Below are 72,089 nucleotides of genomic sequence, written 5' to 3'. Positions count from 1 at the left end.
ATGGAGCTGTACAAAACGCTAGTTAGGCCACAGCTGGAATACTGTGTGCAGTTCTGGTCGCCACACTATAGGAAGGATGTGATTGCATTGGAGAGGGTGCAGAGGAGGTTCACCAGCGCTTCAGCTGTGAAGAGAGACTGGACAGGCTGGGGTTGTTTTCCTTAGATCAGAGAAGGCTGAGGGAGGACCTGATTGAGGTGTACAAAATTATGAGGGGCATAGATAGGGTAGTTAGAAAGGAACTTTTCCCCTTAGTAGAGGGTTCAATAACCAGGGGGCATAGATTCAAGGTAAGGGGCAGGAGGTTTAGAGGGGATTTGAGGAAAAACGTCTTCACCCAAAGGGTGGTTGGAATCTGGGACTCACTGCCTGAAAGGGTGGTAGAGGCAGGAACCCTCACAACATTCAAGAAGCATTTAGATGAGCACTTGAAACGCCATAGCATACAAGGCTATGGACCAAGTGCTGGAAAATGGGCTTAGAATAGATAGGGCTTGATGGCCGACGTGGACACGATGGGCCAAAGGGCCTCTTTCTGTGCTGTATAACTCTATGGGCCCGATTTTGTGGCTTGTGTGGGAAATGGTTGGATTCCCGCGAATGTGGGGTTCTGACACACAAAAAAATGTGTCAGCCAGCTCCACGCAATTTTCGAACAAGTGGCCAATTAATTTCCAGCATGTGGGTGGCCTTGCTAATTGTCCATTTCTAGTCAGAAAGCCCCACAGTATGATGTCATCATTCGTGGTGCTTTCAAGGTTCATAGCAAGCACGGCATCCTCTGAAGGCTTCGAAACGAATCATACAGGATGGCAGAGGAGCCTGCAGCAGCTATGGCCAGTGCCAGACCCCGAGCTGCCTCCAAATTCGACGAAGCTTCACTGCAGGCATTATTGGATGGGGTTAGGGCCCACAGGGAGGTCCTCTTCCCTAGGTCAGGCAGGAAGAGGCCTCCCGCTGAGACCAAGGCTACATGGATGCAGGTGTCAGCAGATGTCAACTCGAATGTGCATGTAACCTTGGCATCACATCTCTAACTCCTTCCTCTACTCCCCCACAGGACCATCCAGAGCCCCCGTCCCCACTGTGGAGGAGGAAGAGGCTGTGCAGCCAGACTCCTCAGAGGAAGCTCCAACCTCTGAGGGTGCAGCATCAGCAGAAGTAAGCGCGCCCAGCACCAGCGCAGACACTCACACCTCGGGGGGACCTTCGGGACATAGAGTAGTGTTGCCACCTGGTGTATCACAGCTCACAAGTGAGCTTCAACAGATTCTGGAGACAGGGACAGCAGTGGCGAGTCCTTGTCAGAGGGCGCAGGACTCTGCCAGCTCAGCTCAGCTGCGCTGCATGTCAACCCTCTGCCTCTGAGTCCATCCGCAAGAGAAGAGGTGATGGATCTCCATGCACAGATGCAGGAGTCTCTGGCAGGTTTTGTCTCCAGAGTCGCTGCGAGTGTGGAGCGAATGGAGGAGTCCATAGCGACCATGAGCAGAACCTTTGTGGAGTCATTGGCACATGAACGCATCACCATGGAAAGGTTGGCAACCTCCATGGAGGAGATAACTCGCCAGGGTACAGAAAACATGGTGAGTGCTCATAAGAGAATGACATCTCTTGAGCAGAATTGGCCATCTATTGAACAGAGAAACCATACCTTCATGGAAGTCCTTCTGAGTAGGACTGCCAGTGCAGAAACGGGTCCCCATGGACCCCTAAAGCGCAGCAAGGTGATCTCAAGCCACTTCCAAGCGCTGGCCCCTTCTGGCCTGTACAGCTTCAGGTGAGTGAGCAGCAGCCCCGTGCTCCTGGTGCTCATCCTGTTGTTCCTGGTTCTGCTGCTGCCGCCTCTGCTGCTGGAGATCCTCTAATGGCAAGAAGGGAAGGAAAAAAAGGCGTCTCGTAGATGCCTCCGCTAAGGAAGCGCTGAGTGAGGGTGGCGAGCGGGGCTTCCCAGGAGATTACATTGGAGAAGTGTGTGAGGCTCCAACCTTCCACAGCTGTGCAAGCCTTGAAGAAGTAGCCCCAAGCCTGCAGCAACAAGGTCCTTCACCAAACAAATGCTGTCCCTTTAAATCGCAGCTTTCCCGAACGACCTGCAGCTGAGAGCAAGCAAGCCGGCAAGCTTCACGCCAGGTTTCATCAGCGGGGTTCCCTGCAGGCGTGTTTAGCGTGGGGAACCCCACAAAATCGCAACGGCCCCTGAAAATCGGCTTAAACATGGAAATAATTGGTGATTAGTGTTCCGACGGCCAGTCCCGCCAGCGGCGGGCGGGACTGAATCAGGTCGCGGAGAAACGGCGGTGCAAAAGTCGGACGGGGCGGGGAATCAGGTGGGGGGGTCGCGACCTGCTTTTTCGGCGATTTTCGGCCCCCGGCCACATGAAAAGCCGCCCGATGGCTGCCAGAATATCGGGGCCTATGACTCTATGGGGGAGAAATTCGGTTGCTAGCGCCAGCGATTAGCGCCTAAAGAACCCGAGAATTGGGACGTTACCCAATTTTCGGGCAGGCACAGTGAACCCAGCGCCTCCTGCCATATTGAGTAGCCTTTTAGCGCCGGCGCTAAACGCAGGCAGATCATGACATCATTTCAGTGTGCAACGCCTTTTTGGCGCCCCGGACCGGAAATTCAGTGGCGCCCGCCTCCGCTCCGCCTGGCGCTAATAGTGACAGTTGGATGGAATGTTCCCAGGTCCTTGTCGGACTCGGGGGGCGCTCTTTAAAGGGGACAGCAGTAGTATAAAAGCGGCAGCCATTTGGGGTGGGCATCCTGCTCGTTGCTGGAGAGAGTTGCTGACCTTCAGTGGGAGAGTGTTCTTTTCATTGAGCCAGCGGTGCCTTTGGACCTTCAGCCCTATCCAGAACACTTTGATCGTGAGAGATTACTGTGTCTTACTCGTCTCACTTTATAATGGGAGCTGCTTTGGAGGGGAACGTCCTCCTGACTGAACCTCTGGCAAGGGCACAGAGGCGGAGGGAGAGAGGGCCGGGATTGGCCAGAAGGAGGAGGGGCAATGGACGTCGCCAAATCCGACCGTACGCTGCCAGGGTTTTCAGGCAGCAGGTGTCATACCTTACCATGTCGGAGGAGCAGTGTCTGCGAAGGCTCAGATTCGGTAAGGATGTTGTGACTGAGCTGTGCCACCTGCTTGCTGAAGATCTGCAGCCGCAGCTACGGTGCAGGACCTCTCTGTCGGTGGCCGTCAAAGTCACTGTTGCCCTAAACTTTTTCGCCAGCGGATCGTTTCAGGCAGCTACAGGGGACATTGCAAATATTTCACAATTTGCGGTGCATTGCTGCATCCGGCAAGTGACAGCTGCCCTCTATAGAAGGAGACGGGAATTAATCACCTTCCCTTTGACCCTGGAGAAGCAGGGGGAGCGCACGCAGGGCTTCGCGGCTATTGCGGACTTCCCCATGGTGCAGGGGGCCATTGATTGCACACACGTAGCTTTGCGGGCGCCATTACAGAATCCCGAGGAGTACCGCAACCACAAGGGGTTCCACTCCCTCAATGTGCAGCTGGTCTGTGACCACCGGCAGATGATCATGGCGGTCAACGCACAATTCCCTGGCAGCATCCACGACGCGTTCATCCTGCGGCAGACCTCAGTGGCTGACCTTTTTGAGGCCCCGGCTCACCCACGAGGCTGGTCTCTTGGCGACAAGGGCTATCCTCTCTGCCCATGGCTCATGACCCCGCTCCGTTTGCCCAGCACCCCGGCAGAAGAGCATTACAACAACAGCCATCAGGCGACCAGGAACATTGTGGAGCACACAATTGGTGTCCTCAAGCAGCGTTTCCGATGTCTCGACCATTCGGGGGGCGCCCTACAGTACTCGCCGGAGCAAGTGGCGCGCATCGTCGTGGTCTGCTGCATGCTCCTCAACCTGGCCATTCGACGCACTCAGCCAATGCCAGCCGACCCTCAAGGTCCAGCAGAGCAGGCGGATGAGGAGGTAGAGAAGGAGGAGGGGGAGGAAGATGGGAGGGCTCCAGAAGCTGGAAGGGCCGTCCGTCAGAGGCTCATAAGGACTCGGTTCGAGGCCCCTCTGACGGAATGCGGGGTGTGATTGGAACAGCTCCCTTTGGTTTACTCAAAGCCTATGAAGGCCACCATGCTTGTAAATAGTCTAGAGCTGCATTGTAAATAAAACATTTTCTTTATTTTCAAAGAAGTGCTTCCTTCCAGCATGACAACGTAATGGCAACAGAAAGCATAACTAACGAATTAACACAAATCTGTCTGGCAAACCCGCGAGACGAACCAAAACATGACAATCACAGCAGGTGGGGACGGCCTTGAATTCTACAAAAGAGACGTCTCAGCACCTCCCTCTACTGTTGACCCCTTGATGGAGACCGATTTCTCTTACGAGATCGGCCCCTTCCCTCCCTGCAGCTCCTCCGTAATTGGACCCCAGTGGCTGCGTCAAGGCTGAGGAGTGTCTGGAAGCACAGAAGCCCCTGAGGGATGGACTGGACGACCTCTGGGCTTGGAGGGCCCGGAAGCTGGCTGCTCCAACTGCGCATGGTTGGAGGCAGTCTGTCCTGCAGGTGGTGGCAGCTGCAGTGCAGACGTTCCAGCGGTGGCATCAGGAATGCTTACATGCCGAGAGAGGACACCTGATCCGTGGTCGGCCGACACACTGGCACTCTGACGGGGCAGCACCGCAGCATCCGCCACAATCGGCTGGTCCACAGATTCATGGCCTGCTGTGGTGCTGCAAGGGCCCCAGGTAATCCTGCCTGATGCAGCTAGGGTGGCAGCAGTGAGTGTTCGTGTGGCCTCAATATGCGACTGCACGAGGCCAGCAAGTGACTGCGTGGCAGCACTGAGGACCTGCGTGGCAGGTGCCAGTGCTTCGGAGAAGCCCTGGACAGTCCTTTCCACTGCTTCGGACAAGGCCGGGACAGTCCTTTCCACTGCTTCGGACAAGGCCGGGACAGTCCTTTCCACTGCCTCGGACAAGCCCTGGACAGACCTTTCCAGGGATGGCCCGAAGCCCTGGACAGTCCTTTCCATTGTTGCCCCGAAGCCCTGGACAGTCCTTTCCATTGCTGCCCCAAAGTCCAGCACACTCTTTGCCAGTGTGTCGATCGAGTCAGGCATCCTCCCCACTGCAGCCATCAGCTCAGTGTGCCTGAGGCGGGCCTGGGCGCTCATTTTGGAAAGGCTACGCACCTCCTCTGCACTCTGTGCAGCAGTCATCGTGGCCTGCCTCGCCCTCCGGGGAGACGGCCCCGAACTTCCCTACCCCCCTCGCATGGCTGCAGCCCGCTGGTTCCTGCAACTGGCTCCTCATCAGAGGCCCCCTCCCTCCCCTCCAGGGAACTACTATCCCCAGTCTCCAGATGGGTTGGCTCCCCTGAGGCTGGCACGGATGTTCCGGCTTCCTCCTGATCATCGCCTCCAGAGGCAGTGGCACTGGCAGCTTGAGGGCCCGGCTCCCGAGCTGATGATGCTGCATCTGAAAGCAGGGAGGTTGAAGAGTGGCTTTAGCGAAAGGACAGCTTGGCAGCAAGGGATGCAAGATTGCGGCAATGCTATGACATGGGTCCACAGTGAGAAAGCATGCTGGTGGGGGGAACAAGTGGAAGGAGACAGCTGTAAAAGGTGAGGACCTTACCATCGCTGTGGACAATGGGGTCGGCAGCTGCAGTGGTGACAGGACCACTCAGACGACCTCCAACAATCTGGTGGACTCTCTCTTCGAGATCCGTTAGAGTCTGCAGTTGAGGACGTCCTCCTCCGGTGCGAAGCTGGCCCTTGTGGCTCCTCGCTAGCTTGGCCTGCAGGAGAAAGGACGGGAAGTTATGTTACATGATGCCCTGAGTTATCATCTCATGCCCTCCATGGTGGAAGAGCCCTTACATGATGCCCTGAGTTATCATCTCATGCCCCCCATGGTGGAAGAGCCCTTACATGATGCCCTGAGTTAAATGTGCATGTGTGTGCCCAGAAAGGGCCATGGGTGCTTGCTGACACATGGCCATTGGGGCATCGCGCACCCTGTAGCCATAAAGTCAGGTGCAGATGGAGGGATGCAGAAGTTTGCATAAACACCACTCACCCTCACGACCCGAGTGAGATCGTTGAATTTCTTCCTGCACTGCACAGGGCTCCTGGTCACCATGCTGCTGGAGTTGACCCTCTGAGAAACATCCCTCCAAGCTCGGCGGTATTCCTTTTGATTAGGCCTCCTGCCATTGTTGGGGTAGAGTACATCTCTCCGGCGCTCCACTGCGGCCACCAATTCCTCCAATGCCCCATTGGTGAAGCGCTCTGCTCTCTGCCTCACCCTCTCCATCTTCTCCAAGTTTTTTGTGCCAGAGAATGGCCTGCTCCGATTTTCAGGCCTACAAGGCGCAGAGTGTGGCTGCTGATGCTTACTCACCCACCCCTTTAAGAGCTGCCCGGCGCCTGGAAGTCTTGTGGTCATCGGTAATTGAGAGCACCTGTGCTGCTCCCGCCCGCCCCGATATTGGGTTGCGCCGCCAGGTTAGCACCTTAGGAGTCCAGTGCAACGCATGATTTAGCGCCTCAATCACCTTTAGGGGCGCTGTAACACAATATCGCGCGAGGTGGCGATAAGTTGCGGCTGGCTATAAAATTTGCGCAGCGCAGAATCTAACGCCCCAAGCAGGGCTATACCCAATTTCTAGGCCTATGACTCTATTGAGGTGCTGAAAACACTGACAACCACTGCACAAAGGTGAACTCTTGCACCCAGGCTCTCCAATGACTCCCTCCATATTCTGAAATAGATGGCAGTTGCAGGTGAGATGACAAAAGCAACCTGTCACTGGTGAGAGAGGTTCTCCTAATGAGGTGGCATTGGACTATAGTTGGATTTAAAAACTTGTAAGCGAAAGAAATCTGTATATGTTTTAAAAATTCAGTAACCAACATTTTCTTTGCTCTGAAACTCACCATGTGCAACGTTGCATCCTTCACACCACTTCTGCAGCTGTCATCTTTTCACAAACATTACACCAGACTCACAACATGCCACACTTAACTGGCGTGGTGTCCGGATGTCAGGAAACCCGACCCAGAAGTGGGAAAATCGAAAATCAAGCTGAACACTGCTGACAAGTACCTGTTAATAGGCAGGTATATTGCCTTTAAACCGTTTCCCGCCGCTAGGTGTCGGGTCCATTCGCAAATCGGGGACCCGACACTTGGGAAGGCTGCTTGGAGGCAGGTTGATGACAGGATCGGGACCCGCCGTCAATCAATAGGACTTTAACCTCTGACCCGCCTCTCTAAGCGCCGGCAAAATCGCGGCTAAAGAGACGGTGAAATTCAAGATAAAATGGTATTTGGAATGGAAACTGATGTGAGAGGGACTGCTGAGGGAGCTGGAATTTGAAGCTACATTGCAGGTACGGTATGAGCAGCTGAAGCTCCAGTGTCTGGTGAAGCACGCAATCATAATAAAATTGTTCACTGAGTTAGTTACACTGAAAGTGCTGTGAATAAACTATTGGTTGACAAGACAGCTATCGGTCTATAAGAAAATTATGACCGTGTAGGATTTTGTTGCAGGCTTGAAGTGTGGAGCAGTGATATAGGCCAGAATATTGATCTGGAGGCAGGTAGGTAGAAGGGGGGGATGAAAGCGGTCGGGAAACCTGGAAGAACAGGTTTCCTGCTGGCCCAAGCCGAATTTACTGGCAGGGGCGGATTAGCATTTCAAAGCACCGATTCCTGCCCGCAGCCAATCAGATTGAGAGGCTGGCTGGCTGCGGGTGGGTAAGCCTACGGCACTAGGACGCAGAGAAGAGGGAGAGAGAGATCCGGGACGGTGATCTGAGGCCGGAGGATGCTCGGGGGAAGGGGGAGTGGGGCAGAGGAGCATCGAGGGGGGGGAGGGAGTTGGAGGGCGATCAGGGCCGGAGGAGAATTGGGGCGCGGTGGGGGAGGGAGCCAGAGGACGATTGGGGGCTTGAGGAGAATCAACGGGTGGGTTGGGGTTGGGGTTGTGTGGGAAGTCAAGGTGTTAAAAATCTGAATCCCTACCAGGACTCACCTCCAACCCACCCACTTCTGGTTTTAACGGAGGCGGGACAGGGGGCGGGCAGCCAACCCGCTCCCAGGAGGCGGGTCGTCTATTTAAATATTATAATGAGTCTGTAAGCCTCTGATTTAATCTCCATTTGAATTTAACTTCAGCTGGTTGGGTTTTGCAGGTCATGAAACCCACCAGCTAATGCAAAGCGACGATTGCTGGATCCAGGAGGTACGTTCCTTTACACTTACCTCCTGGATCCAGTGTCCCTACCTAATCTACAACCTGCAATCGGAGACCCCCCAGAGGCCTCCGATCCTTACCACAAGGTCTCCCCACCCCCCGACCCCACATGCTCCTCCGGCCCTCAGAGGACGTCTGCCCTCTTCACCACCCCTACCCCACCCGTCCCCCGCCACTCCTCTGGCCCTCCCTTTGCTCATCTGGCCACCAATTTTTGCTGACACCTCCCGGCCCCCGATCATAGACACAGACATAGACATAGAAGATAGGAGCAGGAGTAGGCCATTCAGCCCCTCGAGCCTGCTCCACCATTCAACGCGATCATGGCTGATCATCCAAATTCAGTACCCGGTCCCTGCTTTCTCCCCATACCCCTTGATCACTTTAGCCTTGAGAAATATATCCAACTCCTTCTTGAATATATTTAATGAATTGGCCTCTACTGCCTTCTGTGGTAGAGAATTCCACAGGTTCACCACTCTCTGGGTGAAGAAATTCCTCCTCATTTCTGTCCTAAATGGCCTACCCCTTATCCTTAGACTGTGACCCCTGGTTCTGGACTCCCCGACCATCAGGAACATCCTTCCAGCATCTAGTCTGTCTAGTCCTGTTAGAATTTTATAAGTTTCGATGAGATCCCCTCTCATTCTTCTAAACTCCAGCGAGCACAAGCCCAATCGATCCAATCTCTCCTCTTACGTCATTCCTGCTATCCCAGGTATCAGCCTGGTGAATCTTCGCTGAACTCCTTCCATGGCAAGAACATCCTTCCTCAGATAAGGCGACCAAAACTGCACACAATACTCAAGATGTGGTCTCACCAAGGCCCTGTACAACTGCAGCAAGACATCCTTGTTCCTGTACTCAAACCCTCTCGCTACGAAGGCCAACATACCATTTGCCTTCTTAACCACCTGCTGCACCTGCATGCTTACCTTCAGCGACTGGTGCACAAGGACACCCAGGTCTCGTTGCACTTCCCCTTCTCCCAATCTATTGCCATTCAGATAATAATCTGCCTTCCTGTTTTTGCAACCAAAGTGGATAACCTCACATTTATCCACGTTATATTGCATCTGCCATGCTTCTGCCCAATCACCCAACATGTCCAAATCATCCTGGAGTTTCTCAGCACCCTCCTCACAGCACACACGCCCACCCAGCTTTGTGTCGTCTGCAAATTTGGAGATATTACATCTAGTTCCCTTGTCTAGATCATTAATATATATTGTGAATAGCTGGGGTCCATGGACTGATCCCTGCGGTACCCCACTAGTCACTGCCTGCCTCTCGGAAAAAGACCCGTTTATTCCAACTCTTTGCTTTCTGTCTGCCAACCAGTTCTCTATCCAAGTCAGTACCTTGCCCCCAATCCCATGTGCCTTAACGTTACACGCTAATCTCTTATGCGGGACCTTATCGAAAGCCTTCTGAAAGCCTTCAGTCACAGACCTCACCCCCCTTGTGCTGGTCCTGGCCACTGATCTTCAGCGACACACCCGTGCTCCTCCAGCCGCCCAAGCAATCTCTCTCTCCCTCCTCTCTGCGGCCTAGTGATGCAGGCTTACCCTCCCAGAGCCAGCCAGCCTCTCAATCTGGCTGGTTGCAGGTGGGAAACATAGGCTTCCCACGGGAAACCTGATGTCCAGCTTCGGAGCTGCCCTCCCCCAAACTGCCTTCCCCATTAAAATTCAGCCCATGAGTCTGGCCCACCCATTACTTTTGTCTGTGAATATTGAATATTGAATATGTTGGGTTCCAATGTATCTTGGGGTTCCATCCATTTTCATGAAAAGCTGAGCATCTTAATTAAATCTATGACATGTTAGACATCAGGCTGAAATATTTCAGGCAGTTATTTGTCAGATAGTTGGGTAATTTTCAGCAAAACCTTAGCAGCTAGAATGGCTCACTACCTAAACAGGCCAGCAAATTTAGAATTCTACAAAGTTGTTCCAAATGCTGTGCCCTCTGCTGCAGCATGCACTGGCTAATGCATTTCTTGGGGGCCAGGGGCATGCTCCCCTCAAATGCTGAATTTTACATTAAAATTGGTGCATTCTGGTCAATATTAGGACACTTTTTAATTCACAACTGATAGATGTTTAGTCTTTAAAAAAGAACATTCAACGGACTAATACGACCACCACTTTCCCAAAAGATACTTAAATAGTACCCGCTGCCTCTTACACAGAGATACTCTACCAACCCCTTAACAGGGACACTCCTCGCAATCTCTCTCTTATAAGTAATTTCCAATCCTTCATGAAGACAATCTAATCCTTTTCCCTTCATGGAGCCTGTATCATTCCCAGCAAATTTTAAAACCACAAATGAAAATTGATTAAAATCATCCATTTGCTCCAAAATTTTAACACAAGTAGTAATGCCCCCGTACGATAGCAAAATACTGCAGATGCTGGAAATCCGAAATAACAACAGAAAGTGCTGGAAAAACTCAGCAGGCCAGGCAACATCCGTGGCGAGAAATTAGAGTCAACGTTTCAGGTCGAAACCCTTCTTCAAAACTGGAAAGGAAATGAAATAGATCGAAAGGAGGGCTGGGGAGGGAACAAAAGAAGTGAATAGACATTAAGAGGTATTCAAAACGAGACAAGATGGTGATAGGACTAGTAAAGAGACAAAAGACGGCTCAGATTAGGTGTGAAATGTACTGGCAGAATGAGAGACAGCTGCCATGTAAAAAAAGAGAGAAAGGTGGGGGGGAAACCCAAAACAAAGGGGTGGGGAAAAAGAAAAAAAAATATATAAGTAAAAATGTAATGGGGCCGAGGTTATGATCTGAAATTGTTGAACTCGATATTGAGTCTGGACAGCTGCAAAGTGCCTAATCGGAAGATGAGGTGCTGTTCCTCGAGTTTACGTTGAGCTTCCGTGGAACAATGCAAGAGCCCGAGGACGGTGAGGTCCGAGTGATGCCCCCAATTGGGACACTGCACTTGAAGGTTGGGAACTGAACAGCAATTTGAAGTTGGGTGACTTTGGAGCTGTGGATAACAGTTTAGCAGAGAAGGTGATAAGTACTGTACAATGGTGACTTGTCAGATCTGGCTTTGATTTTCCTGATGTTGTGAGTTGACCTGCAAATGTAATTATTGTGTTGTTGATCTTTCAGATGTTAAGTGTTCACCTGGTTGTGAAGAACGTGTTGTGATGAAAGTGTCTGGAGGATGAAATTTCAAGAAGACTCTTGCATATGGATAGGGGACAAAAACAGGCAACAGTGCTCCAAAACTATCTTCCGTCGCTATAGCTCTTCCATCTTTGTACGTAGCATTAGAGATCAGGTCTAATTAAATATATTTTCATGATATAGCTCAGATGGTCTCAGTAACATAACTGATTTTGAGATATGGTCTGATCCAGGAATGTCAATTGCTTGGTTTTATGAGTGATGGAAACTATTTTTAGAGCACCTTTGCCTGTTTTTGTCTTATTGACATATGCAAGAGCCAGCTTGAAATTTCATACTTCAGGCACTTTTATCACTGCACATATCTACACAATTAATGGATGGAAAGTCCTTGCTGCTCCAAGCAGGAAAAGTATAAACATTTGCACACAGTGTGAATGCCTGCTGGCACCAGAATCCCAGAAAACCTTACTAATGATTATTCAGATATAAAGAATGTGTACTCCCAGTGAGAAACATTATAATTACACACCAAAACTTGTATATCCAAATTTTCCTCTTCTCATATCCTCAGTCCTGATTATCTCTAGGAGTTTTGCATCTGGGATTTTGGAAGTGAAGGTACACTCTTATCACAGAGAAGCCACATGATGTTGTGTATCATGACTTCCAAAAGGCCTATCATGAAGTACCACATGAGAGGCTCCTTAACATACTAGCAAAGGGTAAGATATGGATATGGATTATTAACTGGAAGCAAAGGGTAGTCATATGGGGAGCTCGGGTTCAATTGGAGGAGGGGAAGTATTGGGTTAAGTGTCCTCAGAGTCTGTGCTGTAAACTATCCTGTTCTTTTGACCTAGCACCTCTTCTTCCCAGCTAACAGCCTCAGTCACTTTCACCTCCAATTCCAAGTGTGAAGGACTCATGGCTTCCTTTTTATTTCTAATATTGAGGCTATTGCCCAGTTGCCTCTGCTACTTTTTCCTGTTTTTCTCCCCCCTCATCCTTCAACCTTACCCCAGACTTCCAACCATTACAGCCCTGCAATACTGTGGCATGATGTGCCGCAGCGCCATTGCCTCGCAGCACCCCAAGAGGGATGCGGGGTGCTTCCAGTAGCGCCCCTCCTCCCTCTCAGGGCACTACCTGGGAAAATTGGCCATGGGGGCACTAACATTTTTAGGGCGCTAACATTAGCACCCCGGCGAAGGTAGCGCCCCAAAGAGGGCGCTACCCAATTTTTACCCCCTGAATTTTTAATTGCTTATTTAGAGTTTTATTGATTATGTTCAAGGCGAATTTAGTCCCCCAGGTCTTTTTACACTGAAAATTACAGAAAAAGATTGCAAAATAATCCCACCAGAAGTTCTCTGTAATCCTGCCTATGATTGTGTCATTAAACTCATAGCATATAGATAAGGAAGAGAAGTGGCTCAAGAATTGATTCTTGGAGGACTCCAGAGGTGATGATACAAGGGAGGGAGGAGAAATTTTTGCTGGAGATGCATTGGCTTTGTCCAGATAGGTTGGAGTTGAACCATAGAAGGGCAGTCCCAACAAAGGAGAGGTAATGGAGGAAAATGGCACAGTCACCTGCGCCAAATGATGTGGAGAGGCTGAAGAGGGCAGGGCAGGCTAACATACCAAAGTCACAGTCAGAGAGAATGTCATTCATGACTTTGGCTAGGGATGTGAGATTGCTGGGCACCGGACTAAAGTAATTTGAAAAGGGAGTTATGGAAGAGATGCACATGGAGCCAAGAGGCAACAAAATCTTTTAGGACCTTAGAAAAGCAAGGCACCTTAGAGATCAGGTGATAGGATGGAAGAATCAACGGGATGCTGAGGGTAGTTTAGCAGGGGACAGGGATACCACTAGAGGGAAATGGGACCATTAACAATGTAAGGCTACAATAGGTGTCAGCAGGGGTAATTGAGAGACCAGAAGTGGAGTGGAGAAGAAATCAAGGGATCAGGTTATGGTACACATAAAAGAGATGAGATTGGAATGGACAAGGTGGGTGGGCGCGAGGTATGGGGGAGAAATGCCAAAATGGCAGGAGTTCAGGGCTGCAGGAGGTTACGCCTCCTGTTAGTGCTAACGGGGTGCAAATCAACTAACGCCTGGGCGCGGTGCCGCTAACGCCTCCCACAAAATTCAGCGGGAGGTTAGCAGCGGCGTTGCACCACCGGCGATGATGTCATCGCTGTACGCAGTGCCCCACTCGCACCCCAGCTGTAACATTGGGTGGCGCCCCCGAGTAACCGCCGGATGCTATGTCCCCCGAGGTCAGGGGGGCCTACCTGCGGCCGGGGAGGTGGTGGGTGGCCATTTTTGTTGCTGGCCGCCTGCCAGCACCTTCCCCCGTTGCTGTCCCCGGCCCCCGTGAAGCCCCCCTGCGGGGTGCCGGCTGCTCGCCCTGAGCCCGGCACCCCTCTTGAGTGCCGGGCTCATTTGCCGGCACTCCCGATCCCTGGTGGCCCAGCTGGGCACCGTGATGCGCTGCACCAGGCCCCTCCCCTTTAATAAGGGGAGGAAGGCCTGCAATACTGCGGCATGATGTGCCGCAGCGCCATTGCCTCGCAGCACCCCAAGAGGGATGCGGGGTGCTTCCATTAGCACCCCTCCTCCCTCTCGGGGCACTACCTGGGAAAATTGGCCACGGGGGCACTAACATTTTTGGGGCGCTAACATTAGCACCCCGGCAAAGGTAGCGCCCCAAAGAGGGCGCTACCCAATTTTTACCCCTGAATTTTTAATTGCTTATTTAGAGTTTTATTGATTGTGTTCAAAAGCCAGGAAGGCTAGCTATCCATTTCATGGCTATCCAGCCTCCGTCTTTTCCTGGGTAAATATTCACTTTCTCCATCTCTAGATACCTATTTTCTGTCTGTCTCCCCTCCCTGGACAGCTACTTGATCTATAACTTCCTCCCCCGACATCTATTTATTCTTTTCCTCTGAAATAGCTATTGCACTATTCGTTCTCAGACTGGCAATCAGTAACTAGTGGTGTTCCGCAGGGGTCAGTGCTGGGTCCCCAACTCTTTACAATCTATATTAACGATTTGGAGGAGGGGGCCGATTGTAACATATCAAAGTTTGCAGATGATACAAAGATTGAAAGGAAAGTAGTGAGTGAGGAGGACATAAAAAACCTGCAAAGGGACATAGACAGGCTAAGTAAGTGGGCAGAGATTTGGCAGATGGAATACAATACTGGAAAGTGTGAGGTTATGCACTTTGGCAGGAAAAATCATAGAGCAAGTTATTATCTTAATGGCAAGAAACTGGAAAGTACTGTAGTACAAAGGGATCTGGGGGTCCTGGTGCACGAAACTCAAAAAGTTAGTATGCAGGTGCAGCAAGTGATCAAGAAGGCCAATGGAATGTTGGCTTTTATTGCTAGGGGGATAGAATATAAAAACAGGGAGGTATTGTTGCAGTTATACATGGTATTGGTGAGACCACACCCGAAATAGTGCATACAGTTTTGGTGTCCATACTTAAGAAAAGACATACTTGCTCTCGAGTCAGTACAAAGAAGGTTCACTCGGTTAATCCCAGGGATGAGGGGGTGGACATATGAGGAGAGGTTGAGTAGATTGGGACTCTACTCATTGGAGTTCAGAAGAATGAGAGGCGATCTTATTGAAACATATAAGATTGTGAAGGGGCTTGATTGGGTGGATGCGGTGAGGATGTTCGCAATGATGGGTGAAACTAGAACTAGGGGGCATAATCTTAGAATAAGGGGCTGCTCTTTCAAAACTGAGATGAGGAGAAACTTCTTCACTCAGAGGGTAGTAGGTCTGTGGAATTTGCTGCCCCAGAAAGCTGTGGAAGCTACATCATTAAATAAATTTAAAACAGAAATAGACAGTTTCTTAGAAGTAAAGGGAATTAGGGGTTACGGGGAGCGGGCAGGAAATTGGACATGAGTCTAGGTTCGGAACGGTCATGGCCCTGTGGGTAGTGGAGCGGGCCCAGGGGCCGTGTAGCCTGGTTTTGCTCCTACTTCTTGTGTTCTAATTATGTGTTAGATTTCAGGAGATGGTCCTATTCCTGTTCCTGGCTGGGGTGGAGATCACCTTTTACAGAAGGTAAGTACTGTAGAAAATATAGGGACAGAGTGATCTCCTGGATGAGTTTCGATCGCCTAGATGGGTCGGAGAGGAATTTCCCAGATTTTTTCTCCCAAATTGGCCATTGGGTTTTTTATTTGGTTTTTCGCCTCTCCCAAGCGATCACATGGGTTTGGGTGGGATGTAGAGTGATAGTAGATTTGAAGTTAGGATCAGATCGGCCATGATCTTATTGGGTGGTGGAGTAGGCTCGGGGGGCCGATTGGCCTACTCCTGCTCCTAGTTCTTATGTTCTTATGTTCTTATCCCTTTCCTGGTTATTCATTAATTCTCTGCCTCCTTTCCCTTCTGATCTTTTTGTTCTCTCCATCCCATTGTAGGATATATATTTACTCTTCACCGCCATCAACCCGCGCCCCCCCCCGCCCCCCTCCCCCCCTCTCCACCCCCACCCCAGATCCACTCTATCCTTTCCCTCCACTTTTCTGTTGATTTTTTATCTTCTCTTAATTCCAATCTTGGCTATCAATTCCATGTATGTTTTCCCCTCCCACCCTCTACACTTTTGTGTTTTATTTTACATTACAATTTACTTTGCTCCTGCCTTAAACCTTCATCTACCAAAACAAACAGTTGTCTTTTTTTTAGTGCTTGGTTTTGTTTAGACCTTTTTACTTTCAAATATTGCATAGAATTGAGACAAATACATATATCCTGCCCGGTGCACTTTGCCTTTCTGTTTTGCATCCATTCCATACAGCAGTCAAAAACAGAAACGTTCAAAGACCATAAACACATGACACTTACATTATTTGCACTAAAGCTATGTGCATTGTGTAACATTTTAAAGTCACATTTTACTACAAAATAATAAAGCAATGTGTAACATTTTAGATTGTATTACTAATTGTTTTTATTGCCATCTCACATAATAGAAATGTATTAATATAGAAGTAATAAAGTACATCATGCGTATAATTTACATAATTATACATTGTATATACTCCCAGAATTATGTTGCTCAGATATATACAAGATTACTATCTTAGCTTTGTACAGGTCTTTAGGATTGTTTTGCAAGTGTCAACAGATTAGCAAATAATTATAGATAAATACAATGCTGACCCATAATTTTATGTCTTGATATAGATTAATTACCATTAGAAACAATTCCTATACTCGGATATAAAAATTAAACACTGGCTTCTGTGTTAGAGGGAAAAAAAACAAATGTCTTCCAATTTGTTAGGTCAAGATTTCAGCCTTCACAGCTGAGCTGTATCTACACCTGCTGATCAACTAACTGATCAATGTTGTGAGGCTGATTTTCCTGACATTTTCCCCAAGAGAAAGCCTATTTTCCAGGTGCAAAGGTCAGGAAAAAAATCAGCAGAGACTTGTTTTGTCGAGACTGCTCCTTTTATACTCCCAAGGGGCGGAGCAGGAACTGTGCCTGTGATGGGCGCTGGCCCAACAGACATATGTAAATGAAGCAAGAGTATGCATTCCTGGCCTCCTGCCTCATTTTCCTGGCAATGTGACCCAAGGGTGCACTAAGAAACCTGCACTTGGCTTACGCGAGGAGTCTAGAGTTACCAACACTCCCGGATTGCCCGTGAGTCCCCCGGAATGGGAGGAGAAGGGATGCAAATTGGAATTGCTAAAGATTACAAAAATAAATGGCTACAAGCTTTCCATCTTTTAGTTTTTAATAAAACATTTCTGTGGCATTTTGCCATTAACTGCACAGCTATTGGGATGGATTTTCTTGAAAATTTGCACCATTACAAATCTATGGCATATGCTATTATTATGGTTCAGAAGTTCCATTTCCATGGTTCCCTGGCGGCACCCCCCATTAATTTTAACTTCCACTCAACAGCAGTAACATAATTCCTGATGGCTTTGGCCGGCATGTAAATAAGGCTCGTGAGTTAAAATCTCCTGGGCCTCGCGCTCAGGGTGTGGATGGTTCACCATTCACTTTGGCCCCTGATTTATGACCCGAGTTAAAATTGGCCCTTACATTTCTGGGCTTAAGTGAAAAACTAAGATGGTGGTTGAACAGATTTTCATATTATACTTTGACAGATTTTTTGGTTTCCTCTCTTTTACTGGTAGCTTTTGCTGAATTGGTTATTTCCATTAGATGTCATTTTTCAAGGAACAATGAAGTTGCAGCTTGTTAGGTTCAAGTGTGACATGAAAATTTCCAAATTTGTCAAGTGCATCACCCAAAATGTAGCACTGAAATGTGACAAAGCACATCCTGCTAAACAAGGCATTTATGTAAAACATCACTTATGTGGGATAAATATAGGAAAATAAAGGGAGCAAATTTCCAGGGAGATTCTCCTGCTTGTCCGCCATGGCAGAAGAGCTGTGAAAACTCGGTATAAATTACACCTAGGCCATTTTCTTGGGTTTCTTTAGGTCTTGTGCCGAAGTTACGATGGATGGACGGGAGAACCCTTACAGAAATTCACCCCCTAAGTCTCTAATGCAAAATATAAGAATATTTCAGCTGTCTACAGACAATTCAAATTTAACTGTGGTCTGAGGTCCTAGTGCATTGTACCATTGAGCAAAAGTAAAACTAGCTCTACCATCTTAGCTAAAATCATAGAGAATCAAGGAAAACCTGCAAAAAATATTAATTCTTTTAGTTTAAGGAAGATGTGCAGCCCACATAAGGAAACAAAAGAACATTTGGGAAGATATTAAAGGTCATTTTCTAAGTTTGCACTGCTGGTGGGACCCTTTTATTTGTGTAAATTTGTATGTTATACACAATTTTGCATCTATTGAAAGAAATAACTTGCGTTTATGTAGCGCCTTTCATGACCTCAAGACACCCCAAAGTGCTTCACAGCCAATGAAGTACTTTTGAAATGTAGTCACTATTGTAATGTAGGAAACGCAGCTGCCAATTTGCACACAGCAAGCTCCCACAAACAGACAGATATTTTTTTTTACGTGATGATGAGACCAGAACCCAGGTATATAACTTTTTAAAAGGGCTAAATTCAAAGAAATGAGTGAATAACTTCAGCAAATTGGGGGAGGTTGTTCAATAAACACTTCAGTACAAGACAATTGGATCATTTTGCAAAGGATGACGTTGAGCTTGCAGGATAATTACATATCCAGAACTAACAAGTTCAGACTAAACAAGTGTTACTCTAAATAGATTAATTAAATAAATCAAAAGTGAAATAAAGAAAAATGACATACAAATCCTACAAGGAGATAGCATTCAGTGAGATTAATAGAGAAATACGCAGAAACACTTCAAAAAGGTGATCAGAGGAGTGAAGAGACATTTAGAAAAAAGCTGAAGAGACAAAATTATACCAAATTGGGAGCAATGGCAAATGAGAGGACGATCAATGAGCACAAATTCAAAAGGATCTTGACAAGCTTGATCAGTAGGCAGAGAAATTGCAGAGGGAATTTAATACAGGGAGATGTAAGGTTATGAGATTTGGCAGAGGGAAGGTTGATGTAGATTATGTGCTAACTGGGAATATACTTGAGGTACTGGAGCAGGAGTGAAATCTTGTGGACAGGTCACTGAAAACAGCAGGACAATTGTTCAGGCTGTTAAAAAAGTAAACAGGGTGTTGACATGTATAACAAATGTATAAATTATAAAGCCAGACAGATCATTTAAAACCTGTATTTGGTCCTGGTGAGACCACAGCTGAAGTACTGGGCTCGATTTTTATAGAGGAGGCAGCTTTCGGACCCGCTCCCAGATGCCACCGCCCACAGTTCCGATTTTTGCTTGATTGGCCTCGTTATGGCCGATGTGCGGGCCCCTTCAGGCAATTGATTGGAGCATGTCAGTTTCTCGCGCCTGATGAGGCGTTTTTGGGGAAAAAATTTAAAGGGGCCATGTCCCCTTTGCAAAAAATGTAACTGGAATGGCTTGGTGCTGTATTATCTAGAAAGGGGAGTTGACAGCGGCTGGTGTGAACACAAATAATGGATTGAAATTGCTGGTCATATTATTCCAGAAAGACATTTATGATTTTTTTTATCTATCAATGTAGTATGTGACTAAAAAATGAAAAATATGCCAGATGTGTTCCAATCATTGGCTTAGTAAAATTAATGCTTTTTTCTCTTAAAGGTGCTGGCTGCTGCAGGAATGGCAGCCCCAAAAACTGAGGCTGCAGCCAGGTTCAATGAGGGCTCCCTCCATGCTCCTGTGGAGGGAGTTAGAGGATGTCAGGCATCCTCTTCCCTGGAAATGGAAGGAGGAGGCCTCCTCAGCAAACCAAGGCAGCTTGACTGCAAGGTGCTGAGGAGGAGAGTTCGAGGTCTGTGTGCAGACGCACATGGATTCAGTGTCGAAAAAGGTTTAATGATCTGCTGAGTTCACCTAAAGTGTGGCCTCTGTGTTCTGGGAAATGGAAGTTTAAGAGTGAGGGCTCAGGGCGAATGCCATGTAGAAGGTTGGTGGTGACACTGAGCGCTTTAGTAGACAGACGATGCCTGGGGTTTTGAGAATGTCAGGTTATATTCACCTCCATGTGCTAGCCACCTGTGGTTGAAGCGTTAGCCTACGCGAATCTGGCATGGATGAGTGCATCCCTTGCCTGACGGCCAGCAATGTGTTCGCCTGATGCTGGATTGTCCACATCCGGCCCCACAAAGCGTTGCTCCCCGTCCTCTTCCTCATCCTCTTTCTCTTCCTCCGAGGAGGCTGTGTGTTGAGTCTTTTGTTCATGTGGCAGTTCTAAGCCACGCTGCTGCGTGATGTTGTGCAGAGCACAGCAGACCACGATGATTCTGGACCCCCTGGCTGGTGCATACTGCAAGGCTCCTCCAGATCTGGCTAGGCATCAGAAGCGCATTTTGAGCAATCTGATGGTTTGCTCGATGATGCTTCTGGTGGATATGTGGCTCAAATTGTACCGCTCCTCAGCATCATTTGATGGCCTCCTCATCAGTGTCATAAGCCACTTTTTCAGGGGATAGCCCTTATCGCTAAGAAGCCATCTGGAAAGTTGGTTTGGTGGATGGAAGAGCTGAGGCACAGTAGACTGGCGCAGGATGAAGGTGTCATGGCAACTGCCAGGGAACTTGGCACAAACGTGCACGATGATCATGCTGTGGTTACAAACCAGCTGGACGTTAAGGGAGTGGGATCCCTTACGGTTGACAAATACTACTGTGTTGTGCTAGGGGACCCTAATGGCTACATGTGTGCAGTCTATGACGCCCTGCACCACTGGCAAGCCTGCCATATTGGCAAAGCCAACCGTACGTGCCGTCACACTTGGGCCATCCGTGGAGAAGTAGATATAGTTGTGGGCCTTTGCAAAGATGGCATTGGTGACCTGCATGATGCAGGTGTGTGCAGCTGACTGGGATTGCCACTGATCTCTGCAGCTGATCCCTGGAAGGCGCCCAAAGCAAAGAAGTTGACTGCGCTGGTGATTTTGACAGCCACTGGTAAGGAGTGTCCACACGCTCATAGAAACATAGAAGATAGGAGCAGGAGTAGGCCATTCGGCCCCTCGAGCCTGCTCCGCCATTCAATGTGATCATGGCTGATCATCCAAATTCAGTACCCGGTCCCTGCTTTCTCCCCATACCCCTTGATCCCTTTAGCCTTAAGAAATATATCCAACTCTTTCTTGAATATATTTAATGAACTGGCCTCCACCACCTTCTGTGATAGAATTCCACAGGTTCACCACTCTCTGGGTGAAGAAATTCCTCCTAATTTCTGTCCTAAATGGCCTACCCCTTATCCTTAGACTGTGTCCCCTGGTTCTGGACTCCCCGACCATCGGGAACATCCTTCCTGTATCTAGTCTGTCCAGTCCTGTCAGAATTTTATAAGTTTCAATGAGATCCCCTCTCATTCTTCTAAACTCCAGCAACTACAAGCCCAATCGACCCAATCTCTCCTCATACGTCATTCCTGCCATCCCATGTATCAGCCTGGTGAATCTTCGCTGAACTCCTTCCATGGCAAGAACACCCTTCCTCAGATAAGGTGACCAAAACTGCACACAATACTCAAGATGTGGTCTCACCAAGGCCCTGTACAACTGCAGCAAGACATCCTTGTTCCTGTACTCAAACCCTCTCGCTACGAAGACCAACATACCATTTGCATTCTTAACCATCTGCTGCACCTGCATGCTTACCTTCAGCGACTGGTGCACAAGGACACCCAGGTCTCGTTGCACTTCCCCTTCTCCCAATCTATTGTATAGAAACATAGAAACATAGAAGATTGGAGCAGGAGTAGGCCATTCGGCCCTTCGAGCCTGCTCCGCCATTCAATGTGATCATGGCTGATCATCCAAATTCAGTACCCTGTCCCTGCCTTTTCCCCATATCCCTTGATCCCTTTAGCCTCAAGAAATATATCCAACTCTTTCTTGAATATATTTAATGAACTGGCCTCCACTGCCCTCTGTGGCAGAGAATTCCACAGGTTCACCACTCTCTCGGTGAAGAAATCCCTCCTCATTTCAGTCCTAAATGGCTTACCCCTTATCCTTAGACTATGACCCCTGGTTCTGGACTCCGCGGCCATCAGAAACATCCCTCCTGCATCTAGTCTGTCCAGACCTGACAGAATTTTATAGGTTTCGATGAGATCCCCTCTCAATCTTCTAAACTCCAGTGAGTATAAGCCCAATCGACACAATCTCTCCTCATACGTCATTCCTGCCATCCCAGGTATCAGCCTGGTGAATCTTCGCTGCACTCTCTCCATGGCGAGAACGTCCTTCCTCAGGTAAGGTGACCAAAACTGCACACAATACTCAAGGTGCGGTCTCACCAAGGCACTGTACAACTGTAGCAAGACATCCTTGTTCCTGTACTCGAACCCTCTTGCTACGAAGGCCAACATGCCATTTGCCTTCTTAACCGCCTGCTGCACCTGCGTGCTTACCTTCAGCGACTGGTGCACAAGGACACCCAGGTCTCTTTGCACTTCCCCTTCTCCCAATCTATTGCCATTCAAATAATAATCTGCCTTCCTGTTTTTGCCACCAAAGTGGATAACCTCACATTTATCCACATTATAGTGCATTTGCCATGTTTCTGCCCAATCACCCAACCTGTCCAAATCATACTGGAGTTTCCCGACATCCTCCTCGCAGCTTACCCTCCCACCCAGCTTTGTGTCGTCTGCAAACTTGGAGGTATTACATCCAATTCCCTCATCCAGATCATTAATATATATTGTGAACAGCTGGGGTCCTAGGACCGATCCTTGCGGTACCCCACTAGTCACTGCCTGCCACTCGGAAAATGACCCGTTTATTCCAACTCTTTGTTTTCTGTCCGCCAACCAGTTCTCTCTTCAAGTCAATACCTTGCCCCCAATCCCATGTGCCTTAATTTTGCACACTAATCTCTTGTGTGGGACCTTATCGAAAGCCTTCTGAAAGTCCAAATACACCACATCCACTGGTTCTCCCTTATCTATTTTACCAGTTACATCCTCAAAAAATTCCAGTAGATTAGTCAAGCATGATTTGCCATTTAGATAATAATCTGCCTTCCTGTTTTTGCCACCAAAGTGGACAACCTCACATTTATCCACGTTATATTGCATCTGCCATGTTTCTGCGAAATCACCCAACATGTCCAAATCATCCTGGAGTTTCTCGACATCCTCCTCACAGCACACACGCCCACCCAGCTTTGTGTCATCTGCAAATTTAGAGATATTACATCTAGTTCCCTTGTCTAGATCATTAATATATATTATGAATAGCTGGGGTCCAAGGACCGATCCCTGCGGTACCCCACTAGTTACTGCCTGTCACTCGGAAAAGGACCTGTTTATTCCAACTCTGTACCTTCTGTCTGCCAGCCAGTTCTCTATCCAATTCAATACCTTGCCCCCAATCCCATGTGCCTTAACTTTACACGCTAATCTCTTATGCGGGACCTTATCGAAGGCCTTCTGAAAGTCCAGATACACTGGTTCTCCCTTATTTATTTTACCAGTTACATCCTCAAAAAAGTCCAGTAGATTAGTCAAGCACGATTTACCTTTTGTGAATCCATGTTGACTTTGTTTGATCCTGTCACTGTTTTCAAGTGCTCTGCTATTACATCTTTTACAATGGACTCTAGCATTTTCCCCACTAACAATGTTAGGCTTACCGGTCTGTAATTCCCCGTTTTCTCTCTACCACCTTTTTTGAATAGTGGGGTAACATTAGCTAACCTCCAAATCATTGGTACTGTTCCAGATTCCATCAAATGTTGGAAGATGATCAGCAATGCATCTACTATTTCTAGGGCCACTTCCTTAAGTACCCTAGGATGTAGATTATCAGGCCCTGGGGATTTATCGGCCTTCAATCCCATCAATTTCCCTAACACCATTTCCCTACAAATACTGATTTCTTTTAGTTCCTCCCTTTCATCAGACCCTATGTTCCCCGACATCTCTGGGAGGTTATTTGTGTCCTCCTTTGTGAAGACAGAGCCAAAATATGTATTTAGTTGGCCTGCCATTTCTTTGTTCCCCATTATAAATTCCCCAAATTCTGACTGCAAGGGACCTACGTTTGACTTCACCAATCTTTTTCTCTTTACATATCTATAAAAGCTTTTACAGTCAGTTTTTATGTTTCCTGCAAGCTTACTCTCATATTCTATTTTCCCCTTCTTAATTAATCCATTTGTCCTCCTTTGTTGAATCCTAAATTGCTCCCAATCCTCAGGATTATTGCTTTTTCTGGCCAATTTATATGTCCTTTCCTTGGATCTTATGCTATCCCTAATTTCCCTTGTTAGCCACGGTTGAGTCACCTTTTTTATTTTATTTTTGTGCCAAACTGGGATGAACATTTTCTGCAGTTCATCGACGCGGTCTTTGAATGTTTGCCATTGCCTATCCACCGTCAACCCTTTGAGTGACATTCCCCAATCAATCCTACCCAACTCGCGCCTCAGACCATCATAGTTTCCTTTATTTAAATTTGGGACCCTCGTCTCTGAGTGAACTACTTCATTCTCCATCTTAATGAAGAATTCGATCATATTATGATCACTCCGACCCAAGGGGCCTCGTACAACAAGATTGCTAATTAATCCTTCCTCGTTACATAATACCCAGTCTAAGATGGCCTGATCTCTGGTTGGTTCCTCGACATATTGGTCCAGGAAACCATCCTGCAAACACTCCCGGAATTCCTCCTCCACAGTATTGTTACTAATTTGGTTAGCCCAATCTATATGTAGATTAAAGTCACCCATGATGACTACTGTGCGCTTATTGCACGCTTCTTTAATTTCCCTTTTAATGCCATCCCCAACCTCCGCCTTACTGTTTGGAGGTCTATATACCACTCCCACTAATGTTTTCTGCCCCATGGTTTTTCTCAATTCTACCCATACAGATTCCACATCATCAGAGCTAATATCCTTCCTTACAATTGTGTTAATCCCTTCTTTAACCAGTAATGCAAACCCCACCTCCCTTTCCTTTTTGCCAATCTTTCCTGAATATCGAATACCCCTGGATGTTGAGTTCCCAGCCTTGGCCATCCTTGAGCCATGTTTTCGTAATCCCAACCAAATCATATTCGTTTACTTCTATTTGCGCAGCCAATTCATCCACCTTATTACGAATGCTCCTCGCATTAAGATACAATGCCTTCAGGCTTATTTTTTTAACACTCTTAGACCTATTAGAATTATTATTTACTGTGGCCATGTTTGATTTAAACCGTTGATTTCTCTGACTGCCATTTTTGTTTTTCTCCTTCCTTTCTTTTGCTTTTATCCTTGTTTCCCTTTCCTCTGTCCCCCTGCTCAGGTTCCCAACCCTCTCCCCCAGAGCACTAGCAAACACACCCCCTAGGACATCCCTGCCCAGGTGCAAACCATCCGGTTTGAACTGGTCCCACCTCCCCCAGAACCGGTTCCAATATCCCAGGAACTTGAATCCCTCCCCCTGGCACCATTCCTCTAGCCACGTATTCATCTGAAATATCCTTCTATTTCTACTCTGACTAGCACGTGGCACTGGTAGCAATCCTGAGATTACTACCTTTGAGGTCCTATTTTTTAATTTACCTCCTAACTCCCTGTATTCAGCTTTTAGGACCTCATCCCGGTTTTTACCTATATCGTTGGTACCTATATGCACCACGACAACTGGCTGTTCACACTCCCCTTCCAAAATGTTCTGCAGCCGCTCTGAGACATCCTTGACCCTTGCACCAGGGAGGCAACACACCATCCTGGAGTCTCGTTTGCGGCCGCAGAAACGCCTATCTATTCCCCTTACAATAGAATCCCCTATTACTATAGCTCTACCCCTCTTTTTCCTCCCGTCCTGTGCAGCAGAGCCACCCTTGGTGCCAGGAAGTTGGCTGCTGCTGCCTTCCTCTGATAAGCCATCCCCCCCAACAGTACTCAAAGTGGTGTATCTGTTTGAGAGGAGGATGTCCACAGGGGACCCCTGCACTACCTGCCTGCACCTAGTACTCTGCCTGTTGGTCACCTGTTCCCTTCCAGCCTGTCCAAACTCTACCTGCGGTGTGTCCAGCTCACTAAACGTGCTATTCACGACGTCCTCAGCATCGTGAACGCTCCAGTATGCATCCAATCGCAGCTCCAGCACCGCAATGCAGTCTGTCAGTAGCTGCAGCTGGATACACTTCCTGCACACGTAGTTGTCAGGAACACAGGAAGTGTCCCTGAGTTCCCACATAGCGCAGGAGGAGCATACCACGTGGCCGGGCTCTTCTGCCATGACATTGTTGAGATACCGCGGCAAACGTGGGAGTCGAGACCTGAGCTAGTAAAACACAACTGCTGCTATTCTACCTCATGGCAAAGAGAAACTGGAAAAGCCCGCGCATCCACTTAAATACTTCCCAGACAGGAAATGCTCCCGGCAGCCTGTCCCTGCGGGAAACAAGTTGCTGGAGGAAAGGGCCCCCGGCTGGGGGCGTCTGCTTAAACTGTCCGTGCCGCCGTGAGCGGATTATGTCCAGTGGTAGAGTGTCGCCACAGAGCTCCCCCCAGAATCCGCTTAGGAGGAGTGGACGAGTCGTGACGGTGGTCTGATTGTTCTGCCGCAGCGGCTCTGAGTGGTCGCCGGTCTAGTTGGTGGGGCCAGGCGGTTCGCCGCCGGCTGTGCTGGCTTGCTGGCGGGACGGCCTCTAGTTGGAGGCCGGGCCACGGGGACCTGTTCCCCTGGTTCTGTGTGTGCTGGTTTGAGCCGGTCGATGGAGACTGTGTCGACCCTGTCGCCGAGTCGCAGCTTGAAGACCTTGTCCCCGGTTTGTAGCACCTCGTACGGTCCGTCGTACGGGGGTCACAGGGTCCCGCGGTGCGCGTCGTGTCGCACAAAGACGAAGCGCGCCTGCTGTAAATTTGGCGGGACGTGAGGTGCGAGTTCGCCGTGTCGGTTGACCGGAAGTGGGGCGAACTGCTGAGCGGAAGAGAAAGAGTTGAGCCGCTGCTGTTCGGCCGACCAAGGTGTGGTAGCCTCCGGAAGGAATTCGCCTGGGACGCGCAGCGGTTGTCCGTAGACTAACTCCGCTGCCGAGGACTGGAGGTCTTCCTTGACCGCGGTGCGTAGGCCTAGTAGCACCCACGGTAGGCGGTCAGTCCAGGTACTGTCCTGCAGGCCGGCGCGGAGTGAGGCCTTGAGTGACCTGTGGAAGCGTTCACAAAGCCCGTTGGCCTGCGGGTGGTACGCCGTGGTTCGGTGGAGCGTCACCCCGAGGTTGCGTGCTGTGGCCGTCCAGAGTTCGGAGGTGAACTGGGCGCCTCTGTCGGAGGTTATGTCGGCTGGTACGCCGAACCTCGCAACCCAGGTGTTAATGAACGCCCTGGCGATGTCGGCTGTGGTGGTGGAGGTCAGCGGCACTGCCTCAGGCCAGCGTGTGTAGCGGTCGACCATCGTGAGGAGATAAGTTTGGCCTTGCGATGGCGGCAGGGGACCGACGATGTCGACGTGTACGTGGTCGAAGCGGCGGCTGGGTACCTCAAAGTCTCCCAGGGGTGCTTTTGTTTGCAGCTGTACCTTAGCCCGTTGGCAGGCGAGGCAGGAGGTGGCCCAAGTCTGAACATCTCTGCTGAGGCCGCGCCAGACGAAACGCTGGGAGAGGAGTTTGATGGAGGCGCGGGAACCCGGGTGGGAGAGCCATTGGAGCGCGTCGAAGATGCGGCGGCGCCAGGTTGCAGGGACGACCGGCCTGGGTTGGCCGAGTGAGACGTCGCAAGTGACTGCTGTGGCTTCGGGCCCGTGCGCGACCTTGACTAGGCGTAGCCTTGGCAGGCTGGTAGCCGCCGAGAGGAGCTCTGGGTCCGTGAGCTGGGCCGCTGCTAGTTGCGCGTAGTCGACCGCGAGGTGATTCGCGCAGATGGCGGGACGGGAAAGGCAGTCGGCGACAACGTTGTCTCTACCGGAGATGTGCTGGATGTCCGTAGTAAACTCGGACACAGCCACGAGCTGGCGTTGCTGCCTAGCGGACCAGGGTTCGGTGTGCTTGGTCATCGCGTATGTGAGCGGCTTGTGGTCCACGTACGCGGTGAAGGGGCGGCCTTCCAGGAGGAACCTGAAATGGCGGACTGACAGGTGGAGCGCGAGAAGCTCGCGGTCGAAAGTGGAGTATTTGACCTCCGGGGGGCGCAGTTGGCGGCTGTAGAAGGCAAGTGGCTGCCACGCGCCATTGACCCACTGCTCGAACACGGCGCCGACCGCGTGGTCGGAGGCGTCGGTGGTGAGCGCGACCCGGGCATCGGCTCTCGGGTGCGCGAGCAGGGTGGCGTCGGCGAGCGCGTTTTTGGTGGCGTCGAAGGCGGCTGACGTGTCAGTGGTCCAGGCTACGTCCATCTTGCCGGATTTACCTCGGAGGGAGTCGTATAGGGGCTTCATGAGGGCTGCCACTCTGGGGATGAACCTGTTGTAGAAGTTCACCATCCCGAGGAACTCCTGGAGGCCCTTGATGGTTGTGGGGCGGGGGAATTGCTGGACGGCCTGCACCTTGTTGGGCAGGGGGACGGCCCCAGCAGGGGTGATGTGGTGACCGAGAAAATCGATCTCGGTTAGGCCGAATTGGCACTTCGCCGGGCTGAGGATGAGCCCGTGTTGGGCTAGGCGCCCGAACAAGATGCGAAGGTGTTCGAGGTGTTCCTGTTTGGAGGAGCTGGCCACGAGAATGTCGTCTAGATAGACGAATAGGAAGTTTAGGTCCCGGAGGACTGAGTCCATCAGGCGCTGGAAAGCCTGGGCTGCATTCTTGAGGCCGAAGGGCATCCTCAGGAACTCGAACACGCCGAATGGGGTGATGACGGCCGTTTTGGGGATGTCCGCGGGGTGTACGGGGACTTGGTGGTAACCGCGCACCAGGTCGACTTTGGAAAAGACGGTTCGTCCGACCAGTCGGGCCGAGAAGTCCTGGATGTGTGGCATCGGGTATCGGTCGGGGGTGGTGGCGTCGTTAAGGCGGCGGTAGTCCCCGCAAGGGCGCCAGCCTCCGCCGGGCTTGGGGGCGATGTGGAGGGGCGAGGCCCAAGGGCTGCTGGAGCGGCGGATGATGCCGAGTTGTTCCATGGTGGTAAACTCGGCCCACGCGATTTCCAGCTTGGCCGGGTTGAGCCTGCGGGCGTGGGCAGAAACTGGGGGGCCGGTGGTGGGGATATAGTGCTCCACACCGTGTTTGGCGGCTTTGGCCGAAAAGGTCGGGTTAGTGAGGGCGGGAAACTCGGCTAGGAGTGCCGAGTAGTCGTCCGTGGCTCTGGCGAGGCAGTAGGTTGTCAGGCCGGCCGAACGGGCCGGGGTAAATGCGCCGGGGATGGGGGCCATAGTGTTGATGTCAACGAGGCGGTGCCTCGGAATGTCGACAAGGAGGCCGTGGGCGCGTAGGAAGTCTGCGCCGATGAGTGGGCAGAGGACCTTGGCTGTGAGGAACTCCCAGCGGTAGCGGCGGCCCGCGAGGTCGAGCGTGACCATGCGGGTGCCATATGTGCGGATGTCAGAGCCATTGGCTGCGGCCAGCATGATACCCCGTGTGCCGCGTTGGATTTCGAGGGCGGAGGCGGGGGTGATGCTGTGCTGGGCCCCTGTGTCGCACAGAAATCGGCGGTTGGTTCTGTCGTCAGTGACATACAGTAGAGGCCCCTTTTGCCCCGCGGCCATCGCGGGGGCCGGTGCGGGGGGGGGTTTGAAAGTACACGGTGGCGTGCAGCCTTGGGCCCTAGCGCCAAAACGGGTGTGGTAGTAGCAGTGACCTGGAGTGGTAGGGCGGTCGGGCCTAGCGGGCCGGGAAGACCGCGTGGTCGTTGCCGTGAGGTCGGGCGCGACGTCGCGAGCGGACTGTGCAGAGAGCAGCCGGTCAGCCTTTTCGGCTATGTCATTCAGGTCCATGGAGCCAGACTCCACAATGAGCGGGCGGATGCTGGCAGGGAGCTGCCGAATGAAAAGCGTGCGAAAGAGGGCGCCGGGGTTTTTGTCGTCCGAGAGGGACAGCATGTGGGAAAGCAGGTCTGATGGTGAAGCATCACCAAGGCCGGGGAGGTCAAGGAGTTGGCAGTGGCGCTGGTAAGAGGATGTTTGAAATTTTTTAAGGAGCGCAGCCTTCAGATGTTCGTACTTGCCGTCCGGTGGTGGATTCTGCAGCGCTGCCCAAACCTGCTTTTATTCTACCTCATGGCAAAGAGAAACTGGAAAAGCCCGCGCATCTACTTAAATACTTCCCAGACAGGAAGTGCTCCCGGCAGCCTGTCCCTGCGGGAAACAAGTTGCTGGAGGAAAGGGCCCCCGGCTGGGGGCGTCTGCTTAAACTGTCCATGCCGCTGTGAGCGGATTATGTCCAGTGGTGGCGTGTCGCCACAACATACCCTTTAATTAATTGAAATTAAATTAAATCAATCAATCCCACCAATTACACTACAGTTAAATGGTTTACCAACAGTCCCCGTTACACCAGAGAGACCTTAGTAACTATAAACCACAGAGTTAAAGTTTAAAAAGAGAGAAATGCTCACCAACCAATCACCTACCTGCTTTCTGGTGACGTCACACTTCAATTACTTTTTACTCCTCTCCCTCCCTCTGAGCTCGGAGACTGCAGATTAGTAAACCTACCTGGTCTCGGAGCTGCTTTTAAATACTGCCGCCGTTCAGCCGCCTCGTCCCTTGCAGGTCCGCCCGCCTGCTGCCGCTGCTCTGAGGCCTACCTGGTCTCGGAGCTACTTTTAAATACTGCCGCCGCTCAGCCGCCTCGTCCCTCGCAGGTCCGCCCGCCTGCTGCCGATGCTCTGGGCTCCAGGTGTCGGTGCAGCATTGCGCAGATGTCAGCGACGACGTCTCTCTCAAGTCTCAGCCTCCTTTGGCACTGCTGCTCAGTCATGCTAAGGAAGCTCATCCTCTGCCTGTAAATCCTGTGTTGCGGGTATCTCCTGCGGCGAGGTGCAGCCCTACGCTGAGGCCCTCTGCCCTATGCAGGATCAGGTGGGTGAGGAGGAGATTGGCGCTCCTGGTGCTGCTGTTGTGCCTGGTTGTGGTGCTGCCGCGGCTGCTTTTCCTCCGAATCTGACAACCAGGATGAGAGGATATAAATGTATCCCATCCCATAGCTATAGATTTTACTTGAGGCAAGCAGCTTGCAAACGCACACTAGAAGTGGCCTGAAATTATTCCAATCAGGTCACACTGCAGATGGCTGTCAGCTTGAACACTCAAGGTCAGTAGATTTGCAAAATCTTATCCCTAACCTCCAACAATAAGGTTGTTGCATTTGAATTAAAAACAGAAAATGCTGGAGATACTCAGCAGGTTAGGCAGCATCTGCGAAGAGAGAAACAGAGTTACATTTCAGGTCAATGGCCTTTCGTCAGAACTGGAAAAAAGCAGGAAATGGAACAGATTTTTAAGCAAGTGTAGGGGCTTACCTATACTTCTAGCAATTTAGTATACTGTATTCGCTGCTCACGATGTGGTCTCCTCTACATTGGGGAGACCAAACGCAGATTGGGTAACCACTTTGCGGAACACCTCCGTTCAGTCCGTAAGGGGGACCCTGAACTTCCGATCGCCTGTCAATTTAATTCTCTGCTCCACTCCCACTCAGACCTCACCATCCTCGGCCTCTTGCATTGTTCCACTGAAGCTCAGCGTAAGCTCGAGGAACAGCACCTCATCTTTCGATTAGGCACTTTACAGCCTTCTGGACTCAACATAGTGTTCAACAATTTCAGATCATAACCTCGGCCCCTATCATATATTTTTTTTTATCCACACTTTTTGTCTGTGTCTTTTTTTCTTCTCTCCCACATGGCAGCTGTCTTTCACTCTGCCAGCGCAATTCACACTTTATCTAGAGCCATCCTTTGTTTCTTAACCTGTCCCATTACCATCTCCTTTTGCCTTGAATATCCTCCAGCAACTTGTCTCCTTGCAGCTGGCCTGTTTCTGAGAAGACGGGGAACAGGGGCCAGAGGCACAAAAATGGGAAACCACTATCAAAATAGGATTAGCAAGGCAATTAACAGGCTCTTAGCTGCCTTAACTACCTGTCCCACCGGTTCCAGTCGGGTCAGTTTGGGAGCGACTGAACAGACACTCATGAAAGTCGGGTGGGGGTGGGATGGAGGCGGGTTGGGTGTCTGAAGCCATTTTTTCAGATTTTCGCTGCAGACCTGCCTCCAAACCCGCCTCCTCAAGGCTATTAAAATCGAGCCCACTGTGTGCTGTTTTCATCTCACTATTTCAGAAAGGATAGTCAGTTATTGAAGGAGGGTATAGAGAAGGGCTACACAGTTAACTTCAGGGAATAATCTATGAGGAAAGCTTGACTACTCTGGGTCTCTTCTCTCTTGAAAATAGAAGATTGAGAGGGGCTATGATAGAAGTGTTTAAAATTATGAAAGGTAAGAACAAATTGGATCCAAGTAAGCTTTACTGCCATATACAGAATTTAAACATAAGTGGTCATATTTACAAATTAAGGTTAGCAAAAGGGAATAGGAAATACTGAAGAACTGTTATTACTAAAAGGCTGGTATGTGGAATAGATTACTGCAATGCATGATGGACCAAGAAACCATGATGGATTTCAAGAAGGTACGAGGCAGGTGCTACTACCAAGGACCAATTCCACCCCAAAGAACCAATAAACAAACAAGCAAATAGAGATAACAGGAAAAATTGAATGAATTTGATACAAATGAAGTGAAAGTCCTCGACAGTTTGAAAACTCTCAAAAAAGAAATCCCACAAAATAGATTCTATTTATCCCAGAGTGCTGAGAGAGGCAGCAGAGAAGATTTGTGAGGCATTGACAATCACTGAGGTCTGAGCCCGTGGTGTGGATGTGTTCCTTTCCTCTTCTCACAATTGATGCTTCCAATATGTGTCGCTTGAATTTTCTGTTTTATTTTCATATCTGCTGCATTTGCAGCATCTGTCTTATTTTCTCATTTATTTGTATTAAACTCTTCTGTGTCTTTTCACCTCACACCATTTGCATATTATTTATTCCTTTTCAGATATCTGCATTATTTCAATGATGATCTTTTGTATCATCTGTTATCTCTTAAGCAGTTTGCAGGTCATTTAACTGACTCCTCTCTCTGATTGGTATATTCGTTGGTTCTTTTCCCTTTCCCTCCCCCTTTTTACTCTTTTTTTTCTAACCGTACTGAAATGAGTCTATTAAGTTTTCAGTTCTGATGAAGGGTGCATACCTGAAAGGTCATAGCTTGTCTTTTCTCTCTAAGATGCTGACTGTACATTTCCAGCATTTTGTGATTTTATTTCAGATTTCCATTTTCACCCTGTTTTGTTTTAAAGGACCCGTTGTGTTCCATGCAGTATTTGATCATCTTTGTTTATGTTTACATTCATAATTTTAATTCCTGGTTGTATATTTATCCAACTCTTTTCTGAATATTAGCTTTTGCTGGGAGCCTGTTCTATTACTCAGTCGGAAAAATAAATTCTTCTAATCTCTAGACTGACCTCAGGCTTATTAGGTTTGTACTTGTGCTTCTAAGTCGCACTGCCTGCTGCTTACTTATTACCAATGTCTCAGTGCAAAACTATAAACACCTGGACATTTTCATTGGATTGCCATCCCAAATCTTTTCCCTTTTGCATTTTTTCATTCCATGGATTTCAATGGAATGAAGACCAGGCGTGTTCCATAATGAGGTCAATCTGCTCCACCAGATTAATGTCCAGGTGGTGAAGATGCACATCTACGCCCATGAAATGTTGTATTTGGGACACTTTAAAAGCAAGTCTCATGATTAATTTTAACTACACTGGATGCGACCCTTGTGTTCTGATGCCTTGCCACTCCCTGTGGTGCAATGAAAGTTAGTATTGTCTCCTTTTCTTTGACCTTTTTCCTATTCTGCTGGGATTCTGATTACCCTATAAATGTTTCATGCTTCAATTATAGTTGATTTTCTAGTGATTTTTGCAGGAAATATTCATCTGTTTTTGATTCTACATATACATTTCCAAAATGTTCTGATGCCAAAAAAACATTAAAATGTCATTGAGAAACTGAAAATCAATAAATCAGGGATAAAAAGGCCATGCCCCTTTTAAGAGCTCCTTCGCGCAAGAGACTTCCCTTTTCACTCAGTCCAGATTGACAAGCAGAGCACACAATGTGATTAAGCCCTAAATAGATGGGAGATAGGAACATAAGGAATAGGAGCAGGAGTAGGCCATTCAGCCCTTTGAGCTGGCTCCGCCATTCAGTAAGATCATGGCTGATCTTCGAGCTCAACTCCACCTTCCTGCACTATCCTCTGTAAACGGTTTTTGATCCTATCCCAATTGCTAGACGGACGGTTCGAATCGCCCCCGCCTTACGAAAGTTCTATACCCGGGAATTATTATTCAGAGTGTAAATGGAATAAGTCACGGACAGGAATGCTTCGGTGAAAAATCATACTTATATTTATTTGGTCTAACATACACTGGCTAAAACATGCATTACTAAACAAAATCACTGTCTCTGTGGAGAATAAGACCAAGGTTACAAACAATATACATACAGTACACAACTGGGGACTATAACAAGCAGTAATTCCCTTGTTGCTATGGTAGACTCTAATTCCACCTCTACCAACGAATTACCCAGTCGCATAAACCCCTTCGCCTGGCTAAACCAAACGAAAAACCCATACTCGGAATAGCCCAAAAACTTCACTTCTGAGAAAACTCTGAGCCCTTACAGCTCACGGGTTACTGGCTTGGGACACTCGAGACCCCCACACGCGATCGGTTTTGATCGCTCCGCTCGGCGGCTTCTCTGGTACTTCTTGTTAGGTCGATCTTGTTGGAGCAGGGAGCGAGAGAGAGAGAGAGAATGGTGGAATAGAATCTAACTTTTATAGGAGTCTGGCTACCCCTATCTTTCCCACCAATCTTTAAAATCCTTTTGTTTCTAAGCACTCCGGTGCTTAATCAGTGATGAGTCATCCTCGGACCTATGGGTATTCCGTGATTGGATTAATGGCCCCAAGTCTGGGACATATCTTTCGGTCTTTGTGTTGGGAAAAAAACTGGCTCCTTTTCGGCTGGCTGAGGCTAGTGGGTTCATTGTTCTGCTTCTCTTCTGAGATGGAGGTGAGAAGTGCTTTTGCATATTAGGGTGGCTTTCTAATAAGTTCAAGTTCAATGGCCCCCTTCCTTTTTCCAGGACTGTCGGGCGAACCCATACATTCTGGTAGATGGATAGTTCTTTTGTCACAGCCAACTGACATGCGTTCTCTGGAGTTTTAACAAACCTGTTCCGCACGCATCTGCACAGGGCGATCCCACCACAGGGAAAACACCCTCAGCCCATAAAGTCCACAAAAATATTCTCGACTGAGTCCATTCTTCAAACAGAGACTTTGTGATCTCTTCACCCCATATCCTTTAGTACCCAAAAATCTATTGATCTCTGTCTTGAATATACTCAACAAGTAAGCATCCACAGGTCCCTGGGGTAGAGAATTCCAAAGATTCACAACCCTTTGAGTGAAAAAAATTCTCCTCATCTCAGTCCTAAATGGCTGACACCTCATTCTGAGACTGTGAACCCGAGTACTAGATTCCCCAGCCAGGGGAAACATCCTTCCAGCATCTACCCTACCAAGCCCCTTAAGAATTTTATGTTTCAATGACATCACCCCTCATTCTTCTTAACTCTAGGGAATATAGGCCTAGTCTACTCAATCGCTCTTCATAGGACAATCCCCTCATAGAAACATAGAAACATAGAAGATAGGAGCAGGAGTAGGCCATTCGGCCCTTCGAGCCTGCTCCTCCATTCAATGAGATCATGGCTGATCATCCAAATTCAGTACCCTGTCCCTGCCTTCTCCCCATATCCCTTGATCCCTTTAACCTTAAGAAATATATCCAACTCTTTCTTGAATATATTTAATGAACTGGCCTCCACCGCCCTCTGTGGCAGAGAATTCCACAGGTTCACCACTCTCTGGGTGAAGAAATTCCTCCTCATTTCAGTCCTAAATGGCTTACCCCTTATCCTTAGAATATGACCCCTGGTTCTGGACTCCCCGGCCATCATAAACATCCTTCCTGCATCTAGTCTGTCCAGTCCTGACAGAATTTTATAAGTTTCGATGAGATCCCCTCTCAATCTTCTAAACTCCAGTGAGTATAAGCCCAATCGACACAATCTATGACTCTATGACTCTAATCTCTCCTCATACGTCATTCCTGCCATCCCAGGTATCAGCCTGGTGAATCTTCGCTGCACTCCTTCCATGGCAAGAACGTCCTTCCTCAGGTAAGGCGACCAAAACTGCACACAATACTCAAGGTGCAGTCTCACCAAGGCCCTGTACAACTGTAGCAAGACATCCTTGTTCCTGTACTCGAACCCTCTTGCTACGAAGGCCAACATACCATTTGCCTTCTTAACCGCCTGCTGCACCTGCATGTTTACCTTCAGCGGCTGGTGCACAAGAACACCCAGGTCTCTTTGCACTTCCCCTTCTCCCAATCTATTGCCATTCAAATAATAATCTGCCTTCCTGTTTTTGCCACCAAAGTGGATAACCTCACATTTATCCACATTATAGTGCATTTGCCATGTTTCTGCCCAATCACCCAATCTGTCCAAATCGTACTGGAGTTTCACGACATTCTCCTCACAGCTTACCCTCCCACCCAGCTTTGTGTCGTCTGCAAATTTGGAGATATTACATCCAATTCCCTCGTCCAGATCATTAATATATATTGTGAACAGCTGGGGTCCTAGGACCGATCCTTGCGGTACACCACTAGTCACTGCCTGCCACTCGGAAAACGACCCGTTTATTCCAACTCTTTGCTTTCTGCTCGCCAACCAGTTCTCTATCCAAGTCAATACCTTGCCCCCAATCCCATGTGCCTTAAATTTGCACGCTACTCTCTTATGTGGCACCTTATCGAAAGCCTTCTGAAAGTCCAAATACACCACATCCACTGGTTCTCCCTTATCTATTTTACCAGTTACATCCTCAAAAAATTCCAGTAGATTAGTCAAGCATGATTTACCTTTTGTAAATCCATGTTGACTTTGTCCGATCCTGTCACTGCTTTCCAAGTGCTCTGCTATTCCATCTTTTATAATAGATTCTAGCATTCTCCCTACTACCGATGTCAGGCTTACCGGTCTATAATTCCCCGCTTTTTCTCGACCACCTTTTTTGAATAGTGGAGTAACATTAGCTACCCTCCAATCCATGGGTACTGTTCCAGAGTCTATCGAGTTCTGGAAGATGACCAGCAATGCATCTACTATTTCTAGGACCACTTCCTTAAGTACCCTGGGATGTAGATTATCAGGCCCTGGGGATTTATCAGCCTTTAGTCCCATCAATTTTCCTAACACCATTTCCCTACAAATACTGATTTCTTTCAGTTCCACCCTTTCATCAGGCCCTATGTTCCCCGGCATCTCTGGGAGGTTATTTGTGTCCTCCTTTGTGAAGACAGAACCAAAGTATGAATTTAGTTGGTCTGCCATTTCTTTGTTTCCCATTATAAATTCCCCTGATTCTGACTGTAAGGGACCTACGCTTGAGTTCACCAATCTTTTTCACTTCACATATCTATAAAAGCTTTTACAGTCAGTTTTTATGTTCCCTGCAAGCTTACTCTCATATTCTATTTTCCCTTTCTTAATTAATCCCTTTGTCCTCCTTTGTTGAATCCTAAACTGCTCCCAATCCTCAGGATTATTGCTTTTTCTGGCCAATTTATATGTCGTCTCCTTGGATCTTATGCTATCCCTAATTTCCCTTGTTAGCCACGGTTGAGTCACCTTTTTTTTATTTTTATGCCAAACTGGGATGAACCAATTCTGTAGCTCATCCATTCGGTCTTTGAATGTTTGCCATTGCCTATCCACCATCAACCCTTTGAGTGCCATTCCCCAATCAATCCTACCCAACTCGCTCCTCAGACCATCGTAGTTTCCTTTATTTAAATTGAGGACCCTAGTCTCTGAGTCAACTACTTCATTCTCCATCTTAATGAAGAATTCGATCATATTATGATCGCTCAGACCCAAGGGGCCTCGTACAACAAGATTGCTAATTAATCCTTTGTCATTACACAATACCCAGTCTAAGATGGCCTGATGTCTGGTTGGTTCCTCGACGTATTGGTCCAGGAAACCATCCCGTAAACACTCCAGGAATTCCTCCTCCACAGTATTGTTACTAATTTGGTTGGCCCAATCTATATGTAGATTAAAGTCACCCATGATGACTCCTATGCCCTTATTGCACGCTTCTTTAATTTCCCTTTTAATGCCATCCCCAACCTCCGCCTTACTGTTGGGAGGTCTATATACCACTCCCATGAATGTTTTTTTCCCCTTAGTATTTCTCAATTCTACCCATACAGATTCCACATCATCAGAGCTAATATCCTTCATTACAATTGTATTAATCCCTTCTTTAACCAGTAATGCTACCCCACCTCCCTTTCCTTTTTGCCTATCTTTCCTGAATATCGAATACCCCTGGATGTTGAGTTCCCAGTCTTGGCCATCCTTGAGCCACGTTTCCGTAATCCCAACCAAATCATATTCGTTTACCTCTATTTGCGCAGCCAATTCGTCCACCTTATTACAAATGCTCCTCGCATTAAGACACAAAGCCTTCAGGCTTTTTTTTTAACGCTCTTAGACCTATTAGAATTATTATTTACTGTGGCCACGTTTGATTTAAACTGTTGATTTCTCTGACTGCCACTTTTGTTTTTCTCCTTCCTATCTTTTGCTTTTATCCCTGTTTCCCTTTCCTCTGTCTCCCTGCTCAGGTTCCCAACACCCTGCCATTTTAGTTTAAACCCCCCCGAACAGTGCTAGCAAACCTCCCCGCAAGGATATTTGTCCCGCTCTGGTTCAGGTGCAAGCCGTCCGACTTGTACAAGTCCCACCTTCCCCAGAAGCAGGCCCAGTGATCCAGGAAACTAAAGCCCTCTCTCCTGCACCAACTCTTTAGCCACGCATTCATCTGCTCTATCCTCCTATTCCTATACTCACTAGCACGTGGCACCGGGAGTAAACCAGAGATTACAACCTTTGAGGTCCTGCTCTTTAATCTGCTACCTAGCTCCCTAAATTCTTGCTGCAGGACCTCATCCCTCTTCCTACCCATGTCATTGGTCCCAATATGAACCACGACCTCTGACTGTTCACCCTCCCCCTTCAGAATGCCCTGCAGCCGTTCAGTGACATCCTTGACCCTGGCACCAGGGAGGCAACAAACCATCCTGGAGTCACGTCTATGGCCACAGAAATGCCTATCTGTACCCGTTACGATAGAATCCCCTACCACTATTGCTCTCCCACACGTTTTCCTCCCTTCCTGAGCAGCAGAAGCACCCCTGGTGCTGGGAAGTTGGCTGCTGCTGCCTTCCTCTGGTAAGTCATCCCCCTCAACAGAATCCAAATCGGTATACCTGTTTGAGAGGGGGATGGCCACAGGGGTCCCCTGCACTACCTGCCTGCCTCTACTGCTCTGCCTGATGGTCACCCATTTCCCTTCTGCCTGTGCAGCCCTTACCTGCGGTGTGACCAACTCACTAAACGTGTTATCCACGACCCTCTCAGCATCGTGAATGCTCCAAAGCCCATCCATCCGCAGCTCCAGCGCCGCAATGCGGTCGGCTAGTAGCCGCAGCTGGATGCATTTCTGGCACATGTGGTCATCAGGGACACCGGCAGTGTCCCTGAATTCCCACATAGAGCAAGAGGAGCATAACACGGGGCTGGGCTCTCCTGGCATGACTTACCCTTTAATTAATTTAAATTAATTCACTATCACCAATTAAAGATAAACTCTAAGGCGCTTGTATGGTTTACCAACAGTCCCTGCTACACCAGAAAAGACCTTAGCAACTATAAACTACAGAGTTAAATTTTAAAAAGAGAAATACTCACCAACCAATCACTTACCTGCTCCCTGGTGACGTCACACTCTGATTACTTTTAACCTCTCTCCCCGCTGCTGAGTTGGTAAGCCTCGCCTCGCTCCTCCTTTTATACTGCCGCCTCGGTGCTCTCCTGGTCCGATCTGGTCGGGCCTCGCCTCGCTCCTCCTTTTATACTGCCGCCTCGGTGCTCTCCTGGTCCGATCTGGTCGGGCCTCGCCTCGCTCCTCCTTTTATACTGCCGCCTCGGTGCTCTCCTGCTCCGATCTGGTCGGGCCTCGCCTCGCTCCTCCTTTTATACTGCCGCCTCGGTGCTCTCCTGCTCCGATCTGGTCGGGCCTCGCCTCGCTCCTCCTTTTATACTGCCGCCTCGGTGCTCTCCTGGTCCAATCTGGTCGGGCCTCGCCTCGCTCCTCCTTTTATACTGCCGCCTCGGTGTTCTCCTGCTCCGATCTGGTCGGGCCTCGCCTCGCTCCTCCTTTTATACTGCCGCCTCGGTGTTCTCCTGCTCCGATCTGGTCGGGCCTCGCCTCGCTCCTCCTTTTATACTGCCGCCTCGGTGCTCTCCTGGTCCGATCCCAGGAATCAATCTTGTGCACCTTTGTTACACTCCCTCTAGGGCAAGTATATCCTTCCTTAGGTCAGGAAACCAAAACTGCACACAGTACTCCAAGTGTGGTCTCACCAAAGGCCTTATATAAATGTAGTAAGACTTCTTTACTCTTATACTCCAATCCCTTTGTAATACAGGCTGACATACCATTTGCTTTCCAAATTGCTTGCTATACCTGCATGTTAACTTTGTGATTTTTGTACAAGGACACCCAGGTCCCTCTGAATACCATAATTTCCCAATTTCTCATCATTTAAAAAATATTCTGCTTTTACACTTCCCCATGTTATACCCCATCTGCCAGCTTATTGCCCACTCATTTAACCTGTCTGTATCCCTTTGCAGCCTCTTTGTGTCCTCCTCACAACTCACTTTTCCACCTAATTTTTTGTCATCAGCAAACCTGGATACATTACACTCAGTCCCATCATCTAAGTCATTAATATAGATTGTAAGTAGCTGAGGCCCAAGCACTGATCCTTGCGGTACCCCACTAGTTACAGCCTGCCAACCTGAAAAAGACCTGTTCATTCCTACTCAGTTTTCTGTCCGTTAACCAATCCTCAATCCATGCTAATATCCCAATCCCATGAGCCCTACTTTTGTGTAATAACCTCTTGTGTGGCACTTTATGGAATGCTTTTTTAAAAGCCAAATCCACAGGTTCCCTCTTAGGTACCCTGCTAGTAGATACCCTGCTAGTTACAACCTCAAAAAAACTCATAACAGATTTGTTTTTCTAATTCATTCATGGGATGTGGACGTCGCTGGCAAGACCAGCATATATTGCCTATCCATATTTGCCCTTGAGAAGGTGGTGGTGAGCTACCTTCTTGCACCGCTGCAGTCCGTGTGGTGAAGGTACACCTGCAGTGCTGTTAGGTAGGGAGTTCCAGGATTTTGACCCAGCAACGATGAAGGAACAGCAATTATATTTCCAAGTCAGGATGGTGTGTGACTTTAAGGGAAACTTGGAGGTGGTGGTGTTCCCATGCTTCTAGGTGGTAGAGGTCATGGGTTTGGGAGGTGCTGCCGAAGAAGCCTTGGCGAGTTACTGCAGTGCATCTTGTAGATGGTACACACTGCAGCCATGGTACGCTGGGATTGAATGTTTAAGGTGGTGGATGGGGTGCCAAGCAAGTGAGCTGCTTTGTTCTGGATGGTGTAAAGCTTCTTGAGTGTTGTTGGAGCTGCACTCATCCAGGCAAGTGGAGAATATTCCATCACTCTCCTGACTTGTGCCTTGTAGATGGTGGAAAGACTTGGGGATTCAGGAGGTGGTCACTTGCCTCAGAATACCCAGCCTTTGACCTGCTCTCGTAGCCGCAGTATTTATGTGGCTGGTCCAGTTAAGTTTCTGGTTAATGGTGATCCCCAAGATGTTGATGATGGGCAATTGAACGTAATGTCGTTGAATGTCAAGGGGAGGAGGTTAGACTCTCTCTTGTTGGAGATGGTCATTGCCTGGCACTTCTGTGGCGTGAATGTTACTTGCCACTTATCAGCCCAAGCCTGAATGTAGCCCAGGTCTTGCTGCATGCAGGCACAGACTCCTTCATTATCTGAGGAATTGCAAATGGAATTGAACACTGTGCAATCATCAACGAACGTCCCCACTTCTGAGCTTATGATTGACGGAAGGTCATTGATGAAGCAACTGAAGATGGTTGGGCTGAGGACACTGCCTTGAGGAACTCCTGCAGCAATGTCCTGGAGCTGAGGTGATTGGCCTTCAAAACCACAACCATCTTCCTTTGTGCTAGGTATGATTCCAGCCAATGGAGAGTTTTTCCCTGATTCCCATTGACATCAATTTTACTAGGGCTCCTTGATGCCACACTCAGCACACCTTGATGTCAAAAGAAATCACACTCACCTCACCCCTGGAATTCAGCTGTATTGTCCATATTTGGACCAAGGCTGTAATGAGGTCTGGAGCCAAGTGGCAGAACCCAAACTGAGCATCGGTGAGCAGATTATTTGTGAGTAAGTGCCACTTGATAGCACTGTTGACAACCCCTTCCATAATTTTGCTGATGATTGAGAGTAGACTGATGGGGCAATAATTGGCTGGTTTGAATTTTTCCTGTTTTTTATGGACAGGACTTACCTGGGCAATTTTCCACTTTGTTGGGTAGATGTCAGTGTTGTAGCTGTACTGTAACAGCATGGCCAGAGGTGCGGCTAGTTCTGGAGCACATGTCTTCAGCACTACAGCCAGGATGTTGTTGGGGTCCATAACCGTAGCTGTATCCAGTGTGCTCAGCTGTTTCTTGATATCATGTGGAGTGAATTGAATTGGCTGAAGCCTGGCTTCTGTGATGGTGGGGACCTCAGAAGGAGGTTGACATGGATCATCCACTTGGCACTTCTGGTTGAAGATGGTTACAAAGACTTCAGCCTTGCCTTTTGTATTCACATGTTGGGCTCTGCCATCACTGAGGATGGGGATATTCATGGAGCCTCCTCCTCCCGTTAGTTGTTTAATTGCCCACCACCATTCATGACTGGATGTGGCAGGACTGCAGAGCTTTGATCTGATTTGTTGATTGTGGGATTGCTTAGCCCTGTCTATAGCATGCTGCTTCCGCTGTTTAGCATGCATGTAGTCATTTGTTGCAGCTTCGCCGTTTGGCACCTCATTTTTCAGATACACTTGGTACTGCTGCTGGCATGCTCTTGTACGCTTCTCACTGAACCAAGGTTTGTCCCCTGGCTTGATGGTAATTGTAAAGTGAGGGACATGCCGGGACATGAGGCTACAGACTGTGGTGGAATACAATTCTGCTGCTGCTGATGGCCCAACGTGCTGCATAGATGCCATGTTTTGAGCTGCTAGATCTGTTCTGAATCTATCCCATTTAGCATGGTGGTAGTGCCACACAAAATGTTGGAGGCTGTCCTCAGTGTGAAGATGGGACTTCTTCTCCACAAGGACTGTGCGATGGTCACTGCTTCCAATACTGTCATGGAAAGATGCATCTGCGACAGGTAGATTGGTGAGGACGAAGTCAAGTAGGCTTTTCCCTCATGTTGGTTCTCTCACCACCTGCTGCAGGCCCAGTCTGGCAGCTATGTCCTTCAGGACTCAGCCAGCATGATCAGCAGTGGTACATCCGAGCCACCCTTGGTGATGGACATTGAAGTCCCCCATCCAGAGTACGTTCTGTGCCCTTGCTACCCTCCGTGCCTCTTTCAAGTCTTGTAGAATATGGCGGTGCATTGATTCATCAGCTGAGGGAGGATGGTAGGTGGTAATTAGCAGTTTCCTTGCCCATATTTGACCTGATGCCATGAGACTTCATGGGATCCCGAGTCTATGTTGAGGACTCCCAGGGTCACACCCTCCCAAATATATATCACTGTGCCGCCATCTCTGGTGGGACAGGACCTACCCAGCGATGGTGATGGAGGAGTCTGGGACATTGGCTGAAAGGTATGATTCTGAGTATGACTATGTCAGGCTGTTGCTTGACTAGTCTGTGGGACAGCTCTCCCAATTTTGGCACAAGTCCCCAGAAGTTAGTGAGGAGGACTTTGCCGGGTCACCTGGGCTGGGTGTGCCTCTGCCATGTACGAAAAGTTGCGAAACATTATTTCTCTTTCATAAATCAGTGTTGACTCTGCCCACTCATATTATGATTTTCTAAGTGCCCTGTTACCACATTCCTAATAATAGATTCTAGCATTTTCCCTACTACTGATGTCAGGCTAACTGGTCTGTGGTTCTCTGTTTTTTCTCTTCCTCCTTTCTTGAATAGTGGGGTTACATTTGCTACCTTCTAATCTACGGGGACCGTTCTAGAATCTAGGGAATTCTGGAAGATCAAAACCAATGCAACCACTATCTCTGTAGCTACCTCTTTTAAATCCCTAGGATGTATTTCATCAGGTCCAGGGGATTTGTCGAATTTTAGTCTCATTAATTACTGATGTACAAATTCTTTACTAATACTAATTTCTTTAAGTTCCTCATTCTCGCTAGACTCTTGGTTCCCCACTATTTCAGGAATGTTATTTGTACCTTCTAACGTGAAGGCAGATACAAATTTTGTTTAATGTCTCTATCATTTTCTTATTCCCCAGTATAATTTCTCCTGTCTCTGCCTCTAAGGGACCAAAATTTTACTTTTGCTAATCTATTAATTGTTGCATATCTATAGAAGCTTTTACAATCTGTTTTTATGTCTCTTGCTAGTTTACTCTCATACTCTCTTCTTTTTCTTTATCAATTTCTTGATTATGCTTTGCTTAATTATAAAATCCTCCCAATCCTCAGGCTTCCTACTCTTTTTGGCAACATTAGTCTCTTCCTTTAATATAATGCTATCTTTAACTTCTCTTGTTAGCCACCATTGAACTATTAATCCCATTGGGGATTTTATGTCTTGGGGGAATGTATATTTGTTGCGAAATATGAATGATTTCTTTAAGTGTTTGCCACTGTTTATCTTTTAATCTAGTTTCCCAATCTACCTTAGCCAACTCGCCCCTCATACCTATGTAGTTTGCTTTGTTCAGATTTAAGACCCTAGTTTTGGGCTTAACTAAATCATTCTCCAACTCAATGTAAAATCACTCTCAAACTCAATATAAATTTCTATCATATTAGGATCACTGCACCCCAGAGGCTCCTTTACTACTTGGTTATTAATTAACCCTTTCTCATTGCACAATACTCAATCTAATATAGCCTGTTCCCTAGTTGGTTCCTCGACATACTGATCTAGAAAACTACCTTGAATGCATTCCATGAACTCGTCCTCCACACTATTACTGCAAATTTGGTTTGCCTAGTTTGTATGAAGATTAAAGTCCCCCATGATTACTGTATTATGCTTGTTATATACACCTCTAATTTCCTGATTTATACTCTGCCCGACACTACAATTACTATTAGGGGGCCTATAAACTATTCCCACCCATTATTGTTTCTTAGCTCCACCCAAACTGATTCTGTATCTTGATCCTCTGTCTTTATCCTATCTCTTTATTATCAGGGCTACCCTCCCCCTCCTTTTCCATTTTGCCTATTGCAAGTCAAGTATCCTGGAATATTTAGTTCCCAACCTTGGCCACTCTGCAATCATGTCTCCGTAATGGCTATTAGATCACTCATTTATTTCTACCTGTGCTATTAATTCATCTATTTTTGTGGCGAATGCTTTGCTCATTCAGATATAGTGCCTTTAGCTAACATTTTTCTATTTTTCCCTGATATCACCTTCGTCACTAATGCCCTATTACCTTTGTTACTCTCTCTATCCCTTCCTGACCCACTCTGCTTATTTTGACCCAAATCGCTACTCTGCTCTACAGCCTTGACATTTCTCTTACTGCTTCTGAATTTACCCTTTCCTGAATCCTCCCACCTTCCCCTTCATTAGTTTAAAGCCATATCTATCACCCTAGTTATTTGATTCGCCAAAATGGTGGTCCCAACCTGCTTTAAGTCGAGCCCAACCCAACGGAACAGCTCCCTCTTTCCCCAGTACTGGTGCCAGTGCCCCATGAAGTGAAACCCCTGCCTCCCACACCACTCTTTCAGCCACACATTTAACATTCTAATCTGTATGTCTCTGTGCCAATTTGCGCATGGCTCATGTAACAATCCTGAGATTATTACCTGTGAGATTCTACATTTTAATTTGGACCCGAGCTCCTCAAACCCTCTCAGCAGAACCTCATTCCTAGTTTTACCTATGTCCTTGGTTCCTACGTGGACCACAACAAGTGGATCCTCCTCCTCCCACTCCAAGTTCTTCTCCAACCATGAGGAGATGTCCTTAACCCTGGCACCTGGCAGGCAACCCAACTTTCTGAACTCCTGGTCACATCTGCAGAAAACAGTATCTATCCCCCTGAATATATTGTCCCCTATCACTATCATATTCCTTTTAAGTCCCCCCACTTGAATGGCCTCCTGTACCATGGTGCCGTGCTCAGTTTGCTCATCCGTCCTGCAGATTTTGCCATCATCCATATAGGCAGCAAGAACCTCGTACCTGTTGGACAAGGGCAAAGGCCTCCTCCTCCAGCACTGCACCTGGGGTCCCTTACCTGCCTGAGTTGCAGTCACACACCCTGTCCCTCACCATTAACCAAACCTGTACCACTACCTAATCTGAGGATCGCGACAGCCTCCAGGTAACTCTCCCCCTCCCTGATGCCCTGCAATGCCTGCACCTCAGACTCCAGCTCAACAACTCTGAGCTGAAGTTCCTCAAGTTGCAGACACTTACTGCAGATGTGGTTGTCTGGGATCGCAATGCTCTCCACAAACTCCCACATGCTGTGCTAGGGGTTATTAACATGTATGACCATATTAAAATGAAGCTCCCATACATTTAGGCTGACTAACAAGCCACCAGTTGAATCACATGCTATCCAAATTGAGTGGAGATCTGCAAAAAGGGATACCTCTATGATGTAAAAACAGAAAATGCTGGAAATACTCAGCAGGTCAGGCAGCATCTGTGGAGAGAGACACAGGGCTGGATTTTCCAAGCCCTGAGGAGGCGGACATGGAGCCGGTACAGCCGGTAAACTCGGAGAAAGTGGGGGCGGATGGCAAAGCCGCCCCCATCCCACCTCTGTGCCCTTTTGCCAGGAGGCGGGAAGATGTGCAGCTTCGGGTCCCGTCTCCTGGAGACGGGAAAGGCATTTAATCCTTTTAACTGCCTGGAGGAGGTCTGTGGTGGTTGGAGGCACCTGGAAGTAAGGTGTAGATGTGAGTGATGGGTGCAAGTGGGTGTAAGTATGCAAGGTGAGTGACAAGTTTAAAAAAGTGTTCACTTACCTTGTTTTCTTTCTACAGCCTTTAGCCGTGGTGGATTGGGAGAGCCGACATTCTGCTTGTCAATTTCACAGACTGGCTGTTGGAACCTCTGTTCCAACAGCCATGTGAAATTTACAAATTTGAAAGGTTTGATGAGTCCTGAACACAAGGTCTCATCAAACTCAAAAGAATGTCAGTATTTCACAGCTTCACAGAGCTGTCAAACGCTGATATTTCTTCTTTGAAGAAATCTTGATAAATAGCACGTCTGACGTTGATGCGATCTGTCAGTGACTTCCTCCCTAATTGGCCTGCTGAGCCTGCAGGGCGGGCTTAACAAGCTCAATCAGGGGAAAATCCCTCTGGTTGGTCAGGCGAGGATGGAGGCGGGGCATTGACATGACAAGCAGCTGTCCCGCCCCCAGCTCACCTCCATTCACAAAATCCAGCCCAAAGAGTTAAAGGGGGGAATTTTTCAGGGGGTCAGCAGGTGCATTTGTACAGGCTCCACTTAAAGCGGGTTGGGACCACTATCTTGGTGAAACAGAGTTAACAGCGCATTAAAAGTATTTTGAGCTCACCTTACGAGGTCGCCCATGGGGTCCATGCTACTTGGGGATTACGTCAGGTAAGCAGGTCGGGAGTTGTATGACCATGGAATCATCTCATTATTTCACAACTGCAAATGTGCTATAAAAGTTCCCATCTTACAGCTGTTCACTTTCCTAGCTCAGAAGCTGTTGCTTGCTGCATTTGGAAGACAGATTGAGCTTTATGCAGGTTGCAAGTGTTTGGAGCAAACTCTCTAACCAGTGTCACCTCATTGAAACAACCTCTCTCACCATTGACAGATCACTTCTGTCATCTCAAGCTCATCTGTCATCTATTTCATCAACATTGGTGCCCTTGAAACTATCTCACCTTGGTCCTCAGAATCCCACCACAATCAGCCCCAACACCCGCAGCACCAGGCACACCAACAGCACCAACAACACCACCAACCTTCTCCACAATCAACTGATGCTGCACAGGATACAGGGCATCAGCACTTGACCACATTGCTGCCCGGGAGGCCAGGGATGGCCTCACCATGGCCACATTTACTTCACTTGATGCTGTACACCCTGGCTGCCACATAATGCGCCAGGTTGGCACCACCTCACACCAGCACCATAAAGCATCCCTACAATGCCCAAGCCATTCCTTTCACACTCATCACCATTGTGGGGGTACCATTGTATCTCAGCATTCACTGCAACTCACTAAGCCACTTCCAAAGGTGCACACAAATCTGTCCAAGAACGCAAAGTGTTGGGAAAATAAAGGTTTCAATGTTTAACACCACATTAGCAGAAACTTTACATGAACATTGGCTAAAACACCCAAGTGCCTACCCTTGTGTGTTGTTAGTTGGTATGATTGGACTAGGATGAGGGTGAGTGTGAGGGGTGGCTAGTGAGATGGGGAAGTGATAATGTAGATAGAGAGAGATGGGTGGAGGTACAAGATAAGTTGGTGTGAGTAAGAATGTGCAGGAGTAGGGTAGGGAAGGCAGAGTGATGGGGATGTGATGAGTGGCACAGCAGGATGAGGTTGAGTGTGGCTTTGCAGTAACGTTTCATGATCTACTGAGATCATTGAAACATTTGCGCCACTGCAGCCAGGTCCTCCTGATGACATCCCCGCTTGTGCCCTCCTGTGCAATGTGCAACCAGGCTGCGTTGGAAGGGAAGAGAACCTCCCTGCGTGCTGTGACTCTCTCCATAAGCATATGGAGGGAGTCATGGGACAGCCTGGGTGTAGCCGTGCACCTTTGTGCAGTGCTTGTCAGTGTTTGCAGCACCTCAATGCTGTAGAACACTGACGGCACAACTGTCAAAATCAATTTGCACATGGTCCCTTTAAGGAAACCGGCTGATGGTGCGTCATCAAATGACGTCATCAGATGCTTCCTTCAATTGGCTGGCAAACACACAAGCTCAAGCAACATAAAACCATTCTGCAGAGCGGGCTGGAGCCAGCAGCGGGGTTGGGAGCAGCCACCGACATCACCCGCACTGGACCCACCAAGGTAGGGGAAATCGCTGCCAAAGTTTCAGGCGGATGACATTTCATCAGAACCTTTCATCTGTCCTTTCATCAATCCTATGATGTCCTGGCCCTCACACACATTCCATACTGGTGGGACCAAGCCCTCTGGCCAGTCTTGGAAAATTACTTGGTTAACATGGAGCTACTCCTGTGTGAAGGAGTTCTAAACAAGTACAAGATTTAAGAGGAATGCACAGAACTTACACCGGATCATGTTATTCTGCACCTGGCCCACCTGTACTGCAGCTGGAAATGTTTAATACTGATGGTGGGTGCCCAAAGTGGGCACTTTGGAATGCTCCAGTACTGATGTTGTTTACCTTCATGACACAAATCTGTGTTGAAGAGCTTTGGTTGTTAGTTTTTGTTCTTTCACACACTAGTGAGTGAGCACTCAGAGAACACTCTTCTTTCAAACCAACAAATACTGGTGCATAGTATCACAAAGGTTTTAGAAATATTTGGGTCTTACATAAAAACATAGAAGATTGGAGCAGGAATAGGCCATTCGGCCCCTCGAGCCTGCTCCGCCATTTATTGAGATCCTGGCTGATCATTGTTAAGTCTGTGTGTTATATTGAGAATTACTACACAGACCACAAGAGTAAACTTTAACAGGTCTTTACTAGTTGAAGGTCAGGGTGGAACTGCCCAATAAATCCTTACACAGCACTTATATACCGGTGTGGTCATCACCGGTATTACAGTATACAGCAGCCAAGATAAAGTAGTGCAACTCTTAAAATAGTTCTCTTAAAGGTGGAACGGTTCTCTTAAAGGGGTAACGGTTACATACACTACAATCCTCCCTTTTTAGCTTAACCGTATATATATTCCCCATTAAACATAACATCATAACATATATACACAACTTCATGTACAAACAGTTCACAGATTCAGTCTCTGAGGCGGCGCCTCCTGCGCCTCCTGACTTGGTCCGGATAACGCCTCGGTGGTGTAGTAGTTTTCGGTGGTGTAGTAGGTTCCTGTTGCTGGGGTGACTCATCTAATAGTCCTTCACTGGACTTAACAGCTTGAACTTTCGTAACTGCAGAACCAGCATTGCTGACTTCTAAAGGCTCGAGTACCTTGGGAAGTTTTTCTGCTTCCATACTGATTTGGCTCAGTTCGGAGGGACCACGTGCGTGACCTGGTAGGGGTAATAATGGTTCAGATGAGTCATCATCTTCATCATCATGGGACAACTCACATGAATATACTAGATTGCTGTCCTCCTCAGTATCTACGTCCTCCAAATGTTTTATTATTTCTATTTTTGGAGCTTCAACTGTGAGTGTGGCTGTGGTCTGTGCATTACTTGATTTGCAGCTACATTCACCAGAGTCTTTGGGTGTGAGATTTGTAATGGTAAGTTCTATCACATTCTTATTTTGTTTAAATTTATATCGGTCAGAAGATTCGATTAAGCTCTGGTCTTTGTACCATCTGACCATCTTGGAAGTAGGTGTAAACTCACAGCTCAAAGTAGCAGAATGCTTCTCTTCCACTGTAATGTTCTGTAGTTCTTTGACTACCTTTGACGGAGGCTCTTTAATAGTCAGCCTCGCCTCAGATTTTGATTTCCCTGAGATAAACTGCAGCAAGCCGGTCATCTTACAAGTTGTTTGTTTCAGAGTGAGACGATGAATAGTGCCACGATGCTCAATGTCCACATCTTCAGAAGCATGAAGAATTTCACCATTTAGTATCCATTTTGGAGGCTTCACGTCCGCAACTGAAAGCTCACACTCAAGAATGGCATCACTTGGCTCTGTCACTTCCACATCACATATGGGTTTAATGATGGCAATTGATTGCTCTTCTACATATAACTTTGCTGTGCTTTGGTCATCTATGGCATCGCATATGTAGTTGTCTTCATCTTCAAAAGCGACATTATTAATAACGAGCTTCCTGTACACATCTTCACTCACAATCTCATATTTATTACTGGGATGAATCTCCTTGTCTTTGTAATACCACTTGACAGCAGCATTTGGCCTGGAAACCTTGCATTCGAAAATGACACGATGTTTCTCCATGCCAATCTTCTCTCTTAAGGGTTTCACAATTTTAACTGGCAATTCTTTAATTCGAAGCAAAGCTCTGGAAGTAGCGCTTTCAGCAACAAACTTGATCTCTGCAGCATCTTCAGATTTTGCCTCTGCCACCAATTCCCTGAGTGTCTTATTACTGCTGACACTGCTCACAAAAGGGTGCTCTTTCTTCTTAGCTTTCAACTGATCGATGAATTTGACACATTCCCTTTCTTGCTCAGCTTTGATTCGTTTGGCCTCATCGCGCAGACGGTTTGTGTGTTCCTGTTCTATTTTCTCAATCAGCTGCTTCTGCTGTCTTTCCAGATTCTCCCACTCTGTGTCAAAGAACTTTTTCTTTGCATTCATCTCTTGCTCAAAACGGCGAATCATTTGTTCCAATTGCTGTTGTAGTTTGCAATTGAGTTGAGTTCAAGCCCGGTGTTTCTCAGAAATGTGCATGTCTGTAGACTGGACAGACTCAGAATTCTCTGTCAAACTATGTTGTTGTTGTTCAGTGGAATTCTGTTCTGATACTTTGTTCTCTTCTGAAGCATTTATGCACTCCTTCGTTTTTCCATCATTAGTCTGCAAGTCCATTTTACACTTGTCTTTTGCACATGGGCTGGTCTTACCATCATCAGTTCCAGAGTCTGAGCTGATTATCTTCACCGAGTTCTCACTCTCTGCTTTGTCACTGTCACTGCTGCATCTGCCCTCATCCAATATTCTGGACAATTGTGCAGGTTTGACATCTTTGTTTTTTCCGGAAACTACCGTTATTGCTTTTAGGGAGTGGATGTCCATATTTATTTTCCTGATCCACTCCCGTCCCAGAAGTGGTGGACCTCCCTCAGGTAGTACATATACGTCCATTCCTTGGTGTTCTTTACCCTGGTGTACCACCTTGACTTTTATCTTTCCGATGGGGTATACTCTTTGCCCCGTGTATGTCTGCAATACTATCTTCGTATTCCGTAGGGGAATATGTTTGAATAACCTTTTGTAATCTTGCTTATTCATGACCGTCAACGCCGATCCGGTGTCCAATTCCATCTTCACGTGGACTCCTGCTATCTGCAGTGTGGCCCAGATAGTTTGTCGGTCAGCTTCCTTACTCACATTGTGAATTCTCAGACTACCCAGTTCCTTGCTGTTGGAGTCTGAATCCGAATTCTGTTCATCCGAACTCTTCTCAGCCACCTTGTGTACCTTGCTGCACTTTTCCTGCGGTGACTTTTTGTTGCTGGTCTTCTTTCCTGACCGGCATACTTTAGCTATGTGACCAAGCTTGCCACATTTTCTACATTCCTGGTTTTTAAACCAGCATTGGTTCTGATCGTGTGTTGTCTTCCCACAACGATAACATTTCGTTGTACCCAAAGCCATTTGATCTACGCTGCGTACCGCTGCCTTCAGCTGCATTTCTGCAGTGCCTCTCGCTGCGGCTTCGTGCGATGCTGCAATAGAGACAGCCTTATCAAGTGTAAGATCATTCTCTTCAAGTAGCCGCTTTTGTGTTCCTTCTTTCGACAATCCGCACACGAATTTGTCTCTCAGTGCCTCTGTCAGTCCTTCGCCAAACTGACAGTATTTCGCTAGCTTACGCAGTTCAATTAAGTACTCCGCGTTGCTTTCCTCTTTCAGTTGCGTTCTCGCATAAAATTTAAATCGTTCCGCTAACATCAGCGGTGTGGGGTTCAAATGATCCTTCAGGACAGCAACAATATTAGCGAAAGTCTGATCCGCCGGTTTAGCTGGTGATAGAAGATGCTTCAATAGCCCGTATGTCTTCGCACCCATTGAGTTTAGTAAGGTTAATGCTTTATCTTCATTTGATATTTTATTTGCCTTACAATATATCTCTATGCGTTCTACATACGGGGCCCAATCTTCAACATCGGGATCGAAATCGTTGATGTTACCATGCTTAGGCATCCTCGCAATCTTCTTGAGAAACAAAAAGAATTATTATTTTTTTTTTTACAAAATGGCGGTTTCCCGCGCTCGTCTTCTTCCCCCGCCTACGAAAATGGCAGCTTCCCGCGTTTGCCTTTCTCCCCCGCTGGCTGTAATGGCGATTGCCGTATTGCTGCGTTCGCCCTCCCCAGCGGTTTTCAAATCTTGCCTCCCAGCCCCTCTTGCAGTCCGGTCCTTTCCCCCCCGGCTGCGGCTGAGCTCTCCGCGTTTTTTTATTTTTTTATTTTCTCCCGCGCTTACGCTGTCCCGGTCGCTGCGCCTCGCGGCCTCAGTAGCTGCCGGCCTTTTTCACCGGTCGCGGTCGAGCTCTCTCTCGACGCTGTTGCGTCTCCCAGCCCGCTATTTTCTCCCGCGCCTTACGCTGTCCCGGTCGCTGCGCCTCGCGGCCTCGGTAGCTGCCCGGACTTTTTCACCGGTCGCGGTCGAGCTCTCTCTCGACGCTGTTGCGTCTCCCAGCTCGCTTGTAGCCCGGTCTCTCACACCGGCTGCGTTTGCATTCATCGCGGCTTCCGTTCCTTACGCTGCCCCAGTCTCAGCGCCTCTGGCCCCGACTTCTGTCCGGCTCTTTTCCCCGGCCGTGGTCGAGTTCTCCGCCCTTATATTCTCCGTTTTTCCCTCCCCTACTTCACAGTCAACGTTGCCGACTGGCTTCTCGTCGCTGATCGGCTTACCCACCACCGTGATAGAAGGGATGATCACTGCCTATTGCTGATGGGAGGCTTCGTGTCAGAATTCTTCCTTCGCTCTGCAGACTCGAGTCCTCTCTCAGCAGAATGATGAGGGCGGATGCCTCTTCTCGACGCCCGTAAAACTGCCTTGGATGTATCTCTGCCGCAGGGTAAGATCGTACTCGTCGCCACTGTTAAGTCTGTGTGTTATATTGAGAATTACTACACAGACCACAAGAGTAAACTTTAACAGGTCTTTACTAGTTGAAGGTCAGGGCGGAACTGCCCAATAAATCCTTACACAACACTTATATACCGGTGTGGTCACCACCGGTATTACAGTATACAGCAGCCAAGATAAAGTAGTGCAACTCTTAAAATAGTTCTCTTAAAGGTGGAACGGTTCTCTTAAAGGTGGAACGGTTACATACACTACAATCATCCAAATTCAGTACCCTGTCCCTGCTTTCTCCCCATATCCCTTGATCCCTTTAGCCTTAAGAAATATATCTAACTCCTTCTTGAATATATTTAATGAATTGGCCTCAACTGCCTTCTTTGGCAGAGAATTCCACAGGTTCACCACCCTCTGGGTGAAGAAATTCCTCCTCATCTCTGTCCTAAATGGCTTACCCCTTATGTAGTGTATGTAACCTGTACCACCTTAAGAGGATACCTTAAGGTGATGGACTACTTTTTGATGGCTCCTGTACATTGTAGTACCGGTGGTGACCACACCGGTATATAAACCCTGCGGAGCAAAGTGTATCCCAGTTCAGCCCTGACCCTCGATCACTAAAGACCTGTTTAATTACTTCTGTAGTCTGTGTCCTGTTATTCAGCAAAACTACATTTGAAAACACAGACTCAACACTGGCGACGAGTCTGATCTTACCTAGCGGCAGTTTTGCATCAAAGGAAGCTTCGTCCTCTGAAACGGGCATTGAACAAGGGCATCCGCCCTCAACATCCTGCTGGGCACTGCATCGCACGGGAGGCCATCGGGAACCCGAGTTGGTTTCTGGCCACGAAGTCAAACATCAGTGAACATCCCTTCGATGACAGCGGCGGGTAAGCCCGATCGAGCGGCACGGGGGGGAAGTCGGCCGAGTTGTCAGTGAGAGAAGGGGAGGGAAAACGACGAAAAGGGCGGAGAACATGACCGCAGCCGATGTCAGGGGCCGGACTGCAATCGGGGCAGAGACGCGCAGCAGCCAGAAAAGCGTTTATGACCACAAGGACCGCGGGAGCGGCGGGGAAAAAGAGCAGCAGCGCAGGGGAAAATAAAGGACCGCTGGGAGGCGTGAACGGCAACAGCATGGGAAGCACCATTTTGAGTCGGCGGGGGAAGAAGACAAGCGCGGGAAAAGCCGCCAAGCGCGGGAAAAGCCGCCATCTTGAAAATAAAAAAAATAAAAAATAAAAAAATAAAAAAAATAATAATAATATCCGAAGGGAAAGGAGAAACTCAGCAAGGATGCCAAAAACGGGTAACATCACTGCTTTTGATAACGATGTGGAAGATTGGGCCACTTATGTGGAACGCATCGAAGTTTACTGTACAACGAATGAGGTACCGGATGATAAGAAAGCACTAGCCCTATTAAACTCGATGGGTGCGAAGATGTACAGGTTATTAAGGAACCTTGTAACACCAGACAAGCCGGTAGGGAAGAGTTTCGCGGATATTGTTACTATCCTGCAAGAGCATTTAAACCCCACGCCGCTGCTGATAGCGGAACGATTTAAATTCGACAAAAGAATTCAACTTAAAGAAGAAAGCAATGCTGAATTCCTAACCGAACTACGCAAGTTATCAAAGTACTGCCAGTTCGGTATAGGACTAGCAGACGCACTGAGAGATATGTTTGTGTGTGGGCTCCTAAGGGAAGGAACCCAGAAGTGACTGCTGGAGGAAAAGGACCTTACGCTGGACAAAGCTTTCAGCATTGCAGCATCGCACGAGGCAGCAGCACGAGGCGCTGCAGAGATACAGCAAAGGCCATTGGAATTCAGCACCAATGAAATGGCATTGGGCGCAGTAAAGTGTTATCGTTGCGGAAGGACAACGCATGACCAGAACCAGTGCTGGTTCAAAGATAAAGAATGCAGGCAATGTGGCAAACTTGGTCACATAGCGAGAGTATGCCGGTCAGGAAAGAAGACCAGCAGCAAAAAGTCACCGCAGGAGAAGTACAAAAAAGTACACAAGGTGACAGAGAACAGTTCGGATGAACAGAAGATGGATTCAGACTCCAGCAGTAAGGAACTGGGTTGTCTAAAAATACATAATGTGGGTAACACAGCAGACCACCAAACTATCTGGGTTATGCTTCGGATAGCAGGAGTCCAAGTGAAGATGGAATTGGACACTGGATCGGCATTGACGGTCATGAATAAGCAAGATTACAAAAGGTTATTCTCGCACATTCCCCTGAGGAATACGGAGATTGTATTGAAAACATACACGGGGCAAATAGTATACCCCAAAGGAAAGATAAAAGCAAATGTGGTCTACAATGGTAAAGAAAGTCAGAAAATGGACTTGTATGTGTTACCTGATGGAGGTCCGCCACTACTGGGACGGGAATGGATCCAGAGAATAAATGTGGACTGGCATTCCAAACAAGCACTGACTGTAGATGCCTGTAAGGAGGACGACGTCAAACCTAAACGACTGTCCAAAATATTAGACGATGCTAAGGAGGTGTTCCAACAGGGACTGGGAACACTGAAAGGAATTACGGCAAACATCAAGGTTGAAGAACATGCAAACCCAAAATTTTTCAAAGCCAGACCGGTACCTTATGTGATACGACCTGCTGTGGAAGCAGAGCTGGAAGGGCTAGAACGTTCAGGGGTACTGTCCAAGGTGGACTGGAGCGAATGGGCCACACCCATTGTTCCTGTCATGAAGCGTTCGTTGAGCAACAAGCCGGGGAAACCTGGGAAGGTTCGCATCTGTGGCGATTTCAAGATCACTGTTAATCCGGTTCTTCACACGGTGCAATATCCGCTTCCGCGGATTGAAGATATCTTCGTTTCGCTGTCTGGCGGGAAACACTTCACCAAGATAGACCTGGTGCAGGCGTACCTACAGATGGAAGTTGAAGAAGCGTCACGCCAGTATCTCATGATCAACACACATAAGGGCTTATATCGGTATAATAGACTGGTTTTTGGAGTGGCATCGGCTCCAGCGATTTGGCAAACGGCCATGGAGCAGGTATTGCAGGGAATTCCAGGCACACAATGCTACCTGGACGATATCCTGATTACAGGAGATAACGATAAGGATCACCTCGCGAATTTGGAGCAGGTGCTCATCAGATTGAAAGAATATGGGCTCAGAGTTAATCGCCAGAAATGTGAGTTCTTTCAAAAGTGGATCTCATACTGCGGCCACGTCATTGACCAGGAGGGACTCCATAAGTCACCTGACAAGATCGAAGCTGTTGTAAAAGCTCCTGCACCGGAAAATGTATCCCAGTTGAGGTCGTTCCTCGGGTTGGTTAACTATTACCACAAGTTTCTTCCAAATTTATCCACGGTTTTACACCCGCTGAACACTCTTTTGCAAATGGGAATACCATGGAAGTGGAGTGATGATTGTAAGCGGGCTTTTCGAAAGAGCAAGGCACTGATCACCTCTAAGGAAGTGTTGGCTCACTTTAACCCAACGCTGCCTATTCGCTTAGCTTGTGATGCTTCTCCATATGGTATCGGGGCAGTGCTCTCACATAGGTTTCCAAATGGCTTGGAAAGGCCTGTCGCGTTCGCATCCAGATCATTGACCTCCGCAGAGCGCAACTATGCTCAGATAGATAGGGAGGCTCTCAGCCTCGTGTGGGGAGTTAAGAAATTTAACCATTACCTGCAACGCCAAAAGTTTACGCTGCTGACAGATCACCAGCCGTTGGTTTCCATTTTCAACCCTAAGAAGGGTGTTCCGGTAATGACGGCACAGAGGCTTCAGAGATGGTCCCTTTTCCAAGGGGCACATCAATATGATATTGAATTCAAAGGTACAAAGCAACATGGTAATGCTGATGGGCTGTCGCGCCTGCCACTACCTACAGAGGAAGAAGCACCGGCAGTTGACCCTGTCGAGATATTTCACTCGACCATCATCGAATGCTTACCAGTCACCAATGCGGGTATTGAGAGAGAGACCCGAAATGACCCGACACTGTCTCGGGTCTACGACTTGACAGTGAAGGGATGGCCAGCACATGGCGAGCCACTGTTACCAGCATTCTCAGCCAGGTGAGAACAGCTGTCAAGGAACATTGATGTATGGAACAAGGGTGATTATTCCTCCGAAATTAAGAGAGAGAGTTCTGAAAGAATTGCACGAAGGTCATCTGGGGGGAGTCAAGATGAAAAGCCTTGCTAGGGCTTATGTGTGGTGGCCAGGTATCGACAAACAAATAGAGGATCTGACTAAAAGCTGCTCAGGGTGCCAAAAAGTTCAAAATGCACCTCCAATTGCACCGCTGCATCCGTGGGAATGGCCTTCAGCCCCATGGCAACATGTGCATATCGACTTTGCAGGTCCATTCATGGATTCCATGTTTTTGATAGCAGTAGACGCACATTCTAAATGGCCAGAAGTGATTAAGATGTCGACCACTACCTCTGAGAAGACGATCGCAGTTCTAAGAACCATATTTGCAAGGAATGGGTTGCCGGAGCAAATATGTTCAGACAACGGACCACAGTTCGTGTCAGAAGAATTCCAGAAATTCATGAAAAAGAATGGGGTGAAACACTATACATCTGCCCCATATCATCCGGCTACAAATGGGTTGGCCGAGAGATTTGTACAAACGTTCAAAAAGGCGATAAAGGCCATGAGTGAAGACCATATTCCACTACAACACAAGGTGGACAATTTCCTGATGGCGTATCAAAACGCCACGCATGCAGTGACAAATCAAAGCCCTGCCATAATGTTCTATAACAGAAGGTTGCGGTCCCGGTTGGATTTGTTAAAACCCAATGTGCGAAGGGAAGTCGAAAACAAGCAATTCCAGCATGTAAATAACAAGGCCACTCGTAGTTTCGAAATAGGACAACCAGTGTTGGCCAGGGACTATAGGGATGATAAATGGCAACCTTGAACAATTTGTGCACGACAAGGACCCTTGATGTACACGGTAGACGTTGGAGAGAACGTAATACGACGTCATGCTGACCAACTTGTGGAATCGAGAACAAGGGTCGACCCCATGTCTACGGCAGAGACACCAGTTGAAGAATTTATTGAGCCTGTAGCATCTACCTCAGACTCGAACGTACATGATGATGTTCAATCCATAGGAGATCAAGTGGATGAGTCACCTCAGCAACGAGAACCAGAGACCCCTGAAAGGCGTTATCCGGCCCGGATCAGGAGGCCTCCTCAGAGACTGAATCTTTGAACAGTTTTGTGTGTAAATTGTATATATGTTATCCATGTAATGTTTAATTTGGGGTGTACACTGTTAAGCTAAAAGGGGAGGAATTGTAGTGTATGTAACCTGTACCACCTTAAGAGGATGGACTACTTTTTGATGGCTCCTGTACATTGTAGTACCGGTGGTGACCACACCGGTATATAAACCCTGCGGAGCAAAGTGTATCCCAGTTCAGCCCTGACCCTCGATCACTAAAGACCTGTTTAATTACTTCTGTAGTCTGTGTCCTGTTATTCAGCATAACTACATTTGAAAACACAGACTCAACACCTTATCCTTAGACTGCGACCCCTGGTTCTGGACTCCCCGACCATCGGGAACATCCTTCCAGCATCTAGTCTGTCTAGTCCTGTTAGAATTTTATAAGTTTCGATGAGATCTCCTCTCATTCTTCTAAGCTCTAGTGAATATAAGCCTAATCGACCCAATCTCTCTTCATACGTCATTCCTGCCATCCCAGGTATCAGTCTGGTGAATCTTCGCTGCACTCCCTCCATGGCAAGAACATCCTTCCTCAGATAAGGCGACCAAAACTGCACACAATACTCAAGGTGTGGTCTCACCAAGGCCCTGTACAACTGCAGCAAGACATCCTTGCTCCTGTACTCGAATCCTCTCGCTATGAAGGCCAACATACCATTTGCCTTCTTAACCGCCTGCTGCACCTGCATGCTTACCTTTGGCGACTGGTGCAGTTGAAGAATAAAAACATTTCTCTCCTGTCAGGACAGCTAAGAAGCTTACTGAAATTAGATGTGACATTGGGTTACAGCAGTGCTAGGCACTCAGATGATGAAGATGAAAACCCAACTACATTGCTCAAAGAAAGTTGCACACTGTTTGTTCTTTGAAAGTTCTACTCATTCCACTCAGCAGCATGGCACTGATAAATTAGGAATAATTTTGTGCCACAGGCTGATGTCTTTCACTTGTGGACAAAAGCAATTACTGTATTATTGAATGCTAGCAATTTTCACTTACCCTCATATTCGATTTGAACTCTGCTTGATTTATCGCTCATCCCCACAGCTACTTTTGAGCTATGCTTTCTGGAGATAAGGTGTGGAGATGCCGGAGTTGGACTGGGGTGGACAAATGTAAGAAGTCACACAACACCAGGTTATAGTCCAACAGCTTTATTTGAAATCACAAGCTTTCGGAGCGCTGCTCCTTCTTCAGGTGAAGTGGAGAAATGCATAAAGACACAGCTTATATAGTCAGAGAATCATGTCAGATGTTTACAGGTAACCTTTCCAACTGCCATTTATCGCACCTTGGCAGAGAGATAATCACAGCAGTCAAAGGTGTGAATGGTGTCCAAACAGGTCAGTCAGGGAAACATTACATCAAAGAACAATGAGGTGGGGTCACAAGGGGTCAAGTATTGCAGATGCTGGGGTCTGTATGAAAAACAAAAAAACAGACAAAAAACATTTTTTTTGGCTGGAAATCACAGCAGGTCCGGCCGCATCTGTGTAGAGAGAACAAGCCAATGTCGACTCGAGTCTGGATGACCCTGCATCAGGTGGGGTTACATGTAGCGTACCCCACCTGATGCAGGGTCATCCAGACTCGAGTCGACATTGGCTTGTTCTCTCTACACAGATGCGGCCGGACCTGCTGTGATTTCCAGCCAAAAAAAATGTTTTTTGTCTGTTTTTTTGTTTTTCATACAGACCCCAGCATCTGCAATACTTGACCCCTTGTGACCCCACCTCATTGTTCTTTGATGTAATGTTTCCCTGACTGACCTGTTTGGACACCATTCACACCTTTGACTGCTGTGATTATCTCTCTGCCGAGGTGCGATAAATGGCAGTTGGAAAGGTTACCTGTAAACATCTGACATGATTCTCTGACTATATAAGCTGTGTCTTTATGCATTTCTCCACTTCACCTGAAGAAGGAGCAGCGCTCCGAAAGCTTGTGATTTCAAATAAAGCTGTTGGACTATAACCTGGTGTTGTGTGACTTCTTACATTTCTGGAGATAAAGCATTACTGACCGCAAAGAACATATGAATATATGCCTGTTGAATATTATAAAGTAGTACATTCTATCCATAATCATCTCTTCATTAAAGCGGTTATGAACTTTAAAAAAAATCTTGTGAAACATTGGCCCTTTTGCTTTCTAACCTCTTAAAAGATTTTAAGAACAAGAGAAGCGTTGATTAGCTTTGCGAGTGGAGAAAGACTTTAGGAAATAAAATGAAACATTATACCACAGACCTAAGTAGTATAACTGCATACTTCAGGTGTGTTATTGCAACTAAAGGTTATTTAAAACCATATGATATAAAGAGAATGCAGTACCGGATGGAGATTTGGTCTATGAATTTTTGACAGCATCTGAGTAGCCAGCAATTTTACAAATCAATGACGCAGAATGTGCGGTCAGCAGCGAAGCAAAGGCATTCGCCATTGGCCCAGAAGTAAGCTTCCCACAGATTCTCTGTGGGCAACTTTCATCGGGGCTAGCAGTGAATACCTTTGCTTCGCCGCTGACCTTGCGATCTCTGTGGCAAGAAGTCTGCCTTTTTCAACATTCAAGTAATTGCAGTGATCTGTAGTGGGAATTCCCTAGTACAATGATGCAGTGACATCAACTAGCTGTCTAAGCAGCCGATCACATTTCAGAATTCTCACAACAGGGAACCAGGAAATGAGAAGCTGCTTTTATCCAGACTTTCTTAAAATGTTAGAGAGCGAAACAAAGATTGGGGGCCAGAAATTCATCATAGCCCAGGAATGGGCGGTATCTTTAGAAAAGTTTGAGAATTAGTGCCAGGCATTAATGCTTTAGACTGCATGCAAAATTAAGTTTCACTGCACAAAGAAATGATTGAAGCACTAATTCCAGCCTTAAAGCCCAAGTTCATTGGCGATACACTCAAAGGATAGACCAATATAATTTGCAGTCCAATTGCAAGTCATCATTGTCACAGGCTTTTTCCAGTTCTTAAAGGGGAGGTTCATTGATGCTGCAGAACCTCATTCTCAGCATTGCCGACTGTGCTGCTGCCTCAGCAAGAAGCAGCAGGCCAAGTAGAAGGAGCCAGATGACTTAAGCAGCCGTACTGATGGCAGATCCACGCCTCAGGGAGAGAGCCCACAGATTCTGCGATCAAGCATTGGAGGCGTTGGTGTTTGATGTGGAGAGACGGGGGGCGGTGCTGTACCCAGCAAGTGGCAGGAAGCCCTCACCACAAGTCTTCCACACCATGTGGAGGGAGGTAGCGCAGCACATCCCAGGCAGCACTGTGGTCCCCAGGACCCACACACAGTGCAGGATGAAGTTTAATGACCTCACTCGTGTGGCCTGGGTGAGTGAATGCTTCAACAAATGCTACATACCACCATCTGTACCACAGTCTTCACACACTGGCCAAAGCAGCACATCCACAGCACTCACCCATCAACAATCTCTACCTACCAACACTCACATCTCACACCTTGCACACAATGACAGCTATTCAACTATGGCAGGCACATCACCCAAACACATTGCTCCACACTCACTCACACACTTTCCTTTCTCTTGCAGGCCAAGGTGGCTCACAACAGGAGGGAGCAGGAGCGCACAGGCGGGGGACAAGCCAACACCCAACCACAGTCAGAGCTGGAGGAAAGAGTGCTGCAAATCATTGGGCACCAGGTGGTGGGCGCCGTGGCCACCGACGGCATTGATCCCCTTGGGGACAACAATAGTATGTTCATTCCTACTCCTTCTTCTCACATCTCACTTCCCCATCACATCACAAGCATTTTGCACTTTCCAGCTAATCATGCTGTATGCGTGCATTTCTCCCTTCCTGCCCCCTCCCCTCACCTTAACCTGACTCTTGTGCCTTTATGCTTTCAGATAATGAGCAAGCACCTGAGCAGCCTGTCCCTGAGGGCACTGTTGAGAGTGATGCGGGAGAAGAGGAGAAGGAAGAACACACCACATCACTGCATGACTCACCCGCAGGCACCAGCTCAGACATTGACACTACACGTTCTTTAGAGGCTAGTATAGTAGCGGGATCTGCACAGGGTGAGGCACTGGGGACGAGCAGGCTGCAGCAAGGTCAGTGGGAAAGGGTAGCTTGCGGGCCAGTTCTGCTGTACAGGACTCAGATGAGAACCTCGATGGGGAGGCGTTTAGAAGAAGGGTGATAGGCATTCACACAGAAATCATAGGTGCAATGGCAAGGGTGCCAGAGAGCCTCTCGGCAATGTTAAGGAGCGTGGAGGAGTCCACCCCTAACATTACACAAGGCTCTGTGCACACCATGGAGCCCATCATTTCCAATCTGCAAAGGATGGTAGACTGCCAGAGAGATCGTGGTGACCCAGACCTGATGCTGCATATGATGGGCGATCTGGCAGCTTTCATTGCCGCACAGGCGGAAGTGACGCAACGTCTTAGTGCTGTAATGTAGTCTGTTCTTGGTAGCATCCAATCTCAGCTTGATGCCACACAAGCTCTGACTGCCTTCATCGTGGCTGGGTCTACCACCATCGACCAGGACTTTCACGGTGCCGCAGCAGGCCAGCAATCTGTGCTCCAACAGATTGCTAGAGATGCCGAGGTGCTCCCCTGGGGCGGTGGCAGTGAGTCAGTGGAGCAGGAACCTGCTGTCCTCTCTCAGGACAACAGCATTCCTGCTTCCACCACAGCCACTCTGCCATTGCCCTTGTTGCTGCCTGTCATCTAGCCATCCAGACTGCTGCTGCCCATGCTGAGGTGGTGCAGTTTACAGCTGGGCCTTCCAGGCCCAGAGCTGGTCGAGGGCGTCCTGCAAGGCCATGTGAAGTCTCCCGCATGGACACTCAGCAGCCTTCCACCAGCCCCACTGCAGCCACTGGGCCAACACTTCGTAGGAGCTCTACAGTAGACTAAGGCACAGTAACGAGAGGCACTAAGGGATTGCACAAGGGTGAATAGTTAATATTGTTGTTGTAAATATGTGTTCACTGATGATTGATAATTTTATCCATTCAGATTGGTTTCTTTTGTGGTGTCTCTCATTTCAGCTTTGCGCTGTGTTATGGCCAGTGACAGGGATGGAACGATGGGGGTGTGGTGAGCAATGGGGATCTGGGGTTTAATTTATTGGAAGCACAATCTGAAGAGGCGATCATGGGCCGCCCTTCTGGAAGGCCGATTGAGTGACTGCCTCCTCTCTCGCTCCTGTTCCTCCTCCTCGTCTTCCTCTTCCTCCTCCTCCTCCTCTTCCTCCCGAGGTGTCCCACAAGCCCTGGTGGCAAGGGCTGGGCCCTCATGATGGCCAAGTTGTTGGACATTCAGCAGACCATCAGGAAATGGGACACCCACTCAGTCGAGTACTGGCAGGCTCCTCCTGAGTGGTCAAGGCAGCGGAACCATTGCTTGAGCACCCTGATGGTCTGTTTGATGATGTTCCTGGTCACAGCATGGCTCTCATTATATGAGTGCTGGGCAGGAGTGCTGGGGTTGTGGAGGGGAGTCATGAGCCAGGTGGAGAGCGGTTAGCCCTTGTCTTTGACCTTCTTCTTCTTAGGCAGTCCCTCGGAACCGAGGATGACTTGCTTCCACATTAAAAATGAGTTCTCAGGTGACTGATGAGCCCAATGCGGGACCTACAGTCTCTGTCACAGGTGGGACAGACGGTGGTTGAAGGGGCGGGTGGATGGGGTGCTTGGGTTGACGTGCGCTCCTTGCGCTGCTTCCGTTTGATTTCTGCTTGCTCCCAGCGAAGAGACTCGAGGTATTCGGCACCTTCCCGGATGCTTCTCCTCCACTTTGAGCAGTCTTGGGCCAGAGATTCCCAGGTGTCGGTGGGGATGTTGCACTTTTTCAAGGAGGCTTTGAGGGTCTCCGACCAGCCAGCCATGAGCTTGATGTGGTGGCTGAAAGAATGCTGACACACCAGTGTGGCGCAGGATGAAGGCATTGTGGCTGCTGCTGTTGTATCTGTGTGTTAATAGAGACACAGAAGGCAGGAGTTGGTTTCACAGGTGTTTACTGAACAAAGTCTGGAGGTGAACTAACAGATACAAGACAATATACAGGCTTATATAGCCCGAGTGGCCATTACCGGCATTACAGTACACAGGGGGCTCTTAAAGGCACATACACCACAATTCCTCCCCTTATAGACAACCAGTACATAATATTTTAAGTAATCATTAATTAACATGTTACAAGAACAATAATCTACACATTTGCTGCAGTTAATCAATTATAAGTCAGTCTCTCTGGAGGCTTCCTGACTCGGTCCGGATAACGCCTCGGTGGTGTAATAGTTTCTGGTGGTGTAGTAGGTTCTTTTGGCAAGGCTGATTCGGCTTGAATGCCAGTGTCGGGTTCATCTGGTTCCAGTATCACCGGATCGGAGGTAGATACCATGGGTATCTCTACTTCATCATTAGGCGTATAGAGTTGTGGTGTAGGTTGTCCCTTTTCGGATGACTCTATGATCTGGTCAGCATGGCGCCTTATTATGCTTTCTTCAATGTCCACGGTATACATCAGCGGTCCTAGTCGTGTGCAAATACTTCCAGGCTGCCATTTCTCGGTACGGTAGTCCCGGGCCAAAACTTGTTGACCTATCTGGAAGGTTCTAGTTGGCCTTTCATTCATGCCTTGAAATTACCGGTTCTCCACGTCCCTTCTGATGTTTGGCTTGATCAAATCCAGCCGGCATCTTAGGCTTCTATTGAAGAACATCATGGCGGGAGTTTGGTTTGTAACCACATGTGTTGCATTCCTGTATGCAAACAAGAAGTTATCTACCTTATGCTGAAGTTTTATGTCTTCACTACCCATGGCCTTTATGGCCTTCTTGAAGGTCTGGACAAACCTTTCAGCCAATCCATTGGTGGCGGGATGGTATGGGGCGGACGTGTAGTGCTTAACCCCATTGTTTTTTAAGAACTTCCTGAATTCTTCGGACACAAATTGCGGTCCATTATCAGAACAGATCTCTTCAGGCAGCCCATTCCTGGCAAATATGGTCCTTAATACTGTGATGGTTTTTTCCGTGGTGGTGGAGGACATCTTTATTACCTCCGGCCACTTGGAGTGTGCATCAACCGCGATTAAGAACATTGAGTCCATAAATGGACCAGCAAAGTCGATGTGTACCCTTTGCCATGGAGATGAGGCCCACTCCCATGGATGTAGAGGGGCTTGTGGTGGGGCGTTTTGGACCTTCTGGCATCCTAGGCAGCTCTTGGTCATTTCTTCGATGTCTCCATCGATACCTGGCCAATACACAAATGCTCTGGCTAGGTTCTTCATTTTCACTCCACCCAGATGCCCCTCGTGAAGCTCCTTTAGCACTTTATCCTGGAGTTTGGGTGGAATCACCACTCTGGATCCACACATCAAGGTTCCTCGGCACACTGACAGCTGTTCTCTTCTTTGCGAGAATGCTGGCAACAGTGGTTCGCCATGTGCTGGCCATCCCTTCACCGTTAAATTGTAGACTCGTGAGAGAGTCGGGTCATTTCTCGTTTCCTTTTCAATGGCAGAATTTGTTACTGGTAGACATTCCACTATGGTTGAGTGGAACATCTCCACTGGGTCTACTGTAGGTGCCTCTTCTACCATTGGCAACGGTAGGCGTGATAAACCATCAGCATTCCCATGCTGTTTTGATCCTCTGTATTCTATGTCATATTGGTGTGCCCCTAGGAAAAGGGACCACCTCTGTAGCCTTTGCGCTGTCATAATGGGAACACCCTTTTTAGGGTTGAATATGGCGATGAGGGGTTGATGGTCAGTCAACAAGGTAAATTTTTGTCCGTGTAGGTAATGGTTGAATTTCTTCACTCCCCATACCAGGCTGAGTGCTTCCCTGTCGATCTGGGCATAGTTACGCTCAGCTGAGTTCAATGAGCGTGACGCAAAAGCTATCGGCCGCTCCGAGCCATCAGGGAATCTATGCGATAATACCGCTCCTACGCCGTAAGGGGATGCATCGCACGCCAGTCTGATTGGCAGTGATGGGTTGTAATGAGCCAAAACTTCCTTGGACGTGATCAAGCCTTTGCATTTATGGAAGGCATGTTTACAGTCTTCGCTCCATTTCCAAATTACTCCCGTTTGTAGCAGTTCATTAAGAGGCTGCAGAAGAGTTGACAAGTTCGGTAAAAATTTATGATAGTAATTTATCAATCCCAGGAACGACCTTAATTGTGAGACATTTTCAGGTGCTGGGGCTTTTATGACCGCTTCAATTTTTTCAGGTGACTTATGCAACCCTTCCTCGTCAATTATGTGGCCACAATATGATATTTGTTTCTGAAAAAATTCGCACTTGGGGCGATTTGCTCGTAGGCCCCGTTCTCTCAGCCTAGTGAGCACCTGCTCCAAATTGGCAAGGTGCTCGTTGTCGTTTTCTCCTGTTACAAGGATGTCGTCTAGGCAGCATTGAGTCCCCGGAATCCCTTGGAGGACTTGCTCCATAGCTCTTTGCCAGATAGCTGGAGCTGATGCTACTCCGAAAACCAGTCGATTGTACTGGTACAGGCCTTTGTGTGTATTTATCGTGAGATACTTTTTAGAGGCCTCTTCAACCTCCATCTGTAGATATGCCTGTGCCAAGTCAATTTTGGTGAAACGTTTCCCTCCGGATAGTGAGGCGAAAATATCTTCTATCCTCGGAAGAGGATACTGTACCATGTGAAGGACCGGGTTTACAGTCACCTTGAAGTCCCCACAGATGCGAATTTTTCTCTGTTCTTCAGATTTATCATTATTCAACGTTTTCTTCATGACCGGGACGATGGGTGTTGCCCACTCGCTCCAATCTATCTTGGATAATACACCTGCCTTTTCCAAATTCTCCAGCTCTGCCTCGACTGCTGGACGAATTGCGTATGGCACCGGCCTTGCCTTAAAAAACTTGGGAATTGCCGCATCTTTCACTTTTATTGAGGCTGTGATGCCTTTCAAGGTTCCTAGTTTCTGTTGAAACACTTCCTTGGCGTTGGCCAAGATGTCTTTTAATCGTTCAGGTATGACGTCATCATCATTTTTTTTCTTACTGGTCACCGTCAGTGCCTGAATGGAGTGCCAGTCTAAACGTATCTTCCTGATCCATTCACGTCCCAACAGCGGTGGACCACCATCTTGCAGAACGTATAAATACAACTTCTGTATTTCCTTGCCGTTGTATACAACAGGCACCCTTATTTTACCTTTGGGGTATACTTTCTGCCCCGTATATGTTTTCAAGATAATGGATGTGTCTTTCAAAGGTATATGCGGAAATAGCCGCTCGTAATCCCGTCGACTTATGATGGTCAGAGCTGATCCTGTATCTAGCTCCATTTTAACTGGGGACCCCGCTATCGTGAGGGTAACCCAAATGGTCTGGTAATCTTCTTTGGCAATTACATTATGTAATTTGAGACAGCTTAGTCTCTTGTTTCCGGAGCTGCTATCGCTCTTCTGGTCTTCGGAGCTACTGTCCGTCATCATTTGTACCTTTCTGTACTTTTCCTTATTGATTTTTTTCCTGTCCGTGGATTTTTTGTGTCCAGATCGGCATACATATGCAATGTGTCCAATCTTTCCGCATTGCCTGCATGCTTTGTCCTTGAACCAGCAGTCCCTCTGGTCATGGGTGGATCTGCCGCAGCGATAACATCCCTCAAAACCCTGTGTCATTTCATGGGTGCCGAAGTCCTGTGTCTTTTGCTGTATCTCTGCAGCTCCTCTTGTGGCTGCTTCGTATGATACAGCCATACTGAAAGCCTTGCCCAGTGTCAAATCTTTCTCAGAAAGTAGCCTTTTCAGTGTTAATTCACTTAGAGACCGCAGACGAATTTGTCTCGAAGAGAATCTGCCAGTCCTGCCCCGAATTGGCAGTGCTTTGATAGCTTCCTTAATTCGGTGAGGTAATCAGCGTTACTTTCATTCTTTTGCTGATTCCTCTTGAAGAATTTGAATCGTTCCGCTGTCAGCAGCGGTGTTGGGCTTAAGTGCTCCTGTAGGGTATCAACAATCTCCTTAAAATTCTTGTCCTTTGGTTTGGCTGGAGTGATTAAGTTTCGTAACAGCCCATATGTCCTTGCGCCCATTAGATTTAGAAGTACTGATGTCTTTTTATCATTTTCTATTCCATTTGCTGTGCAATATACCTCCACTCTTTCCACATTTGTGGTCCAGTCCTCTATATCATTATCGAAAGCATTAATATTGCCAGCCTTAGGCATCCTGAAAAAAAAATGGCGCCTCCCGCGCTTTCCTTTCTTCCCTGCAGAAAAAAATGGCGCTTCCCGCGCTTTCCCGCCGCTGCTGCTGCTGACAACGCTGTTTTCCGCGGTTTTTATTTACAGGTGGAGACTCGTTCCCGCCGGACTCTCTGGGACTTTTCCCTCCCTCTGCTTGGTCCGAACGCCGACCTGCTTTGCAGCGCCGGCCGTCTCCCGAGTGTTCCCCCCCCTCTGTCTCTGTTTGCCTCCGCCTTCGCTGCTCGGCCCCGCTGCAGAGCCAGCCGATGGAGCCCCAGCCCGCTGCCCAGGAAGGATTATTGCAGTACCTGCCACCAGCTCGGCTAGCTGGTGAAACCACAGTTTTTTTTTTTCTTTCTTGCTTTTCTTCGACTTTCGTCTGAGGAATCGATCTCCTTGAGGTGCTGCCGAATTGCAGGTAAGTCGGTTTCCAATTCGTCGCCATTGTTGTATCCGTGTGTTAATAGAGACACGGAAGGCAGGAGTTGGTTTCACAGGTGTTTACTGAACAAGGTCTGGAGGTGAACTAACAGATACAAGACAATATACAGGCTTATATAGCCCGAGTGGCCATTACCGGCATTACAGTACACAGGGGGCTCTTAAAGGCACATACACCACAGCTGCCAAGATAGCAGGCATTCACATTGAGGATTCGCTGTGTGAGGTCGCACACCAACTGGACATTAAGTGAGTGGTAGCTTTTATGTTTACGGAAGAGGTCAGGATTGTTATATGGTGCCTGCAAAGTCACGTGGGTACAGTCACTGGCGCCCTGCACCATGGGGAATCCCGCTATCCTGGCAAAGCCACCTGCAACCTTGTCCTGCTTCTCTCTGGTGATGGGGAAGGAATTGTAATCCCTTCTCCTACTGTAGAGAGCCTCTGTGACCTACCGATTCAGGGATGGATGGCGAACTGCAAGATGTTATTTATGTCTCCTGTTGCAGACTGGAAGGATCTGCTGGTGAAGAATTTGAGGGCAACGGTGACCTTGACTGCCACTGAAAGACTGATCAGGTTGCCCTGATCTGAGGCTGGAGGTCTGGTTGCAGGAGATGGCAGCATTCTATGACCACCTCCTTCGTGAAGCGGAATGTTCTAATACACTGCTCCTCGCATAATTGGAGGTAGGAGAAGTGCTCTTGGAATAGCCTCAGAGGGTAAGGCCTCCTGTTGAGAGCCCTGATGGCCCTCCTCCTCCCTCTGGCCACATGCTCCAATCTTTCTCGCTGCCACTGCTCCCTCCACCATAGATCTGGAAGGGCCAGGTCGACTGCCAGTAAAGCCCCCATTAATGTAAGCCAAGTGTGGTACTTTGATATTTTTTAAGAATAAATGTAACTACTTTTTAATTACCACAACACTCCTGATACAGAAGATCCTTTAAATTTCTGAATTAAACTGTTGCACAATGTCAAACTGACAAGAAAGCATTGAAACTCCACTAACCTGACAGCTGGGACTCATTATTCATGATCCTTTAAATAACATCCCTTTGCCAGCTTCCTCCTCCTTGACGTCTCCTCTCCCTGTCGCTGTCTGGTCGAGGCACTAAGGTAGGTGGTGAACATCAATTTCACATTTCGGGCAGCCAGTGAGCGTTACATGCTCACTGATGTCATGATCTGCTTGGCATTGAAGTCCCCGATGGTACCTCGCTGCAACGGGGGTGTGCGGGGGGGTGGGGGTGGGTGCGTATTTACTGTGCCCCGCTGGATTTGCCTCACCCCAGCGCTAATGTATCAGCGCCCCGTTAGCGCCAGCTGCTGATGCTAACTAATTGCATTTTCTCCCCTGGGACTTTCACATGGGGATAACGTAGGACCTGAAATATCATGAACAAAATTATTTTTAATAATTTTTTTTTTTTAAGTTTCTGAAATTGTACTTTTTATCATAATGGAGAAATTTGACACTCTACAAAATTAAAATTAGTTTTTCAGGGCCATAATGTTTGTTCAGCAGTTAAAACTCATTTACACCTATTCCAATGAGCCTTAACATTTAATGGGGTATTTAACAGCGATATTACAGTCGAAAAGCCCAAGTTTTTGTAAGTTTCACTGATTACAATGATTGCCCGGTGTGGGGGGAAGGGGCCCACAGCACAGCCAGTGTTCATAAGAACATAAGAACATAAGAAATACGAGCAGGAGTAGGCCAATCGGCCCCTCGAGCCTGCTCCGCCATTCAATAAGATCATGGCTGATCTGATCCTAACCGCCAATCTACTATCACAGAACCATCTCCTGAATCTAACAGAATTAGACACACAAAATAGGAGCAGGATCAGGCTACACGGCCCCTGGGCCCGCTCCGCTACCCACAGG

This window comes from Somniosus microcephalus, chromosome 5 (assembly GCF_052327205.1).
Source record: "Somniosus microcephalus isolate GS21.2 chromosome 5, FLI_Smic_1.0, whole genome shotgun sequence".
NCBI classification, from domain to species: Eukaryota; Metazoa; Chordata; class Chondrichthyes; order Squaliformes; family Somniosidae; genus Somniosus; species Somniosus microcephalus.
This window is presented reverse-complemented; position numbering follows the sequence as displayed.